Below are 72089 nucleotides of genomic sequence, written 5' to 3' on the forward strand. Positions count from 1 at the left end.
GTTCCCCACACCGGTAAAAAATATTTGGTTCAAACCATGGTAGAAACCATTAAGAACACTTTAAAATCCATTTGCACGTAACCAAGCTATCGGAACTGAATTTCTCTAACTCGACCAAGCCATGCAGGTCACCAAAACCAAGTATATTGCCATGAAAACATCTGTAAAGTCTCACCACATCATAATTACCCCCCATAAATACCACAACCGAAACACCCACTCTGAAAAAAATACCTTATGTGAATTTAAAATTATTCTTTTTGCCTTTCTTATACTGGAATGTAGAATCCATAGTCATACAGAATTACCGCAAGTCCCGACACCCTCCAATGTAACTAACTGATTCTAGCGGTATACAAATCCGAAAAATTCTCAATTGCTTACATATAAATCTTTAACTCTTTAGAACCTTCTTGAGAGTCATCAACTCTGCCCAAATCTAAATTGCTCCGCCCAAACGGCCAAAAGATACGTACCCCATTTGCACAACAACACTCAAAGAAGTAACCCTGCTTTAATACCACCAATCAAATTCATACTTTGTGCGCACTACATCCTTCATAAATACCAACTCAACTCAATCCATGATTTCCATATATCCATGAAGTGTAACATAACCCGTATCCAGAAATTCCTTTACTTGAGTCATCCTCGATCTCAGTCTTTGCAAGTCATAACCGATTAACACATAAACCTCAAACCAAAACCAGTACAACACATAACCACACAATCAAATCGGTGATAGTAGACACTCCCACTTGGCTCAAAGCCATAGAACAAAATATTCCATTACTCACAATACCCATACTCTATTACTGTCATAATTTCGCAGTCAGTTCAACGAAAATTCTTCTCAAGATCATGCAACGCAACCCGTATATTACCTCAATTCATCTGCTAAGCTTGCCTTCATTCTCGTGATGGTCAGGTGGACTTCCTTGACCATTTCAAATACAAATCTCAACACATAGAACCTGCTGGTAGAAAAGAAATTATCCACATAACATTGTAAGGATCACACATCCGTAAATTACCCCGCAGGTGATAACCCGCATGCTTAGCCTCAAACTGGCATCTATCCACACCTTTCCGCAGCCACAATTAAACAACATGAAAGATCCTTCAATACTTTTATACTCAAGACTATACGTCAAATCAAGACAGAAATCAAGCATCCAATAGTCATTTTCATATCCCAAACAAACTCTTCCCGTCACATTCAAACCATCTGAATACATCCCGCAGTGACATCATACTCATCATATGGTCACCTAACCACTTATCGAGCCAAAATTCCACTAGTAGAGACACTACCGGACTTATAAGTCCAAATCACATGCTCACACAACCGAAATCCCGGTGCTCAAGCTACAAACAAAACCCGACCTCAAGTCCTCTAGACTGGCCCATCATCAGCACATAGAAATCTCATATCTCACACCTCATCCATAGAATCACAAGCCATCAATGTACATCTGATACCGAGCACTCACATGCGCATACGAATGCGTGGAAGGAATTCAAAGAGTTATGTTTCAAGCTGAATCAATTCCGCACGATAAGGAAAGAAAGATGGGAAGTTATCCTAAATGCCCTATAGCCTCTCAAATATAAGTATGGATGTCGTCATACCGATCCGCAAGACTCTACTAGACACTTGCTCATGACTTATAAAACCTATGAACCTAGAGCTCTGATACCAACTTGTCACGACCCAAAATCCAGCTAGCCATGATGGCACCTAACCTCACCCGCTAGGTAAGCCAAATAAAAATAACCCGATTCAATTAATAGTTAACTAACTCCAATACACTCTCCAAGGACTGGTAGTACAAATCATGAGCTTCTAAGATTCATAATTTACAAAGCTGATGAGAAATAAAATACATCATCTGTTTGAAAATACATGAACAGATTTTTAAATCTAAAGCTACCAAGATCAAGAGGCAGCTATGACCGGAATGCAGGTACATCTCCAATGCCAGCTCCCGCCATACACAGCAACATCAGCATCATAAATCTGCACGCAGGGTGCAGAAGTGTAGTATGAGTTCAACCGACCCCATGTACTCAATAAGTAACAAACCTAACCTTAGGTTGAAAGTAGTGATAAGCTGGGACAAGGGTTAGAGTCCAACTCCATTAACTAATAACATGTCATAACAATACAATTTAAAGTAGCACAAGTAATAACTCAATAATAAAATGCTCACCTCGTATAAAATTCCGGAAAAATAAACATTTTCTTATCAATATAACAGTAAAACTCAAATCCTTTGCCGAAAGTCACCGAAAATATGAGTAAGCCTGAAACCTGTGATTTTTCTCAAAAACTTTACCGACAGATAAGAAATCTCATTATCATATGGCATGAGAAAAATACTTCTCTATGCTTACATATCAAGTATGCATGTTTAATGCAATGCAACACAATGATGAACTCATGTACTCACACTCCTAGAGTACTCAATCTTGCAGTACTGTATATAGCCAATTCAGCCTAGGGAAGATCCATCCCAAATATATATACATAATAACTGATATTCAGTCACTCAGTACTGTACAGGGTCAATCCAGCCCAGGAAACTCCATCCCAAATATAAATAAATAAAGCAACTCCATAACGAGGGAACTCTATCCCAAATGTAAATACATAAGGCAACTCAATACCCAGGGAACTCCATCCCAAATATAAATAAATAAGGCAACTCCTTGCCTAGGGAACTCCATCCCAAATATAAATAAATAAGGCAACTCTATGCCTAGGGAACTTCATCCCAGAAGTGAATATATATGGCAACTCTATGCCTAGGGAACTACATCCCAAATATAATATCTACTGCGATCACTGTGGGGGTGCAGACTTCGGAGGGGCTTCTTCAGTCCAAGCGCTATAATAAGCCAGGTCCAGGCATAAATAAAATAAAAATATATTGCGGCGTGCATCCCGATCCCATAATGTCCTAACAATCAGACCCTCGGCCTCACTCAGTCATCAATCTCTCCAGTCTCTCGGGTTCATAATATCATGAAACTAGCCAAAAATGATGACATGATGTATCAATAAATAACAACAAAGACTAAGATATGATATGCAATGAATGAATATGACTGAGTATGAAATTACAGTTTAAACATATAATTTGACACTAGGAATGACCTCAGTGGGTCCCAATAATACCAGCATTTGCCTAAGCAAGATTTCTAAAATGTGTCACAACTCAGTTTCTCTAACACATGAAAAATACATGGAAAAATACAAGTTAATTAACTATACCGCTCTACGGAATTGACTGAGTCTCAATTTCTACGGTGCACGCCCACACGCCCGTCACCTAGAATATGCGTCACCTCCCAAACAATTTACATAACACGTATAATTAGGGTTCATATCCTCAAATCCAAGTTTAGAAGAGTTACTTACCTCGAACAAGCCGAATCCAATGCCGAGTAAGATAAACAATACTCAAGAAATTCTATTCCGCGCTTATCAACCTCCAAACACCTTCCTATCTTCTTAATTTAATCCAAACGATCTGTATCTATTCAAACAACGTGCAAATTAATCACAATGTACTCCAATGCTTACAATTAAACAATTTTAAAAAAATTCTAACTCCGCTTGAAAAGTCAACAATGGGGCCCACATTTCAGAACCCGACAAAACTCATAAAATCCGATAACTTATTTAATTACGAGTCCATCCATACTAATTTTATTCAAATCCGACTCTGAATCAGTGTTCAAAGCTCGAAAATTCATTTTATGGAACTGTAGAAAATTCCCCTGATTTCTCTTGAAAGATCAATAATCTAACGCCGAAAACGAAGATTAATTCATGAAATATAATCACAAGGGAGTCAAAAACACTTACCCCAAGTTGTGTGGTGAAATTCGCCTCTGAAAATCGCCCAAACCGAGCTCCCCAACTCTAGTTTTGTCAAAAATGGCGAAACCGAGCTACCCTGGGCGGTGCTGACGAGATGTGTTTTCTATTTCGCCCGAGTCAAGGTTATTTAAGTAACCACAATTTTCAAACAAGATTTATTCAAGAATTTTCCCGAGGTACCAAACCTAAAAATCACGAATCACGCACTGATTCAAGCCTAAGAAACTTATAAACTTCCGAATTCCAAATACTACATTCCATGCCGAAACCTAACCAATCAAGTCCGATTGACCTTAATTTTGCACACAATTCATAAATGACATAACAGACCTATAAAAATTTTCAGAACTGGATTCCGATCCCAATATCAATAAAGTTAATTCCTAGTCAAACTTCCAAACCTTCCATTTCCAGCTTTCGCCATTTCAAGCCAAAATCAACTACGGACTTTCAAATAAATATCCGGACACACTCCTAATTCCAAATTCACCATATGAAGCTATTAGAACTATCAAAACTTCATTCCGGAGTTGTTTACACAAAGGTTAAATTCCGGTCACCCCTTTTCATTTAAGCTTCCAACATGAAATTTATTCTTTCGAACTACTCTCGAAACACCTGAAATATCAAAACCGACAATTCACACACGTCATAATACATCATATGAAGCTATTCAAGACTTCAAATAGTTGAAAGGAGCGTAAATGTTCAAAACGACAAGTCGGGTCATTACACAGAGGCAGGGGAAGCTAGCCTTCGCGAAAGCACAGGTTATCTCCCGAACGCGAAGGCCTTCTGGCCGCTAATGCTTCGCATCGCTTCAGGTGCTTCGCGAACACAAAGAAAACCTAATGGCCAGTGTTATAAACTTTCAAAAATTGGGGTTTTCCTCATTTCTCACCATTTTTAAGTTTGAGCTCGGCCTAGAGGCGATTTTGAAGAGATTTTTCATCCCAACTTCATAGGTTAATAGATTTTAACTTCTTTTCTTACATTTCCACACCCACTGATTTTTAACCTTTAATCTATACTTTTTCATGGTAGAAATTGGATTTAGGTAGAAATTGGAGAATTTGAGAAATTGAGATTTAGACTTCAAATTGAGGTCGTTTCAAACTAATCACATAACCGGGCTCGGGGGTGAATGGGTAATTAGATTTTGGTCTGAATTTGGAGGTTTAACCAAGCGGGACCGGGGCTAACTTTTGTTGACTTTTTCCAAAATAATTAAATATTAAATCTTTTTCACTCGTGGGTAGTTTTTAAATCCTATTTTTAATTATTTGAACTATATTTGGTTAGATATGATTGGATTGGAGGTTAATTCTAGGGGAAAAGTTGTGTTTGAGCATTGATTTGTTGCTTAGTGAGGTGCGTGTCGTGGTTAACTTTGACTTGAGGGATTAAGACTTTTTGGTCTATTTGATACGTGTTTTATATGTGGGGATAACATATATGTGAGGTGACGAGTATCTATGTATTGTGAATTGGTTAAGCATGCAGGTGGAAATTATTTCTTTGTATTACATTGTTTTGTTGATTATGTTTTCCATGCTTAGGTTAGACTATTACTTCTTTTAATTATTTGTTTCATATTTATTGTTTATTTCAAAGATGTTGGATATTTTAAAAGTTGAGTTTGATATCGTGGCACTATAATTCAAGTGAAATTATTTCCCGCCTTATTTTTATTATTCAGATTTGTATTGTTGCTTAGTGAGGAAGAGATAAAAGCACGAAGGGTGTTCTCGTGCCTTATTTGCATTCATTATCATATATTGAGAGATGTTGAAAGTAAAAGAACGAAGGGTGATGCCGTGCCATTACATTTATGATATTACATGGTAAGGACGAGAGCAAAATCACAAAAGGGAGTTGACGTTCCATCTTCATTTTATTGTCTTGTTTGATATCCAATTTTGGTGATTTAATTGGTTATATTGATGTTTATTTCGGAAGATGTTATTTTGTGCTTGCAGGTTTTATGATATCTCCCCTTTCGCATATCCCCTCCCAGTTAATATTTTATTGTTCTACTTGTTATTTTGCTGCTTTATATATATTTGTACAGGTTTTTTACATAGGTGTCTCGTCATAGTCTCGTCACTACCTTATCAAGGTTAGGCTCGACACTTACAGAGTATATTGGATCGGTTGTACTCACACTACCCTTCTGCACTTCATGTGCAGATACCTGTATCGGTCCTAGCGATGCTTAGTGGTGCGTCTGCTCGGATCACATTGCTTCATAGACTCGAGGTAGATGTGCTGGCATTCGCAGACCTTGTAGTCCCCTTCAATTTCCTATCTTACTTTTTATCTCATTCGAACAACTGTATTTGTTTCAAACTATACTTGTAGACTTCTAGTTGCTCATGTACTTATGACACCAGACTTCTGGGATTGAGTTAGACCGCGTTATGTTATGGGTTTATTTCATGTATTTTATCTTTAATCTTCGTTAATAATTGTATTATTCTATTGTGAACTGTTTAATTATTAAATTATTTAACTAATATTGGCTTGCCTAGCAAGTGGATGTTAGAAACCATCACGACCCCGAGGTTGGGATTCCGGGTCATGACAACTCCCAAATCTTTTATATGAAATTCACTTTGCAGCCGACTTTTCAAATTGTGAATTTCTGTCAGCAATGAACATGTCATCAACATATAACAATAAGTACACAAATGAACCATCATTTAACTTTTGTAATTAAACACAAATATTATGCATGCTCCTCGAATAATCATGACCCTACATAAAGCAATCAAACCTCTTCTACCATTATCTTGGAGAATGCTTAATCTGTACAAGTATTTCTTTAACGAGAAAACATGATTTTTTCCCTTCAATTTTAAATTCTTCGGCTTGATGCATGCATATTTGTTCCTTAAGTTCGTTGTATAAGAAAGATGTCTTTTTATCAAGTTGTTTTAATTTCAAATCAAGCAAGGCAACTAAGGCAAGCAATATACAAATAGAGCTATGTTCAACAACATGTGAGAAAATATTATTAAAGTTAACTCTTTGTACCTGATTATAGCTCTTTGTAACTAATCGTGCCTTATTCCTTCCATTTTCAACCTCTGGAATGCCATTATTTTTTTTGAAGACCCATTTGCATCCAGCAATTCTCTTTCCTGATGGCGGCTTCACAAGAGACCAAGTACCATTCTTCTGGAGAGACTCAATTTTTTCATTCTTTGCAATCATCCACTTGGCTAAATAAGCACCAAAAACTGAATATCATTTTATGTGCAACTGAAAAAGCAAATACAACATAATCTCCAAATCTTGATGGTTGCTTTCTTTCTCTTCTTGGTCTATGTTTCGCTATTGAATACTCCTCGTCTTCTGGTTTGACATCAGGAGTTTTCACTTCAGGAATTTCAGCTCCTGGTTCAAATTTTAGGAGTTTCAATTTAGTTTTGCTCCAAAGTTGATAAGCTTGGCTCAGAAGGAATTCCAATCTCAGCATCCACATGCTCTTACTTTTATCGGTACTACAAGAACTAAAAGACTCTTATCTGGAATATAATATAGAGAATTCATCAAAGCTTATATCTCTACTAATTATAATTTTTGGTATTATGGGATCAAAACACCATCGTATGTATCCTTTCACCAAGATGCATACCCAATGAAAATGTATTTTTTTAGTCCTTAGCTCAAATGTTTCATCATTTACATGCATGTATGCAGGGTAACCAAATATCTTTAAATCAAAATAATTAGCAGGAGTACCTAACCAGATTTTCTCTGGAGTCTTAAAATTCAAAGGTGCAGAAGGAGCACGGTTGACAATATAATAAGCTATACAAATAGCCTCTACCAAAAGGCGTTTGTCAATCCAACATTTAAAATCATGCAACGAGCTCTTTCTAAAGAGTTCTGTTCATCTTTTCTGCTACACCATTTTGCTGAGGGAGCATCCTCATAGTACGGTGTCAATAATGCCTTCATTCTTTTAAAATTCGTTGAATCATCACTAAAAAATTTCAAGCCATTGTCTGTTCTAAACCGCTTAACCTGTTTTTCTGTTTGCTTCTTAATTAAAACTTTGCAGTGTTTGAAAGTTAAGAAAAAACCACTTTTATTTTTCAGGAAATAAACCCAATTTTTTCTTGAATAACCATCAATGAAAGTTAACATATACCTAGAACCATCTTTGACAGGGTACGATAAGGACCCCAAAGATCTGAATGAATGTAATTTAAAGTACCTTTTGTTGTATGAATTGCTGGAGACTTGAAGATGACTCTTTTCTACTTTTCGAACACACAATGTTCGTAGAACTCCATATTCTCAGTACTTTCTCCGCTCTTTTGCTAAGTATAGAAATACCCTTTTCACTCATATTCCCCAATCGTATATGCCATAATTTGGTGATGTCAAAATCATACTTATCTGATGTTGAAACAGCACCAGCACCTATAGCAGTGGATCCCAATAAAGTATACAATGTACTAGATCTACATACTTTTATGATCACGAGAGTACCTTGAGAAACTTTCAGAACTCTACCTTCACCTGTGTATTTGCATCCAAGAGATTCTAGAGTGCTCAAAGAGATGGGATTTTTCTTCTAGTAAGAAACATATCTAACATTGGTGAGAGTTGTGACCATACCATCATGCAATCTGATTCGGACTATACCTTTACCAATAACGTTGCATGCATCATTGTTGCTCATCAAGATAACTCCACTTTTAACAGATTCATATGTGATAAATAAATTCCTATTGAGACACATATGATAAGAACAAATCGAATCCAAAATTTGATCATTGTTAGATTTGAAACTATTTTTAGTTGCTAAAAATGTAGTTCCTTCAGTCTCATTAGTAGCTACACTTACTTCGGGTGTCAGCATTTTTGTGTTCATTTTTCTTCTTTGTGTGTTTATCTTTATTTTTCAACTTAAAGCATTCATAAATAATATGGTCTTTCTTATGACTATACTTACACATGACTTTTCTGTATCTAGACTTTGACCTTGATTTAGATTTCTCACTACTTGAATCTTTCATATTGGATCTACCGCTTACAACCAAGTCTTCCCCCTTGGTTCCCACTAGATTCTCAAGTAATTTCTTAATATATCTGTTCTTTTAAGTTTAAGATAAAATTGATATATTTATAAGATATATTATCCTTTTCATAAAGTATAGTATCTCTTATATGCTTAAAGGAATGTGGTAGGAAAATAAGCAATAACACGACTTTATCCTCATTTCAACATATATGTTACTCAAATACTTAAGAATAGAACCAAATGTGTCAAGATGTGAGAGTGTAGAATTACCTTCAGACATACGAAAAGTGTATTTTTGCTTCAAGTAAAATCTATTTTCTACTGTCCTTTTTGGATACATAGTTTTAAAAATTTTCCACATGTCTTTGGTTGTAGTTTCTGCATAAACTTCATGTAAAACCTCATTTGAGAGATTTAAGATAATACCAGATTTTGTTTTTTGTCTATGACGATAAACTTCTCGTTCATTATTTTATCCGACTTTTTCTCCTTTTCTTGTAGTGCCAAATCTAGGACATGCCTAAATATAAATAAGACGTCAATTCCATACACATACAATATATTACGGACCCCTCCTTAACCTTATACGGGCACTCATGGCAACTACTTACGAATACCGAACACTTGATACTTGCGTTCAATTTGAAATCATCGCTTCGAAAGCGAAAAGACAAAAACCTAGGCTACATGCGGCTAAGTATGACTAAAGCACTGAAGCGGAAAATTCATTGTGAAAGTACTAGTAAACTTAGATAAAATGCATCTAAGTATGAAACATACAAGTCAAGAGCAAGTTCAGGTTCAAAGTCAAACACAAAACTTACACTAGAAAAATTAAAATGATGGAATGAAACCATTCTGTTAAACGACATGAAGGCCCAAGGTAAATATATAAAGTTCTAATAAATATGGAACAACAGATCAATAGGGTCATCCGATCCTGAAGACGCAGAACCGGGTTAGAAGCAAGGATCTGTGAGGTTGATATGGAACAACAAAAATATGGGTGACAGGGGGGGAGGGGTCATTGAAGTAGGGCGCATCGATATGTCTTCTTCTGCATTACCCTAGTTCATATTTTCAAGGAGGTCGTCATCCTCTCTAGAATTGTCTTGTACTCCTTTGGCATATGGGATCCCCAAGAGCAATCGGGCTTCCCTCACTACTTATACGTCATTATTTATCAGCTCTGCAAGTTTCAGGCTCCTGGCATGTACCTCATGAAAAGTGTTTGACTAGGTTTCTATAACTACCTAATTTTGATCTATCTTCTTCTATTCCCGGAATTCTTCGATTGGTCATGTCCTTCTATAAATGGATAATATTGGCTCTGTTGCCTCGAGCAACTCTTCTAAATTCCTAAGGTCAGCCTTTAAATCTTTTATCTTGTCCTACAACACAACACTATCGGCAAGCACCTGGGAGTGGTCCTTCACTAAACGAATTTAATTTTCTTCCTTCTTTACCACTAAGGCTTTGAGATCCTGGATTTCTCTGGTCACCTTAGATAGTGTAAGGCCCCGTAACATTTTACCTAAAACCCGGGGATTCATGGTCCCAAGGTAGATGTATGTGTTGAATAGCGCGTTGGGGAGTTGAAAAAAATATTTTGGCAGAGTAGGGCAGTTCTGCTATCGATTCTGCGATCGCAGAACTGATCTGTGGACCGTAGATCCACCGTAGAGTCAAGCAGAGAACAGGGCAAATTTGGGATGATATTTTGCAGTCAATTATGCGGCCGCATAATTGTTTCACAAACCGCACATTCATTGCAGAAGACAACATGATAAACTTCGGAAGGAGGTTCTGCGATCCATTATGTGACCGCAGAACTGGTTTGCGGACCATACACCTGCCGCAGACCCACCCCAAACAACCCAGTTTTGGGACCCTATTCTGTGGTCCCCTTTGCGGGCCGCATACCTGCTTTGTTGTCCGGTCTGCGACCACAGATCTGGCTTCGTTGAGTTTAAGTTTGGAAAATTTCACCCGATCCCATTTTTATAAAAACAACTTGGGGTCTATTTTGGCTGGTCCTAACTGGTATTTTTGAGAGAAGAAAGCGGTCTAGAATGAGGAGGGGATCCCTAAGCTAAGTATTTACCAATCTTGGCTCAAGTCTTGAAGAAATCACAAGAAAGAGTCACAAGATCTTCATCCTAGAGGTATGATTCTACACCCTAACCCTCAATTTCGAGATTTAACTAAAAATAGGTAATAAGGCAAGCAAATTCTTGGGTATGAGAGTGTATCCATGCATACATGTACAATCATGAGTATGGGAAGGTAGTTGAGCCCAAATGGGTAAACCTTGGGTTGTGGGGTGAGGGAAATCCACCATAGGAGAAGCTAGAAAACATAATACCCACCTAGTATTTGATAAAATGCTCAAATAAGCTGGAACTATGAACTCCTTCCTAATTTTTGTTCAATTTTGCTATATTTCTAAATGGATCGAAGTGGCTAAGATTTTTGGAATATTGTAGTAATTTAAGGAAGCTCAAGGCGAGGTATGTTGGCTAAACTTCTCTCTTAGAATTGAATATGTCACGCCCCGAACTTGGCGAGCGCGACCGGCACTCAACCGAGATAACTTGGCCGAGCAAGCCTACTAGATGCCTTCTACCCAAACTCACCCATGAATAACGAGAAAATATATTTTCATTAATTAGACATTAAGGAGAACATGTACATAACACCAATCCATTACTATTAGCTACTTCATTTATAAGTCCCCAAACTATTACATTACACATCCATAGTTTAGAAGTGGAACATGTGATACAATTACAACATCATTAGTTTGACCTTCCCAATATTAACGTACAACCCACACTATGTCTACGGAGCCTGTAACGGGTACAAAAGAGTACTAGTATAGTGCCGGAAACAAGGCCCCGACTATACCTCAAAATACAATACATGAGAAACAAAAGGTACATGACCCCGATATGAAGTGGGGCTCACTAAGTTAACTGAGAGGATGATGTACTGTTGTCACTGATCGATGTCGCCTGCTATGGAACCACCTGCATCCATTAAAAGATGCAGCGCCCCGGCAAATGGGACGTGAGTACATGTAGAATAGTACTCGTATGTAAGGCAGACAAAACAGCATATGCAAATATAGTAACTCAAATAAAAGGCAAATAAAGTACATCAAGAAACTACGAAATATCCCATAGAATCAAATTTCAAGTCTTATTATACTTGCATCATTCTAAAATTCTTTTAGGATCAACTGAGCCATATGAACTATGCGTGAAATATATAATATAATAAAATTGAAACAACCTATAAAAACAAGGCCAATGAAAGTGACACCTATTGTCTGCATTAATAATGCGTCTCACTAGACCGTCCATATCCCTCTCTTATTTTATGCCTATACATTTCATAGACCGTCCTTAGTGTTCACATATCATATTATACACCTATGCATCTCATAGACCATCCATAGTGTTTATTCATACCGTACACCTATACATTTCATACAAAATACACCTATGCATTTCATATACCATCCATAGGATTCCATATACAATATACCTATGCGTTTCATAGACCGTCCATAGGATTTCATACACAATGCACCTATGCATTTCATAGACCGTCCATAGGATTCAATACACAATACACCTATGCATTTCGTAGACCGTCCATAGGATTCCATACACAATATACCTATGTGTTTCATAGACCGTCCATAGGATTCCATACACAATATACCTATATGTTTCATAGACCATCCATAGGATTCATAACACATCATTATGCACATAACCATATATAAACTCAAGTGACATGACTAATGCTACTTTTAAGGTCGTAAGTTCCCGGATCATTGGAACAATTCATTTTCATGCTCATCATGGAGACATAGCTTATTTCATTAACACATGCATGGCAAATCACTAAGTAGATTTCAATGGTACCTCGACCCACTTTCTTTTCTTATGGTTCGTCATCATTTAGTAAAGTGCGTCTCTTTTCCTCCTCATTATATACCTCCTTGTCATCTTAAGGTCACTAGCTAAGTTCATGATTCTCAGTGACTTAACATCAAAGTCATTTACATTCATTATTTCAGAAGCATACAACTATAGTTGAAACAATTGGAACATAAAATATCTCATGATTCTCATTTTGGCAAATGGCCATAGTTCATGTGCACACTATCACTTAATTGTACTAGTCATGGGTGATCATAGGACATTAATGACATTATTATATAAAGGAGTCAAAACTCATCTCATAATGTTCACACATTCTTTTATTTCATTAGCACTATTGGCCACAAATGTAATTCTCATTCTGGGCACTATTGGCCACAAATGTAATTCTCATTCTTGGCATGATGGACACATTTCTACATCTCACACTCTCTCCTTTCACTTTCAAACATCATCATGGATCATCAACCGCAAAGCATTTTTATTCAAGACTTTATGTCCACATGTGAGCAAATATGAATGTTAAGCACATTGAGATTTCTTACACAATATGGCATAATAGCTTTCATTTGAGCCACGACTTGAAGTTATAACAATTAGATATGCAACCCATGCTTCGAGCACATTTTCAAATAACACATAACATAATAGGAACATTTGGAATACATATTGAGTATATATCTTTTGGACACAAGGCTTATTTGGAATAATCAATTTATAATGAGCATCACGGGACTTTACGAGGCCATTGTGGGGTTCAATTCTAAAAGAAAAGTTTAGCCAACATACCTTGCTTTGAGCTTTATTAAATTACTACAATATTCCAGAAATCTCAGCAACTTCAATCTATTTAGAAACATAACAAAATTGAACCATAATTAGAAAGAAGTTCACGGTCCAGCTCATTTGAGCATTTTATCAAACACTATGTGTACAAATTAGTTACAAGATCCTGCTACAAGATTTCCTTCACCCCACAACCAACTCAACGCCAAGAGTTCACCTATACTAGTTCAATGATCTTTCCACAACCCATGATAGTACATGCATATATAAATAACACTCCCACACCCAAGATTCATACTTTCCATTAATCATCTTCCACCCAAATTTGAAATTTAAAACTAGGGTATGGAACCTTACCTCTTAGATGAAGATCTTGTGATTGGCTTCCTTGATTCTTGAAGATTGGTGCAAGATTGGATGATTAGAAAGTTAGGTTTCCTCCTTCTCTTTCTAAAATGCTCTTACCTCTCTCTAAAATCATCAGATGGTCGCCCCAAAATAAGGTCGGGGTTATAAAATAGGGAAAATGGACTCTCCGATCTCAAATCTATGGTCGCAGAATGCACCGCAGATCACGTATATAGTCCGCAAACTGGACCGCAAAATTGTCCTCCAAATCTGGGCTAGACTGGATAGGTTCGTGGCTCATATGCGGTCCACATACCACTTATGCGGCCGCAGAGTGGACCGCAGAATCACTCTAAAAAATTCTTCATGCCAAGTATGCGATGGATGTGTAGACCGCGAAATAACTATGCGATTGCATAATGGACTGCAGAACATCCTTCAAAATTCAATAAGTTCTCTGCTCAATTTTGCGATAATTATGCGGCCCGCGAAATGGTTTTGCGATCGCGAAACTGACCGCAGAATCGCCTTCTTCAGCCAAATATTTCCATCAACGCCTCAGTGCATTCTTGTTTGAGGATTTTCTACAATCCTCAAACACCTAAGCCTACCTCGGCGCCACAAAACCTTAAATTCCTTGCAAAAGTTTATGGGGCCTTAAGAATCCCATGAGGTTCTTATAAGTCCCGAGTTGTTCATTTTAAATTGACTATTCCAAATAACCGTGGTGTTGAAAGATGTATCTATGAATATGTTAAAAATGTGTTCCAGATATTTTTATCATATTATGTTATTCTTCGGGAGCGTGTTCAAAGTATGAGTATGTATTAAAATGTTGTGACTTCAAGTCAAGATCAAAACAAAGTTATTATGCCAAATTGTGTAAGAAATCCCTATGTGCCTAAGACTCTTATTTGCTAACATGCGTATTTAAAGTCTTAATTTGAAAAGCCTTGATGTTGATGACCCGTGATGATATTTGAAAGTGAAAGAAGGGAGTATGAAATATGAAGTGCGGCCAACGTGCCAAGAATGATATTGCGTTATGGCCAATGGTGCCAATGAAATGAATGATATTTAAAATAATATGAAATGAGTGGTAAATCCTTTTAATAATAAATGCTTTGGGAGTATCGTTTAGCCGTCGAAGAAGGGTAGGCCAAAAAAATCTAACCCCGAAACTACACGTGCCGGTGTAGGAGTGATTGAGAGGTAAATTCCCGTGTTAATGTAATGAAGTTGTTTTCCCTTATATGGGATGAGATTGATGTGTTGAGATATTTTCCCTTATATGGTATGAGATTATTGCTAGCGAGATGTGATGTGATGTCGACCCACACAACATTGAGGTGAGACGGCTTAGCCGATCGGGCTGAGATCGGACGCCATGCCGCGCACATGGTGGTATTGTGAGTGGATGTCTCGATGTGAGACGGCTTAGCCGATTGGGCTGAGATCGGACTCCGTACTAAAAAATACGATGGTGTATCGGTTCTAAAGATCTCCCAACTTAAAAAGATTGAAACTTACTTGAAATTTACTTTTCCCCTAATTCGACACCTTAAAACTGTTTGAGTCTCTAAATGATTTCATGTTTCCTTCTCCGTTTACTATTATTCGTTCTATTTAGAGGGTGTTTAGCTTTACATACTACCATTGTTTTATATGTACTAACGTCCATTTTGCTGGGGGCACTGCATCTTTAATGGGTACAGGTGGTTCCATAGCAGATGGTGTTGATCAGTGATAGTAGCACACCCTCTCCTCAGCTGACTTGGTGAGTTCCACCTCATTTTGAGGTCCTGTATCTCTTGTCCTTTGTACCTAGCATTTTGAAGTATAGCCGAGGCTTTGTTGCCAGCACTGTCTTAGCAGTCTCTTATTTCTGTTAGAGGTTCCGTAGACGTTGTGTGGGTTGTATCTTATTTTGAGAAAGTTAAACTAAATTTGTTGTAATTATATCACATGTTCCACTTCAACCACGAATGTATAGTGTACTGTTTGGAGACTTGTTAATGGCGTAACTAATGGAAATGAACTGGTATTATTCACATGACCTCTTACTGTCTAATTAATAAAATGTATCTTCTCTTTATTCATGGGAGAATTGGGTAGGTGGTATTGTACAGGCTTGTTCGACCGAGGTATTTCGGTTGAGCGCCGGTCTCGCTCCCCAAGGTCGTGGCATGAGAGACAGTTCCATGGAGAAGGATGGCTCCCAGTCTTCCAGCTCTTTCTGCTCTTTCTGCAACTGCTCTGAACTCTTAGCATTGGCATCTTCCCTTTGCACTAAGGCCTCCTTCTCAACCTTAAATCCTTCAAGATCGGACTTCAACTTTTGATTTGCCTCGGTAAGCTCCATAACCTTAGCCATCTACCCCTGCACCCTTTTAAGTCCATCCATGGAGATCAACTTGCCCTACAAAATGAAATATATGAGTGACTAAAATAGTAGTCCCCAGGATAGCAAAATAGTTTAATGCAAACAAATTATCTTATCTTGAGAGCTAACAAAATAATATGTGAAATCAACCCCTCTGTTGAGTGCCTCCTAAGTTGGACACTTTCCACGGGATTGATCAACTCATGTAGATAAATGCCAGCATGGCTTGGAGCCTTGAAAATATTAATATTGCCAGGAACGAAGATCATAATTGTGCAATTACCGACGTTAGTTGAGAGACTGGCTTGCAACACCTGCTCCTGATCTCTGTTGGCATCCCTAAACTCTAGACGACATCATTCCCGATAAATAACCATAGGTGCTTCATGCAAACCTTTAACTTTCCCGGGTTGCTCCCCCTCTTGCTAATGTCATTATTTATCTTCTTAAAAAGAACCAACAAGAGGTTGTCTCACCGATTGTTGGCTCCCCCCTTCCGGGACGACACTAGACATATCAAAATTTTATTTCTTCCTAGTAAGTAAATCCAAAAAGTGCCTATTAAGCCCCTCCAAGATCAGAAAACAAGGGCTAAACTTAAAGTCAGGATTGAGATTGCTACTTCTTCCCAGTCGAACCTCCAAAGATGTGAAAAACTGAGTTGTATAGTTCCATAATAGTGTTGTAACCAATTCAAATTGATAAAACAAGATGCTACCATAATTATTGGCCTTCCACTCTCTTTCAGTAGAAATGGCCTTCCAAGATCTTGAAGCTTTGGTGGAGACACTTAAGATCTTGCCGACCCATCCCTACATAGTGTTAAAAGTCACTATGGTGATTGCAGATTAGATGAATCATGAGGTAAGCATAGTAAACAACCATCCCCGATCATAATCATCATTGGTGTTGGAGATGATGGCCCACTTGCCTCGTGGATTCATTGTGAACATGCCGCCCCAAAAAAGCTTGGGAGATTAGAGATGCAGAAAATGCCAAAAAGTAAAGTTCTCATCGGTCGAGGAAGGAAGACTAGAGGAAGCCTGTAATGAGTCTCCATACTTGAGGCCCCACTTGATCCAAGCAAATATTATATCTTCTACACATCTCCTCGGAGAATTCATTAATTGAAAGCCCAAACCTAATGGTGGAGGAATATTTGTACACAAATAAAAAATAATCGCCATGGTTGATAATTCAGCTGCCCTATCGGACACAATGAACCTGTACATTTTCATCCCATCCACACTCCACCCGAACGGAAGGAAGGTGGTCCAACTGTATTAAAGAAGTGTATTCATCCACCAGGGCATTTCTGTCACTGAGATGCTTCGCGATCTTGCCTTGAGATCAGTCAGTTGAGAGGTTCAACTCCTTGGGAATAATGTCGCACACGGTTTTCTCTAGACTAGGATCACAGTCAGTGCTATTGATCCCAAAGGAAGATTTGTGGGTGATGGTTTTTTCCTTTCTCACCAACCCCATCATATCTACTTCCTCACCTCTTCGGTAGGAGCCATCAGAAACCATCTCTCGGTAGTGTCAAATCTTGTGATGGCGGAGTATTAACTAAGTTGAAGGTCATGACCCTGAGATTGCATAAACAATATGCATACATGAAGACAAAACTAAAGAAAATTTAGAAATTATAGACTGAAAAGGCAAGAACTTAAGAAAAGTTTCACGAAACAACAATAAAATCTCTAACAGAAAAATGAATAGGGAAAAGAAGAAGAATGGGTGAAGGGAGTTGGTATTTTCAAGCGCAGGGTAATTATTGCCTTGTTAATGAATAATGACATCATCAATAACCTGATCTTGTCACATGTACCAGTTGTAAAGTTGAAGGGACATCCGCTTTATCAGATGACGGTTATGTTTTATTTCCCACATAAATTTTTTTATTTTCCAGTCAGCTCAAGAGAACTGCCCGAAAAGTGAGGGAGCTATCTGTATTGGTAATTAATATACCGGCATGAAGACTCTTTTATCGGAAACGTGGCAAGTACTGAAGAAACTCATCATAGTCAACTCCTAGTTAGCCGGTTCTAGCTTGTTCAAAGACCGAAGAAATCTTAACAATTCCTAGAACTTGGTCACGGGTCTACTTTGGTTATATCGGATAGCAATGTTCCGAAATGATCCATCTAGAAGTTTCACGATACCCAGACAATCGACATCCCATCACCGTTAAACTCTAAAATGTCTGGGATTCTATCTTATCACGTCCAACAACGACGATTTAATTTCCGCAACATGCGGGAGAGGTGCTTAGAGTTAGTTAAGGCTAGATTGTCTTATAAATATCTACCTCTCCTATCATTGTAATACACACTCTTATAAAATAACTTTAAAAAAATTATTTTTCATCTAATACTTATTACTAATGTTCATCAACTATCAATTATCCCGGATCGATCAACAAGAATTACTCTCTTCTATCTTTTTATTATTTTTGTTTAATTATTTGCTTTGTCACTATTATTTCGTAACGTCCATTATTTTATATTGTCTAATGGTCAACTACATTTGATTTAGTGAGATTGCTTATGGCCTAAATTTTATAAATTTAATTGCTTGACTTAATAATCAAACTTTAGATTAAACAAATAACCGCTCATTAATACAGATCATTTGGAACCAAATTGTGTGCAATGAGATATAAATTTTGGAAAGAGATCTAAAATGTTAGAACTGTAGGCACTAAAGATGGACTATTTCTTTCAAAATTTAACTTCTACATATTGATGGTAAAAACTTTATACCTTTAGGGATCGTTTGGTTACCGGGATAAGAATACTAATCTCGGGATAAAATTTATGATTGTATTTATCCCATATTTAGTTATGAGTATTAGTTAATATAAGTATAAATTTTATACCAAATCATGGTATTAATTATCTCATATAGAAGGTGAGATAGTTAATCACATGGGATATCTCAGCCTATAGTATATCTTCGTCTATCACGTAATGCATATAATTAAGTTAAATCATTTTCGGAAAAGACGACACCTTTAAAATCAAGAACCTTTAATTATATTTGTGCCTAATCTCCATGGAATGATTATATCCAAGCTATAATGTTCATCTAGCCATTCCCATCATTCTTCTAATGAGTTTTCAACATTTCACCGCTACTTGACCCCTGTAAACTGTAATGAACCACATATGGTAAAATCGTTACTCTGAACAGGAAGATCAAAGAGAATTAAAATATCGTCAATTTGGTACCTGATTGAAGACTCCTTACCTTTCCTTAGTTGTTATGATATGCCTTCAACGATTGGGCTTGAATCAAGTTTAGAGTATTCGGTACTAAAGTCAGGATCATAATCCTTGCTCATTAATATTATCTTAATACTTACTGTGAAACAGAGTTATAAATATTCTATTTAGAATGATTAATTAGTTAACTAATGACGGTAGATAAGTAGTCAGCATACTATTATCAATTTGCTTACATTGTCCTTATATGAACAGGTAGAGTGGAGTAATTAATGCGTGACGTTTCGCATTCGAGGACGGTCAACCGGTGGCTAACAAGTGTTCGAAGTCAGAGCGATGTGATCGATGGGACATTTCACTGACCCGTCGACTCAGTTATAGCATACGGAAGAAGGAACCGGGGTCAACTGGTCGCTTCCCGTCGCTATGATAAATCTGCTCTCCGAAAAGCGAGGGCACTATCTGTATACGGGTAAATTCGGGGGCAAAGTTTTCTCCGATTTTCCAATAAGAGAACGAGAGGGAAGCGCGGTTCGATGCAACTACAAGCAAGGCAGAAGGATCCCTCGTATCGAAACTCAGAAGGAGTGAACGATGTATCTAGGATCGGGCATGGCAAAATAACGAACCATGACCAAGTAAAATTTTGAGACCCACGGGAAAAGGAGGAACGATTGGTCGTGATAAGTGGGGAGCCATAATATTCGCCTTCAATCGGATATTACGGTGCAGATCCCGTCTGATATCAATTGCGGATTGACATTTACCGGAAAAAGAAGATTTTTACCTTATTTAAACTTTTATTAGGACTAAAATTCTCCTACTATATAAATGGGAGAATTTTTTTATTTTAAATACATTATTGACACGCATATCAAAGGAATAAAATTTTATTTTTGTCTTCTAGCTATTATTCAAAGTGTTCTTCGGTTATTCTCTTCTTTGATTGTAAACGAGCTCATATCGAGGACTCGATCGAGGCCGATTTTCAGTGTTCAACTTAAGGTCAGACATGATTGTTATATTGTGATTGGTTTGACCGTTCATTCTCTCTTTAATTTACTTATTTGTTATTCTTAGATCATTCGTATTGAATTAAATCACGTATCTTTTAAATCACATACAAATTTAATTGTTACTCATTTTGAAGGGGTAAATAAAAAGAATCCAATTCAGAAGTTAGATAAGCTTGGCTTCCTGACTTGGTCACGTGAAGATCGTATGTACGTAACATATTTTTGGATGATACTTAATGTAAACTATGACGTGACGATCTATAGGACATCCATTTGTATCATAAATTCTCTTTTCCATTTTGGGTACTTATCTTGCCAAAAGTTCTCGTCACCCTGCATGCATATCTACGTGCTGCTAGAAGTTCCACGCCTAATATTATTAAAAATCAAAGCAAGCGCCCAAAATAAATTTATGAACTTGTCTTCTAGTAAAGCTTTATTAAAGACACATTATTTCAGAGAGATACACTCAGGAACTGAGTATACTATCAACTGCTTCAAAGAAAACCAGCAAATTAAATAATAAGTGAATATGGGTTCCCTTATGGCAGGTTGGGCCTGTAATATTCCTGACCCCAAAGTTTGTAAGTTGCTGCATATCTTCTACTGACCTTATAGTTTTCTGAGTTTTAGTTGCGAAATAATTCTTTTTTACTTTGCAGTGAAATATAAGAGAAACACGTCATTAACAAAGGAAGAAATAAATGCCTATTGGAGATCCCAAAAAAAGAAAGAAGAAGAGCATCCCAGAGATAGTTCTATGCTATCCCCTCGCAGCCCAAATCAGGTAATAGTATTTTTACTCTTCTAATGTCGAAAGGATGGTGTGGTATTAATTAATTTCTAGTGGCTTAGACGTTGGTTGTTTTGGGACAGGCTAATAGTACCTTTGAAGAGACTGCTAAAAAGGAGTACGAAACGTCAAACTCCGGGGAGATTTTGGGTATCAACAGTGATACAAATTGGGAGAAACTAATCGAGAAACACGGCTGGTATGTACGCATATTTGATATTTGATCTATAACTTTGAAAATGTGGTGGATGAGTTTATGAGAGCAACTAAAGTCAATAGTGTATACATTTAGGGGCAAAAAATATTTAATTTAACAAGTGCTCTCTCAAACTAAGCGAGATAATCTCTTTTCACTAGGCCAACCGATCAATCTACAGTTCTTTTAATTATTATTCCTACTGAATATTACTTGTATAAATGCACTTCATATCACCCAGAATTCTCTCCAAGAAATATGTAGTCATATATGCCCCCTCGCAACAATAGTACAAAAGTATCTTTTATCCATTGATGGTGTAAGAAGTATTTGGGAAATTATGTCTCCTAATTAAATTATTAAACTTATATACACTAACAGTAAAAAAACCTTTTTGCACTATCATAATTTAATTACATTGCATTGTAGCATGTTAGTTACTTTAATGTTGGACCTGATTAGTTGTAATATTGGGCTATGGCTGTAGGTGGGTAATTAGCAGTTTGGCACATTTGAATGAAACGCCAGTGCTAGCACCAGAAGAGGCTACCTACAAGCGTGCGTCACGGTTCAATGCAGCCCCCAATATGATTGCACCAAACACCAAACAAGCCCAAACAGGATAATCAACTCTTGATGACTCATGTTTCTGAAATCAAGCTAGTTAAATTTTGATATAGAGTTTGGATGAACAAGCATATGTACATCTAAGGTGTTGTTGAGCTTGTAAATGTAATGTGTTTAGGTGTTGTTTATGCACGCTTGTAAATTTAAGGTGTAATGGTTTTTTTAGGTTTTGTTGAGCTTGTAAATTTAAGTTGTTTCTGAGCTGCAGTGTCAACATTCAATAATGTTTAGACGTAATTGCATAACCACCATCTGTACGAATCACTTTCCTTACCCCGCCTCTATTCTTCTCAAGCAACCCCTAAATTTAGGTAGCTTTTTTTTTTTTTGGTTCTTGCTGTCTGTCAAGTATACCAAACTAGCAACTTCTTCATATATGATTAGCCACCCATTGGTTTTCTTTCGTGGAGAACCAAGGTTAACTCTGTTGCATGCCCTGAATCCAGAAAGAAGGGACCATAATGAAAGGAATTTGTGCTTGACTTCATTTTATTTGCTGGTCATGCTAATGCTTATCTCATCTTAATTTCTAGGCGCCATCTCATTGTACTTCGTTGGAGCCCTATCCAGCTTTAGGTTTATTATGAATTGAACACATTATTCATACCTTCCATACTAAACAGTTTTTGATTGAAAGTATGCTTCATTCGGAAAATGTAGACTTTTATGCACTTGACGAGCGCAAACACAACACAAAAATGTTCGCTAGTCAAAGATGGTATAGTTATGATTATCGTCTCTATGGGGATTGAATTTAAATAATGCTCAAGTAATTTCTAGCTTAACGCTATTCAGGATGATTAATACGTTTGTTGGAATGATTAATAACTAAAATTAACTATGAGACTAAAACAATTAACAATTGATCACTGGAAGACAAGAGTTGAGCAACACTGAAATATCAATGGGAGATATAAGAGTCGTGACAGGATAGGTACAAGATAGCTATTTGGAATCCAACTCTAGTTCAATTCACTCTAATGTTCTAAGGATTCTCACGAATTCACTTGATGATTAGTTCAAACGTGTAGTGAGACTCCTCTCTCGATTAAATCATAAATCTACGAGGTGAACTAATATAAGTACTGTGAAAATATGCAAGCATGCGCTTATGAATTAGTCTTCAGGAAAATGTCTCTCAAATATTCTCCTAACATTATTTAATCAACAATTCAACAAGGTCTTTCGATTATTTAAGAGAATCACTGAATTAAAACAAATAAAATAATGCAACATAATCACCATAATATTCCTTTTTCGATTAAATAAATTGGTGAATAAAGCTGCAAATAATTCAACGCTCCATAAACAAATTCAAGCAAAGAAATAGAATTAAAATTCACAAATAGCAATCAAAACACCATATCCGTCAAACCCTAAGTCATCACAAATATAATGAAAGAGTAAAAAAAACATGAATTCAATCCAAACTCGGGTGTTGAGTTGAGGAAAGAATGATGAATCCTAGTGCTTTGAGTCTCCAATGCTCTTCCAATCTTCTGTAGGTTGAAAAGTCCCTAAAAATCGCTTTTTGATGTATTTATACCATGTAGGAACGGGCCCGGTCGAAACTACCTTTTCCAAACAGGAGTGGGACAATTGGATCGCAAAAATACACTGGCGCGACGCGCCATGCGCCGCCCCATGAGCAACATCAGTGAGGATTTTCAGAGAGTTGATTTTTTTCACTCACCAGAAATGTTGCACTATCGCCCCGCGCCTCGCAGCGTGGCAGTGCATTTTTCTTAGAGTAATTTATTTTCCTCACTTGTTGACATCTATACTTGGTCCTCGACCCCCGAATATGATCCCGACTTAATTTCTTGAGCTTTTACTCAGACTTCAAAGCTCAAACTTGTTCAAATTAGCTCCAAATTATCTTAATAGCTCGGAATCATTTTTTGCAAGGTATAAAACACGTAATAAGCGCAAATCACCATTAATTAAACTCAACCACAAGTAAAATACAGTGATTAGAGTGCAAACTATGACTAAAATATGGATTTCTCGCCTACCATCAACATCCCACACTTAAACCATTGCTCGTCCTCGAGTAATCAAACTGAACTTCACATAGAGATGACCTTCTCATCAGACAACATCCCTAACACATCATGCCCAGAATATTTAAAGCAGACTAAGTACCCTATCATAACACACTAGCCTCAAGACTTGACTCAAAAACACCACGTATTTTCCCAAAACTTGCTCACTTACTCTAACACAGAGGCCAAAGACATTACCTTTCCTTTGCAAATCATGTTCCCTCACACCAAAGATAGAGAGTAGTTTCACACAAAATAAAATTCAAGAACAAATAGGAACTCAAGACACAATGAATTCACTCATCTTAGAATCAAAATTCATGTGCCACAGAATACGCACCATATGCTTGCCCGTAGTGTAATACTCTACTAATTGCGCTCATTCAGTCAAAGATCAAATAAGACTTTATTTTGGTTGTAATGTAGGTTGTGGGACGGGTAGGATACTATTGGATATGGTGACTACACCTCCCTAAGCACTTTAATACATATACATTAACAATTTAAACCAGACACTTGTATTTAACCAAACCCTAACCTTCACACATAATAGCATCAAGCTCTCAATATCTTTGAGCACAACCAAGATGAGAACTACAACTAGGAAGGAATCAATTTTCTTTTCTTTTCTATGTTCTGATTTTTTTTTCAAGCAAACTAACTTGTTTTTTTTCCTTTCAATTCCCTACAAGTGTCTCTCACAATGTTTTCAAACAATGAACTTTCCTCTTTTTTCAATAGTTTCACTCAAAAATACGACCATACCTCAACTTAGCTTTTACAAGCTCATAACAATTTCAAGTGCTCGAGAGAGTTAAAAGGTTCAAACATATAGTCAATTCAAAGAAAGGGGTCAGGCTTGTAGTGTGGTTTCCAAATAAATAGGATTACATACTCAAAGGGGTTAACTACGATACATATTAATTAGGTGGGTAAAAGCATATATCTGGCTCAACAAAGAAACGCCTCTATCACTTCCTAGATTGAACAAGACGACTATTTTTCTTTGCAAACACACATGATAAGTTCTAGACATCAACTGACATGCATAGAATATCAACAAACCTTATTCACACTATGGCACATAACTCACTTAGGATCGGATCTATCCCGACTCTCTAGTCAAAGCAGTTAAGCAACGTCAAAATAGGCACTTATACATGAGTCAAGAACTGAGCTTAGACGTAACAACTGAGCCATTCACTACTCTCAAGGCAAAAAAAGGTCGAGAAAATTCATCTCCATTTCATACCATAGCACAAGAATTCAAATTTCCTAACAAAAGAAAAACTAACTACACTCGGTTCAAGTAAAACCCTTGGAAAAGAATCGCTACATAAAGAAAAACCGGGGGGGGGGGGGGAATTGTTACACTACCTAAGAAAAAACAAAATATTTTTTTTCTTCGACTTTGATCCCTCAAGAAGACAATTGTGGAATCCATCGTCGGGAAAAGTCAATTTTTTCTAACCAAAACAAAGAAAGCAAACACACATGTACATATTTACATCCCCACCCCCCCCCACACACACACACTTTAAATTGTGTCATGTCCCCATTACATACAAATAAAAAGCAAAAGGTAAAGTAAACTACCCTGATTCATCTAGTCAAGATCTGAATCAAAATCGGGATCTCCTTTGCACGCTCGACCCAGTGCACACATCCATGGTGAGAGCTCTTTTTCTTCCTTCTTTGAGTACACCCCACACTTATCATGCTTACTCTATCCAACTAGCTCCTTTAGGGCCCCTATTGCTCCTTCCATCTTGAAGACCACCCTTTCTTACCCCACTCTGAGCATGAGCTGCCTTTCTTGAATGTCCAAAATCGCTCTACCAGTAGCCAAGAAGGGTCTCCCTAAAATCATAGGTATCTCCCTATTCTCTTCCATATTCACCACGATGAAGTCCACGGGGAACACAAATTTATCTACCCAAACTAGCATATTTTCCACTATATTTTCCTGTATGATTGTGGTCTGATCCGCCAGATACAAGGACACATGTATAGATCTTATTTCTCCAATCTCTCCCTCCAATTTCCTGAAAATAGACAAAGGCATAAGATTAATAGAAGCACCTGAATCACACTAAGATTTTTCAACTTAGTGCCTCCAATGTATGGGACTGAGTGTTGGCCAGTCAAGCTCGCGCTTCTCCAGAAGATGAAGGTAGCAGAGATGAGGATGTTGAGATGGATGTGCGGGCACACCAGGTTATATAGGATCAGAAATAAGGTTATTCACGACAAGGTGGGTGTGGCCCAGAAAGATACAGAAACGGTGTTTGAAGCATGGGAAAGATTTAAGGATATTGGGAGAAGATGACAACTTCATGGAGTTGACTTGCGGATGCAACTCCAAGATTTCTGGGATGGTCTGACACCCTCTAGTAGGAGGACGCTAAACAATGCAGTTGGAGGTCCTCTTATGAAGAAAACTCTGGAGGAGATTGTTGCAATTCTAAATGAATTATCTGAAGATGAAAATCAATAGCCTGCAAATGATAATAAGAGAAGTAAAAAGGTTGGGGTACATCAAGTGGATTCTAAGACATCAGTGCAAGCCCAGCTAGACACCATGGCCAGAGAGATAAGAAAGTTAACCTTAGCCAAGGTCCAGAGCCAGCCATCTTTAGTCTGTGATTTCTGTGGAATGGGTCATCCAACACATGAGTGTCAGGCCTCGACTACAGATGAAATGGTAAATGTTGTGGGGAGCTTTGACAGAGGCAACTACCAAAGTGGCAATAATTTTAACTCCATGGGGCAGAGGCACCCAGGTTTTTCTTGGAGTTCACCAGGTGGTAATGCGAATGCATGGAAACAGAATAACTCCAGACCCCAGGGACAGGGAGCTCCAAGTTTTCAAAATCACCAGAGGTAGAAATATCAGCCCCCACGGTCTAGTCATTCTAGCACGGAAGATTTGATGAAGGCCTTTATTATTAGGACAGATGAAAGTCTTGAAACCCATGGAACAACTATCCGAGAATAGGGCACAACTATTAGAGAACAGGGCACGGCCATTCGAAACTTGGAAAGACAGGTGGGGCAACTAGCTAATCTATTATCTGAGAGGGTTCTAGGAACTCTCCCTGCTGATAGTGAGAGAAATCCAAAAGAGACAATAAATGCAGTGTCTTTGAGGAGTGGGCACGTATTGGAGGATCCCATAGCAAAACAAAAGAATGAGTTGATTGAAAGACAGGTAGAGATTGTGGAGGAGCAGAAAGATAGCACATTCAAGAAGGTGAAGTGATGGTAGATGGTGGTCTGAAGAAGAAGGGGAAGACTAGAGCTTAGAATAAGAAGAAAGATGGGAATTCAATGAATGAGGAGACTGAGGAAAGCAAATACATGCATGATCTACCTTTCCCTCAGAAGCAGAGAAGAGATAAGCTGGACAAATAATTTGGGCGTTTCCTATATGTGCTCAAGCAGGTGCTTGTTAATCTGACATTCACAGAGGTGCTCTCTCAGATGCCAGCTTATGCTAAATTCTTGAAGGAGATATTGTCCAATAAGCAAAAAGTGAAAGAGACACCGGTTGTCAATCTCACAGAGCACTGTAATGCCATTCTTCAAAATACGCTCCCTCAAAAGTGTGAAGATCTAGGGAGTTTTACTATACCTTGCTCTTTAGGATGTACTACAACAACAACAATAACAACATACCCAGTATTATCCTACACCGTGGGATCTAGGGAGGGTAGTGTGTACGCAGACCTTACCCCTACCTTGTGAGGATAGAAAGGTTATTTCCAATAGACCCTCGACTTAGGAAAGCATAAGCACCACATTAATGAAAATATAGACAAGAAGGAACAGTAACAAAAAGGCATATAAAAGCAGAATAAAAACAACAAGATAGTAGGTTAATCAACAATGAAAAAAATAACGGTTAGTCATAAAAACCTACCACCAACAGAAAGCGAGGATGCATGCCAATACTACTGTTATGAACACTCTAGACTACATACTCTACTAACCTAATCCTCGACCTCCATACCTTCCTATCAAGGGTCATGTTCTCAGTCAGCTGAAGTTGCGCCATGTCTTGCCTAATCACCTCTCCCCACCTTTTCTTTGTCCTACCTCTACCTCTCAATAGGCCCTCCAATGTCAACCTCTCACACCTACTCACTGGGGCATATGTACTCCTCCTCCTCACATGACCAAATCACCTAAGTCGTGCTTCCCGCATCTTGTCCTCTGAGTTGTGGATCTCTCTTCGAATTTTCCCTATTTTTGCAGCTAAAAAATTTTTTCAAGGAACTTCTTTGTCATGTCTTCCCAAGTTTGAATTTCCCATTCGGCAAACTCCACAACCAGTGCTTGGCATCTTCCCTCAGTGAAAAAGGAAATGGAAGTAGATATCATCTTTCGATACTCCGTTGTGCTGGAAGGTATTCATAATCTCATCAAAATCCATCAAATGAGTATTTGGATCCTCATTAGGTTTGCCTCAGAAGACATAATTATTCTGAATGGTCTGAAGTAGCCCTTGCTTGATCTCAAATTTATTGGTTGCGATCTGAGGGGGTCGTACATTATATACTCCTTGGTTGTAGACTGGCCTTGTGTAGTCTCCCAGTAATCGTCCAGGCTTGGGCATAATGTTTTTAAATTCTTCTTCAACTAGAGGTCGGTTCATGTTGAATCTTCGTCCTCCATTCCCGTCAACCATTTCATCAACTCTGAGAGCTGCTTCAGCAACTGCCCATGCGGCTGTTTCCTGTTGGGACGCTTCCCATGCAGCAAATTCAACTATCTCCTCACCGTTCTTAGCCATGTTCTCTTGGGTTAAAGATTGCCCCAAGAATTTTCCGGTGAGTTCTTTCTCTTTTCTCAGTTGTCGTACGTGTTTTTTCAATTCTGGTTTATAGGGTATTACTTATTATGGAGAAGATCGAGTCATACACTAACGACCTTAACATGTTTCCTGCACATGGAAGAGAAAAACTGTGAAGAATAAAATAAAATTGATTTCTGAAGTAGCACCAAAAACTATTTTGAACAGTATTGATTGCCAATCCCTGGCATCAACACCAAAATTTGACGCGCACAAACACAACACGTAATTTAATGCTCTCTAGTCAAAGATAGTATAGTTATAATTATTGTCTCCATCATTTTATTATTTTATATTATTTTTTAATATATCTATTAGAGGTGTACATAAGCTAGGTTGGTTCGGATTTTGTCAAAACAAAACCAAACCAGCTATATCGGTTTGAATTGGTTCAGTTTTATTGGATTTTTCGTATTTTTTGGATTATTTTTTTTACATAAATATTATTTCAATATTAGTTTGTTAAAGTTATAGATAAAGTTTTGATAAGTGAATATATATTTAGTAAATGTTTAAAAAGTTGACAAACATATTATATATTAAAATATTCTTACTGGAGAATTTGTTTAGTAACACACGATAGTTATTTTTTTGGTTGTCTAACAATAATTTTTTGTTGATATATGATTTCAAGGTTAACCGAACTTAGTAACTAAACACAAAAAATAATATGGAACTTATATAATGATATGTTGTGTTTAATTTAAAATTACCGATAACATACCATTTCAAATTCGAAAAGAAATAAGAGTTTGATGTAAAAATTATATGGGGAGCCTATTTGATCACCCCTATTTAACTTGTACCCACTTTTTAACTCTTTTTAACCTGTACTCACTATTTAAACAACTTCACACCTCCTCCTCCTCTTCCTCCTCCTCCTCCTCCTCCTCCTCCTCCTTCTCATCCTTCTTCTTCTCCTTCTCCTTTTCCTCCTCCTCCTCCTTCTCCTCCTCCTTCTGCTTCTTCTACTTCTTCTCCTCCTTCTTCTTCTCCTCCTCCTCCTTCTTCTTCTTCTTCTTCTTCTTCAGGTAACAGTGATTTTATATGGTGTTTGTGAACATATTTTAAGATAGTTTATGATGTTTTACAGTAGTGGGTTATTGTGGCGCTTTATTTTTTATTATTGCTTAGGGTTTTTTCTTTTTCTTTTTCTTAATTGCAAAATGGGTTCATTAGATTTATTATTCTTTTGACAAATTGATGATTGAGGTTTTTCTTGATGATATTTGGAGGTTATGTTTAAAATTTGAGCTCATTTGGAGTAGATTTAAGTATTAAATCGTATATTGGATTATTAAAATTCGAAAAATATATTTTTGTTTCTGGGCAATTTGCACTTCAGGCCTATTTGGCCTTAAGTGCATGAAAATATTGGTTGCACTTCAGACCTTTTGGCCTTAAGTGCAATTGAAGTGCAATTTTTCACTCCAGAATTATTGGCCTTAAATAGTAGGAAAACGTTTGACCTTTTGTTCTTAAATGCATCTGAAGTATAATTTTTCACTTCAGACTTATTGGCCTTAAGTGCATGAAACAATTGGTTGCACTTCATACCTATTTGACTTAGTGCATGTGAAGTACAATTTTTTCACTTCAGACTAATTTTTTTTAACTTCAGACCCGATAAGTCTGAAGTTGATCGTAAAGTGGGTAGGCTAACATTTTTTTTTTTGCAAAGTGAGTATATGTTCAATTGTGACCCCAAAATCGGGTATAGATGCAAATGCCCCGAGTTTAATAGATCTTGACATATGATATGGAAGAATAAAGAGATTGACGTATTTCAAAACTGTTGATAAGAAAGTGATGATACAAATCATTATTTAAAATAAATAGAAATGGATGCACATGCACTTCATAGTTCTATTAGATACTATATTCCGTGAGAGAATCACAAATATTTTTAGATACTTTATATATATATATATATATATATATATATATATATATATATATATATATATATATATATATATATATATATATATATAAAATCTTAAAAGTATATATAAAAATTATATATTTATATGTCAGTTTAGTTCGATTATTTTTACTCAATACCAAATCAAATCAAACTAAACCTAATTAGATTTTTTAATCTGGTTATTGTCCGAAGTTTACTTTCGAATTTCAGTATAATATGAAGTATTTAATTTGGAATGAATCATATCTATATTTGAAAATTGTTACCGCTTAAGAATAAATGAGATTTATATTTAGCTATCATTTTGGTTAAAGTTGATAAACTTTACATTCTTATGAGAAATATAATATTTTAATATTATGTGCATTATTTTTGGCGAAGTATGATTTTGAATTTTTCATGTGTATCATAGAACAGATATTATTCGCAATATGAGTTACCCTACTTACGATGATGTGTATTACGGTGAAAATTGATTCATTCTTCTAGAGTGGTACCGTAGCAATGGCTAAATTAATACTATGCTGATATGTGAAAAGAAGTTTCAAAGTATATACAAAATAAGTGTATACGGTCAAAACCGATTCTCAGTCATAAAGGCCGGTCGAGACAATGACGTTTCAATCGAAGGGTATCCGCATGGCGAGCTCGGACGAATTTCGAAGTAGAGACGTCGAGTTTCGAGCTATAAGACCAATTAACCACAAAACTCGATATCATTATCGAGTTTGCGTTCGAATCGAACTACGGGTTAACGATGACCGATACAGGCCCCGAATATCGATGCTCCAAGGCAGAACCGAGCTCGAACTAAGACTGGGGATTCAATCTAGCACCAAGCTCGAGTCAGTGCCAAGCTCGCAGACAAGAGCCGTTACAACCGCACCAAGGGAGAGAATCTCGGCGAGAATCAAGGGAGAGACAAACCATCATGGGTTCTCCACTATATGTATTATTTTATATTATTACAAATAAAGTAATGATCCTCTATTATAAAAGGGGAGATAGACTGCAATAGGGAGGGACACAATCAGGATTTCATTGAGCTGGTTCTTCTAATATTTTTCAGTCTTCCCTTCTATCATTTTTCCATTTTCATAGTAAAAATACATGTATCGTCATTTTGTATCAAAGAAATTTGCATACCCTTAGAACCATATCTAAATTTAACGTTATCCGATTTTTTCGGGTAAACAATAAGCTAAATTAGATGAGAAAAAGAATTAAGCTAAAATTAATTGGGGAGGTACACTTCCTCAGCTGTACTTCCTCGTAATTGTTCTTAATTATTTAACTAATGAACTGATGAAACGTGACGAAAATATTGCAGCCACTCATTTGCACTTTGGATCACTATGGTTTACAACTTACTCCAAATTTTCTTTTGGTGTGAGACAGCTTTTCTTTAAAAATAGTTGGAGATCACTCGTGCTTGGTAAACAAGATTGATGCTTCAACATAAATATTATGAAGATGGGTTTCTCTATAAATAAATAAAAAAATAAAAAAAATTCAAAGTTATGAACGGATCATTTACATAAATTTGTACTTTCAAACAAATTACCATAAGACTTTTCACATTGATCATTCACATAAATTTATATTTTACTCTTTGTTATATAATTATTGACTCAAAGTTTATGTAATACTATTGATATCATTTTGCAAAGTTACTCCGCCAGCATTATACACGTAAAGGCACGTAATTATCTTAAATATCCCCGTCCATTCCGGGCCACCTTCCCTTTGGTATAAGAACATACTAAAAAGAAGAAGAATTAACCTAAATAGTCATTTACCCAACCACTTAAACTAAAAATAATCGGTGAAAATATAATATATGTATAATTTATGTATTATATATGTATAATTGTATATAATTAATGTATAATTTATGTATATGAATAAAAAAAAGTAAACAATGAATATGACCGGCTATTTGCGTAAAAATCCCTAAAAAGAATGTAAGACCCGTTTGGCCATAAATTTTGTCAAAATAAACTTGGATTTTATTTTGGCAAACACATATTTGGTCATAGATTTTGCCTACATTTTAGTCAAATCCCAAATACCAAATCCCAAAGCCAGCTCAATAGCTGGGTTTGGGCTAAAATATCATTATTATATTTTTAAAAAATTGTCCTAAATTTTTGTATTTTATAAAAGAGCTCACTATTTATTATTTTGTAATGATGTTGTTTCGTCTTCCTAGTCATCTGATAGTGTATCGTGTAATTTATTATAAAAATGATAATTTTGTATCAAATTTATTTATGTCGAGGACTATGGTTTGCGATAATATAATGAATGTTATTGATAATGGTACTGTTGGATATTTGTGATAGTTTTCAAAATTTGTGAGTATAAGTCATATTTCATATTTTTTTAAATCAAACTTCACCCAAAATAAATATCTAAATACATTTTAATCTTCAATCCAAACTTCAAACAAATTAAATTTTTTAGAATAAATTTGAGAATCTATGCACATACGGTGACTTATTATGTTGTGTGAGTTGAGTAAATACTAACAGGTGTCATGAACTCGCACGCACCTCTACTTTGTCTGCTTGGGGGAGCGTATCTTGTGATAATTGATCCCACCACCACAGACAGCAACAATAAGCACTCACATTTTTCCAATACAAATAGACAGAGGCCGCGTTCATCTCTCCATTATTCCACCATCAGCAATCATGCCTCTTTCGCCTGCTACCACTGCCACCTGCTTTACTACTTTTTCTTCTACTAAAACCCATCGCCTTCTTCCCTCCTCCGCCTCCGCCTCTTCTTATCTCTCAGGTTTGCTCTCTTCTACTCCACTCAAGCACTCTCGCTTCTCTTTTCCTTTTCACTTTTAATCAAAGTTCAAGCCTACTTTATTTTGGGTTTATAGTTCTTAAACCTCGGAAGTTTCATTCCCTTAACGGAGCTGGAACAAATACTTTCACAAACAAATTCAACACTGCTAGTCGCTTGGGTGTCACCCAACCTTCCCATTCCTCTGGTAAGTAGTACTCCTACTACCTACACCTACTGCAATTTCCTTTACGCCTGCTTTGTCCTAGCTAGGCATCCATAGCACATAAATAAATAAATTTTAAAAGAAAGATGCCAGCAGCGGTCCTTTAGATGAATAAGTAAAGTGAAGATATTACAAAATTTGAAAATTACAGCACGTTATAGTCTTCCTTGTATTAAAATGTTAGTCAAAATTCACTTTCTTTGAAATATAATGAGGAAAAGTGACAGGTTTAAAAGTTGCATTGGGAGTGATTATGTATCACGCTTTACTCATTGTCTTCTTTAACGTTCATTTCTTTGTTTTAGCAGCTTGTCTGATTGATGCCACCCAAACAGCACCATCAACTGATTTTTCTCTTCAAGTATGATTTCCACTAATCAACACCCCTACCCAACAAACACACACTCTCTCTCTCGTTTGAGATGATTAATCTTGTAAAACTGAACGCAGAGCAATGAGGCGACCAAAGAAAGAATCAGGGAACTGTTCCACAAAGTTGAAATTTCTGTTTCGTCATACGACACGGCGTGGGTGGCAATGGTCCCTTCTCCACATTCAGCTGAAGTCCCATGTTTCCCTGAGTGCCTTGACTGGGTGTTGCAGAATCAACTGGAAGATGGATCATGGGCGCTTCCGCATCACCGACCCTCGTTACTTAAAGATGTTCTTTCGTCTACTTTGGCATGTGTCCTTGCACTCCAAAAATGGGGCGTAGGTGAAGAATTAATCAGCAGGGGTATGGATTTGATTGTTCTTTACCTGAAATTTTCTTTATGTTCATCGGACTGAAGCAATGCATGTTGCAGGGTTACTTTTTATCGAGTTAAATTTTGCTTCTGCAATTGACGAGGACCAATATTCTCCAATTGGATTTGGTGTCATATTCACTGGCATGCTTGAATATGCTAAAGAGTTATCTCTGAAGCTTCATTTAGAATCAAGCGTGTTTAATGAGCTGCTTCATAGAAGGGATATCGAGCTCCAAAGGTAGATTTTAGTCATTAAGATGTTGTAACATTATATCTACTTTTCTAAATGAACTTAAAAGTGGGTTCTAGTTGTATAATTTTGATTTAGCTTTTCTCTGATTGGGGCTAGCTAAGTGTTTTAAAATATACAGTGCATCTTGAGAGGATAATTGACCTGTTCAAATCTTGCAAAAAAGATGGGCATCGTGTAGATCCTCCCACCTAACTTACTATGCTTCAATGAGAAAATCAAAGTTCATCAAGAAAGAAAAGCAATTTTTGGAGATAACATTATAGCATTCTGATTTCATATTCACCTCAGCTTATCTGTATTTTCATTGAAGATTCCTTCTTCATGTTAGATTGTACAACAGCAGCTCATTGGAGCTTAATCCTTACCTCGCTTATGTGTCAGAGGGAATGGGAGAACTTCAAGACTGGAAGATGGTTATGAAATATCAAAGTAAGAATGGGTCATTGTTCAATTCACCATCTACTACAGCTGCTTCTCTTGTTCACCGTTATGATTCTTGTTGCCTCGATTACCTTCGCCATGCATTGGAAAAGTTTGGGAATGCCGGTAAATTTCTGCACATTTATTTATATCGTGAAAGTTTTTATGGCATCTTGAAGCAACTTGTCTAATGCCTATCGACCTTTCAGTTCCAGCTATCTGTCCAATAGATATACACGGACGCCTTTGTATGGTCGATAATCTCAATAAATTGGGAATTTGTCGACATTTTGCTGAGGAAATTCAGAGTGTACTGGATGAAACTTACCGGTAACCTTCAAAATCACAGATACTCTTGTGCTTGTACAACAATATTAGTTCTGTTAGATTGACTCTCTCCAAGCCTACGCATTTGTAAGTTTTTACTTCTACAAGTCATGACATTAGCCAACCAAAAAAAAAAAAAAAAAAGATGCTGGCTGCAGGGGGAGGAAGAAATCTTCACAAATGCTTCCACTTGTGCCATGTCATTCAGGATATTGCGCGAATATGGATACAATGTCTCCTCTGGTACCTCAATGACTTGTAATCGTATCAGCTTGTTTTCTTAGAATACTTTTTGTTGTTCAAGTAGTTTTGACGAGTTAGGCGTACATTACAGATCCTGTAGCTCAGTTTCTGGAGCAGGAGCACTGTGGTGGACATTTGAAGGACATATATACTATGTTGGATTTGTATCAAGCGTTAGAAATGATTATTGCTACTGATCAACCTGTTTCTGAGAAATTGAACTCATCCTTACATTTTCTTAGACAGCGACTGGCAAGTGAGGTTTATCCTCCAAGCAGACGTATGAGACAGATCCATGAACAGGTATTTTCCATAAGTTGTGTTATGGTCAGCTCAGATTTCATTGTTATTGTCTCTTTGAGCTAGCTACTGCTACTTATTTTAGGTGGATGATGTTCTTAAGTTCCCTTCTCATGCGAAGTTAGAACGGATAGCCAACAGGAGAAATATAGAGCACTATGAAGTAGATAATACAAGAGTCCTAAAAACTTCATATTGGTAACTTCTGTCTATTTTCTCAAGGACTGATCTTGTGCTTGTTTTGGTTATATGTGCTCCCTTTTGTCAATTACTCAATTCTTCCCTTTTTTGGGACAGTTCGTCAAATTTTGGCAACAAAGATCTCTTAACCTTGGCGGTAGAAGACTTCAACTTTTGCCAATCTATTCACCGCAAAGAATTAAAACAACTTGAGAGGTTCGTATCTTTTTGAACCTTGATCATCGTTCTGGAAGCAGTTGTCACTAGTTGTTTTACAATAGTCAGATCAGAGATGGTATATTTATTAAATCAAACTGGAAAAGCTTAAACCACATATTACTTCTCCCAGATATTTTTTCTTTTCCTTATTTAACTTCTTCGCTTTCGACAACTTCTGAAATTGACAAAAAGATAGTTGATTTTAACTTATATGCAACCTTTTGGCTCATAGGTTTCCTGGTTCTGTTTTCCTTATTACTTGCCAGCGAGTTGGTCTCTACCTTGTTGAGGAAGATATGATATCAAATAGTGAAGAGCTCTCTTTGTGCTATACTTTTCCTGATGTGCAGACTTAAGTGTTTGTGGTAACAGGTGGTTAATACGAAACAGATTGGACAAATTGAAGTTTGCCAGAGAGAAGTCTGCATACTGCTACTTTTCTGCTGCAGCCACAATTTTTCATCCTGAACTATCTGATGCCCGCATGTCATGGGCCAAGAATGGTGTACTTACTACTGTGGTTGATGACTTCTTTGATGTCGGAGGTTCTATGGAAGAATTGAATAACCTAATTCAGTTGTTTAAGAAGTACATGTCTCCTGTCATATTTTCATTGTTATAAATGTTCCTTGGTGATTTCAGCAGTGTCGTCTTATTCAAACCCCTTGGTCTTTTTGGCAGGTGGGATGTAGATGTTAGCACTGACTGCTGTTCGGAGAAAGTGGGCATCATATTTTCAGCGCTTCACAGCACTATTTGTGAGATTGGAGATGAAGCATTTAAGTGGCAAGCACATAATGCGACAAGACACATAACTGATATTGTAAGACTCTTTACCTTTTTTTATAACTAATAGAGATATTGCACTCTATGATATTCATATTGTTTAATTCTCCCACTTATTTTAAATTGTTTGCAGCATGGCATGCCAATCAAGGTTTTTGTTTTTCTGGCATAAGGCATGTCATGCCAAATTTAAGTGTAAAACACAAAAAAGAAAATGTCGATTACACTGTCATTTATCTTGGTTAAGATTTGGTCTGGCGTCGGACATTGGTTTGTTTATCTTTTGAAAACAGAAATTATATATTTAGAAACTACGGAAAAAACTATACCAACGACATATTTCTTAACTTAAAAATGATCAAAGGATTATTAAAATCACTAAAGTCAAGGAAGAATATTGTTGACCCTATGATAGTTACTGGGTCAAGTGTTATGATATAGATACAGTCATCTTTAGAAGAGTGTAAATATTGAGATAAAGATTCTTTAGCACTACATGTTTCATAAAGTAAACCATTAATGTTCATATATTTTCACAATGCTTATTATTAAAATAAGTACTCTATTTTCTCAGGTGTATCTTTTAATATTGGAAGTTCTTTATGTTTCTATTCTGTCGTGACTCATGAATCAATTGCATCTGACATGATGAATTTATCCCAATGAGGAAACTAATTTTCAACATAAATGACAGAGTTAATCAGATGAGGTGTATAGATTAAGATTAGGTTAGTTGATATGGTTATTCGAATCCAATAGTCAGACGAACTCTTTACTAACAGAGGAGGAGTTTTGCAATGAAAATTGCACTAGGAGGGAGATTATTGCATTTTATAGACTTAGGAGGGAGATTTCCTAAACTATGTAAATATAGAAGGGAGGTTAATATGGTTAACCCAAGAAAAAAAACTGATAGATGAAGCAGCATCAAAGTTTAAAACTATGGAACTCAATGTAGTATTTTATCTTTCTTCAGTAAACTCTCGCTTCCCTTACCGTTTACAACTATACCTGGTTGAGTTTCAACTTGTAAAACTTGGTCTCAGACTCATGAATGCAACAACTTTTGTGGTCAAGGATAACAGCTGTAGACTTTTATGACTTTCCAAGATTAATGTCCACCTATTACATTTATAAAATGATGACGTCAACCCCTTCCTCTCAGCAGTGAGCTCTAACAAGTGGACCTTCTTCAATCTGTTAGTTATGCTTTGTCTATATATCAACTCATGCCCTACCCGTGCTAAGAAGAGAAATTTTTTATGGCACATTTATTAGGGATCCAAGCTTCCCATTTTATCCAGTTTGCTGATCCTGTGCGACAACTCTCTTCGTCTTGATACTTGGTTACTGTACCTTTGGCATAACTGCCTTGCTGTTGGGCACATATTTACATTCAACCATGTTTCATCCAGGTTTCTTTGACAGATGTTCTAGTGTCACCATACTTTACCATATAGGTCGAACTCAAGATGCTCTTTCTGTCACATAAACAGTATCCCTCAGCAATTGAGCAGTTGGTTCCTTTCAGTATTACAAGATTCGCCAATATCCTTTGTTTACAAGTGTTTTTATCTAATTTCAAATTGTGTTTGGAAAATCAAGTAGAAAATTCTTGCAGTTATATCTTTTGATTATTTTTTGAGTAAGCTAAAATTATGTTTGCAGTGGTCGAATCTACTGAATGCTATGTTACGAGAAGCTGAATGGGCTAGAGATATGTCTGTGCCAACGATGGATGAATATATCGCCAATGGTTACGTATCATTTGCCTTAGGACCAATTGTCCTCCCAGCACTTTATTTTGTTGGGCCCAAGCTCCCAAATGATGTTGTGCAACACCCCGAATACCAGAGTCTATTCAAGTTAATGAGCACTTGCGGTCGTCTTCTTAATGACATCAGGAGTTTTGAGGTATATATATGCTTCATTATTCTGCATCAGACATTCCCTTTGCTGCTTCATCATTTTCTAAGTTATTTGATCTCTTAAAATATTTTTGCAGAGAGAGTCTAAGGATGGAAAACTAAATGCTGTAGCCTTGAGCGTCATTCATGGGAATGGCAGCGTAAGTGAGGAAGCAGCCATTGGAGATTTGAGCCGTACAATTGAAATCCAAAGGGGAGAACTCCTGAACATGGTTTTGCAAGGAGAGGGCAGCGTAGTTCCACGTGCTTGCAAGGATTTATTTTGGAAAATGAGCAAAGTGCTGCATCACTTTTACATCAAGGACGATGGTTTCAGTTCAATGGCGATGACCGATACTGTGAAGGCAATTATTCATGAACCTATAAATCTTGAGTAAGGTGGACTGGGTATTTACTGATCAACTAAGTGGATAAAATGGGCAAAATAGTCTTTAAAGTTTAAGGGTTGGATTACCTTAGTCCCCAAATGATCCTTAGCACCATCCTTTTCGATAGGGACTGAGTTCAGTTCCAGTTGTAGCAGCTAAAGCTGTCAGCAAAGTAGTCTGCAGTTAGGGTTAGCAGAAACATTGACTAAATTCTGTTACGCTAACAATATATGTTTGGTGGACTAAGTTACAAACTTGGAGGACATTTTATGTTCTATGTAATATTTGAGGGACACAGTTAATTCAATTCCTAAATTAAGGGATTATCTTGCCCATTTGCCTTTATTTCTGGTTCCAGACATTTACTGCTTTAATTCTTTGCCTTCTTTCCTCGCCCTTTGGGGTGGCTTGTGGTGCCAGCCACTAATTCTCTGATCTTTAAATTCTTGTCAGTGCTGGAACTGCTGATTGGAGTGGTGAATATTGGATAATTTACTAGTCCGGAGCACGATACTGCTGAAGTTCACTGCTCACTGGTGTAACTTTTAGGTATTAGTCTTACTAGCAGCTTGCTATACTTTATTAGTGCCTCTCCTGGTTGTATCATAAGCAACTAATCAGAATTTCCTGGTACTCTATATTCATGAAAGCTGTTTATTGAAGAAGCTATATTAATTTAATGAAACTAATACAACTGAGTTCCTAGCCGACCAGCTTTCAGATTGTAAACAATTCATTGCTTCAACTCAATTACTCAAAGACCAAACCCATAAGCATTTTGTTGAAATATTATTCAAGCCCATTTAGCCATCACAGACATGCACCCAGCTCCAAGAAGAAGTGAAATGTGTGCCCCGCATAGAAGTCTGACATTGTTCTGCATCCTTGGATTCATAAAATCTGATGCTAGTATATCAACGAGGGCCATGTAGATTAAAATCCCTGAAGAAGCAGAATTCAGAATCCCTTCGACTATTAGAGAAATAGAGCTATGGGCATTATACACCCTCGATATTCCGATCCCAATCCCAATTCCTGCTGGCGTTGTGAGAGAAAAAAGAACTGACATGATTGCTGTTGATGTAGACTTGAATTTTGCCTGGAAAATTCAACCAAGAGAGAGTATTAGGTGTCGTCAACAATTAGAAACCTTTCGAGTCACTTACCTAATTAACTCTTTGTCAGCATTATGTTATTAGAATATTCTTTGATTATGTCAAAAACTCATGTCATGCTTGTTAGAGAATAAGGATGCTACCTGTGAAATGCAGCCTCCAAGTCCCATACCCTCAAAGAATTGGTGGAATGACAGAGCAACCAATAGAGGCTTTATCATTTCGGTATTTTGTGAGGCACCTAAGGAAACTCCAATTATTATGGAGTGGACCAGAATTCCTAGCTCCAACACCTGATTAAGCCGCAGTAATCACATTAGTATTAATGCTTTTTTGGTCTTAATGCTTGTTCTTATAAGTTTAACCTCTTTTGTGGCAGTAAATATCTAATGGAGCTTACCTGTGATATGATGCGATTTCGTATATTTTCAGACAGAATCAATTCTTGATCAGATCCGATAGAATGAGTCGCCCCATGTGCAACATGGCTGGCATGACTATGACTGTGTTGTATGTCATCCCTGGCTGCTTCTTCGTCTACAATATTGACCTGCTTGGCTATGTGAAAGTGCCTGTTTTGGTAAAAACTCGTTGCAAATGTATCAATCATCAAACATCCAATAGAGGCGATCATGGCAAAGAAACCTGTGAAAGGGAATTTACCCCAAGGGTCCATGCCTTGCAGGCAAGGTGATGTTAGTGTCTGAAATGCATCAGGCAATATGTGGATGAAGCCAGTGGCTAGAATGACACCAGCAGCAAAGGCCTTGATCATGAAGAAAATATCATTTTCGGGCCTCAGAGCTTCAATTTTCCTTGCCAAAAGTGGGAGACTGACCCCAATTGCACCAGCAATCAGTATTGAAACTATTGATATGAGTCTGTATCTAAGGGAATCACTACTGTTTTTGGTGTTTCGCGGTTGATCAACCTTGATGTTGCAAGTGCATTCACCTGAGATTCCAGGGGCGAAGACTAGAATGACAAGGCATGTTAATACTACAGCTTTATAGCAGTAAGAACAAACTTGGACATTGTGGTTATTCATGGTGAGATAAGCTAAATAGAGGAGAAACAGGAGTTAAACAAAAGAAAATCTAGTCTAGTAAAAGGAGACTGGCATTGAGAGACCAGGAAGAAAGTGTTCATTTATATTTATAGAAGAACGTCCTTAGGTGTAATTGAATCGATGATGTGGCCATCGAGTTGGAGTGGGAAGGTTCAATTTGAGTGCCAACGACTTAACTACATGACATCAACTTTTCTGGTAAAACTGCTATTGGATCCCACAGCTTTTTGAGTAGTAACTTAAGATTAGTGAGAAGGACTTTAGTAGTTGGTGGTGACAAAGTGTTGTCATGCAAAAATGCAATTGCCTTTGAAGAAAGGCTTCACAGTTTCTCAACTTTGCATTTAGCACACACTGCTCTGTTGATTTTGTCATATTTGACCTCAGGATGTCGTTATTATGTCGGACTATATATACTATTAATCTTAAACTACCACTATTACTCTTAAAGCAAAAAGGCTTTCTCCTTTCTTCAGCTTTTCGATTATAAAGTAGCCTATTGAGGATATGCTTTCGTGTCCCAACTCCACACAATTTTTTTAAGATAATAATGCGAGTGCTGCTGCAAAAGTTATACAACTTTTTTTTAGCATCTTTGTTTTAGTTTTTAGTCACCAGCCTTCATGCCTAATGATGATTTCGACCTTTAAATTACCGTTGAACTTATTTGTATAATAATCTATATCGATACTATATTAAAAGTACGAAGACCTTTAGCGAAATGTCGTTCGATTGTTTTGTTTTACCCTTTTAAAATACAGTTCAAATAGTCATTCAATTAATATCAAATATTTAGGAGTTTGAGATTAATTAAAATTATGGTTAATAAATCTTTTTTATTTGATTTATGTAGGAAATCTTAATATTTAGGACTTTAAAGTCCATTACAATTTTACCTTATATAAATTATTTTCTTATTAGAACTATGTTCCTATTAGTTTTGTCTAATATTTATATTACCTTAGTTGTTCTAACAAAGAAATGGCCATAACAAATAATCATTAACCTTTTGCTTGACTAACCCAAATTTATATTAAATTAAAATACAGAAAAATTCAGTTTTAAGATTCTTTTTCATTCATAGTCAAATTATGTGAATTTTGGGTTTGAACAAATCCTACGTGGTGTAGGGAATTGTCATTCAATACTTTTCAAATCTGTAAGATTTTGAAATAAATTAAAATTTTAACTGTTATTTACATTATATGAGAACTCTTCTACTAATGTAAAATTGAGTAAGATGTCTAATATCTACTAATGTAAATCACTATCAATATGTCTAATGTTTAGGAATACCGTTTCTTTTTCTTTCCTACGTAGAATGAACTCTTCCAACCATCACAAATTGTAACATGGTGTTGATAAATCAAAGTCTCCAAAATACTATCTTTCACAATACTTTTACTTTTTATTTCTTTTTTAAACAAATTAATTTTTAACCACTTTCTTTTATTCTTATTTTATTTCACAAATTAATGTCGACAAATTTGATGTAATTTCATAATGGTCGTGTTGATTAGAAGATGACAATAATAACTAAATTTTAGCAAGAATGTTGCAACTTAATAAAATCTCTATTTTACTTTATATTTAGTAAATGATTCGAAGGGGGAGTAATATATAAGACCTTGAAATCAAAAAAATATATATACGTAAATTTTAGATAGGCTAATATTTAAAATCTTAAAGTTTACTGTGATTTTCTTTTTGAGTTTCTAAAAAGTTTTGACCTTAGACAATCGAACTTTTATTTTATTCTAGAAATAAATTAATTGAAATTAATTCACCAGGTTAAGAATCAGTAAAAGAAGAACATATTATTAAAAAAATATTATATTAGAATATATTTTTTCCTAGGCAATACCTAAATTACTGTAATGCATAATCCCGTTAACTAGATGGAAATAGACTTTTGTTTTTTGATAAAAAGTAAACTAATATTATTACTAAAAAAATTATTACATATTTTGACATAAGAAATTAAAATTAGCTAGGAAATGGTCTCATATCTAATAGAATTTTTTTATAATTTGTCGCTAATCCACTGCTAAATAAGATTAGTGACGAATTTTATTGTTTAGCTACATATTTTTGTCTGTCGCTAATTTGTTTTGTGCCTGTAGTTGACATGTCTAGAATATGTAGTATATAGATAATCATTTTCAAACAAAAGTAAAACAAAAGAACGAGCATGATAGGTCACAAAGCATTCAAAAAATTTAGTTTTCATGCTTAGCTAGGTCGGCTACTTTATTGATTAAATATGTTTTTTTTTCCTTAAGCAAATATACTACTAGGTCATTATCCTAGTAGCTATTATATATAATAAATTTCAAACCGGGTAAAATTACAGAATGTTTAAATATCCTACAAACAAACAATGTAGGAGTAGCGTAGTGAAAGATGAAAAATATAAGGTTAGTAATTTGCAGCATCCAAATGTTGCCGACGATTGTGAATGTACACACCAGTTGCCAATAATTTGTTGTAGCACCTACAAATCTCTCACCATACGCCATTTGTTGCAATCCAAGGATTAGGTATATTTAAATCCAGTAGTTGTATAGCAAAGCATTTTGGACGTTGTGATCTTGAGGCTAAAAATTTCAGCATCATTGTTGATACATTGAACATGACTTTGGGATGAAAGCATAATAGCAACAGAGATGCCTGCTTGATACATGAAGACAATATAGTGTCTTCTCATCTCCAGATTGAGCATGCATGCACACTAATACCACTGGATAATGAAATGACACTATACTGTCAATACCAAAATCAGATGTGTGCAGCCGTTTTCCCTCTATTTTATGTGAGTAGATATCCTCAGTTTGATATACCATTACCAACAAATCATGAACCAAGAGGTTGTTCATATGTGCAACCATGTACTGTGTATAAATGCAATCACATTTAGTATAAGCCGTATCTATGAGATGGCTGCTTGACTCCATGGTTCTGTATGGTGTTAAACCACCCACAGAATGAGCATGATAATATGCTAATACCACTGAGAAATAGTCTAACACCACACAAGCATTACACTGCAGTCAAGATCAGGCCATGTGATAACTGTCTGTGTGGGTACATCTGATCGATGTCCAAGCCAAGCTGCTTGTGATGTATAGCATGATAGCTTCCATTTTTCTGATCCTGATGTGTACTGATATCTGTGTTGTTTCTGAGTATGTACAGCAAATTGCTGACCCCTTCAAGATGATTGAAATTGATCTGTATAGCATGATTGTGTTGTCATCTATGTTGCTGATATTTGGTTATTGTAATGTGCTGAGAATCTTCCATAATGATCATTGCAATATGCTAATACCTCTGGGAGTTGATACTAGCACAAATAGGCAGTAAGACTCTTCAGAGTAGCAGCAAACATATATTGTGTAGAACCAGTATTCTACTGATTATTTGTAATGTCTACACCCCTCTGTATACTTGCCAAAGTAATCTTATCATGTCTATGAAACCTGTAAAATAAAGTAATCAAGTTAGGATGTAGTGTTGTGCTCCCAGGTTTCTGTGTGTATTGAGAACTTTGAAGATGACTAAGTGGTGAGCGGTGAGGAAAGGTTGTTGTTGGTGCTGGCTTGTGATTCTCTTGTTGGTTATCTTCAAGTCATTCCCACATAGCAAGAAACAGTGGCAACTCCAACTGGCAGTTAATGATAGACCATACATTGAACAACAGTAATGGTTCTGCTGAACACCAAGCATTTTTTTGATTGTCTTTTGTGCAAAAGCAGTGCAGGTTGAGAATATACTGTAAACCCAGTAGAGGTTGAACATCCTCTGGCATCTGTATGGAACTAGTCTTTGCCTCAGTTTTCTAATCCTGTTATTGATCCCTGCAAAATGAAGCAACCAAGTTAAGATGCAATGTTGTGCTCCCAGGTTCTGTGTGTGCTGGGAACTTTGATGTTGACTGGGTGATGAATGATGAGGGATGTTGTTGGTGCTAGATTGTGATTCCCTTGTTGGTTATCTTCAAGTCATTCCCACATAGCCCTATGTAGTGGCAACTCCAATTGGTAGTTAATAATGAAGTACTGGTTCTGCTGAAGCTTAATCATTTCTTGATTGTCTTCTGTGCAGAAGCAGTGCTGGTTGTATATTATAGCCTCAGTTTTCTAAGCCTTTTATAATTGTTGAGAGCATAACTGGTGATTCATCCAGGCATATTATAGTCACCACTACTCAGGCATCTACACCCTTCAAGCCTGGTGTATGTAAGCCCAGTAGAGTGAAAGAGAGAGAGCATTTATAACCAAGCAAATATGGCATCCTTTGGTATCTGTATGAGACTAGTCTTTGCCTAAGTTTTCTGATCTTGCTATCCTGCAAAATGTAGCAAACAGGGTTATGAAATGTGTCTGTGCTCCCAGATTGTGGCATCTACACCCTTCAATTGGCATATATTTGACCTGCAGATTCAACAATTGTTATACACCTTGTCAAATGATATGCCAACATATTGTTGAGAGCAGTATTGGCATTTACAAGTGGTCACAACAAAAGTGTAGAACCCTTGAGATGTGCAGAAATAATTTGAACATATTGTTGCCTCAATTTTTTGAGGATATTGATTATAACCTACAGTTAACACTACTCAAGCAAAGCCAGTAGAGTGAGAGATATAACAACTATAACCAAACATTTGCAGAGGCAGCGTAGGTCTTTGGTATCTGCAGCCAAGCATTTACAAGTGGTGTGTCAATCCCTGGAGATGGAGTGTCTAAGCCCAGTAGAGTGAGGGGGGGCAACAGGTCCCCTATAGTCTGGTGTTGTGCAATGTTAGCTATAATTATAACCAAACAAGTATGTACGCCATACAAATGAGAACAACTGCATGTTTAGGAAGGCTAGTTGGTGGAGTTTTACTAGCCTACTTTTCTTTAAATTCTTGCATGTACTGTTGAAAATAATGCAAGGTTTTATATGTTGAGCTCATTAATCAGGTTCTCTTCTCTTCACAACCCTAATTCGAAGGTTAGAAATTTATGATTTGTCCACGTTGATTAGTTTTTTTCCTGCACTTGGAAATTCATTAAATGACTGAAATGTGTGTGTACCTACAAAATTGAAAGCTAGATTAGCAAAAAAATCAGCAACACTGTTTCCTTCCCTTAGTACATGCTGAAAGACAACATTGTAGTTGTTCTTTATATGCTTGATCTTCCTTACTTCAGCACATATACACCAAGGAGTTTCCTATTCGCCATCAATTATCTTCCTCATTACTAAGGAATCAGTCTCCATAATCAGTGGATGTAGCTGCCTTTCCACACAGTATGTCAGCCCCTCCACAATTGCCTTTGCCTCCGCCACTATGTTAGTTGTCTCTCATATCTCTTGTGCTTTCGCAAACACCAAATCTCTAGCATGATCTCGAACACAAAACCCATATGAGCTTGGTCCAGGATTGCCCCTTGATGCACCATCAGTATTGCATTTGAACCACTCTTCATAAGGAAGCTGCCATGTAACTGTCTTAGTCCCCACATATGGCTTGTAACCTTTAAAGAAGCTGATCATATCTGACCATAGAGGAGGAATTCTGGACAGGCATGGGTACCTCATCCTTGCTAGGTAATGTAAAGTCTTATTCACTTCATGAATCACCCTATTGTAGGAAATTGCACCACCATACTTCATTGTATTTCTCCTCTTTCAAAGTTCCCATATGATTACAGCTGGAGCTGCCTGAAATAATGGCATTAGTATAGGAAAACACTTTGCATTCCACCATGTTCTTATTACTTGATGTACCTGTACTATATTGACCACCAAACCTGCTGCTTGAAGGAAGTTTCTCCATACTCTGGTTGCAGTTTCACTAGTTAAGAACAAGTGTTGAAAAAACTCTTCTTGCGGTTGTGAACAACACCAATACTTAGACACTACCAAATACCCATTTCTTCTCCACAAATCGTCAGTAGGAATCTTCCCCTTCCACAATCTTCATAAGAAGAATGAGATTTTAAAAGGTAGACCTTTAGTCTATATCTTACTGTAGTCAGGATTTGCATGAGCTCTATGCCTCAAAATATTCCAAGCACTACTAACAGAAAAATTTCCTGAAGGTGTAGGCATCCATCTAGGAACATCCCAGGAATCTTCAGTAGTGCCAGATATGACTTCTTGCCTGATATGTTGAGCAATGTCCGCGGGGAAAGATTGTGCTAGTAGGTGTTCATCCCAGGTATCATCCACTCTCAATTCAGCTACTTCCTGTATATCTTCATTGATTGTATAGTCATTTGGAACAATATAGTACAGGGCTCCCAGACCAGTCCAATTCTCATGCCAAACATTAGTAGAACCCATATTTATTTCCCATAGTATTTCTTGCTCCACCTCTTCCCTAGCCTCTAACATTTTCCTCCATACATGAGATCCTTGTCTAAATTGGACAGTTGTCGGGGGTTCCTTTTTACAGTACTTGTTCCACATAAAGTTAGACCATAAGGACTTGGATGTCCTAAACTTCCACCACAATTTGGCAAATAAAGCTTTTGATACATCATGCAGTGATCTAAAACCTAAATCCCCTTCTTCCTTTGGAAGGCATAGATTTTGCCATTTTTTCCAATGTCTACTTCTACCTTCTTCCTTGTTACTCCAGAAGAATCTCGCAAAGGTTTTATGAAGGTGTTCAAGTACATTTTTAGGTGGATCAATGACAGAAAGGATGTGCGTTGGCATGCTTTATAGGACACTAGAGATTAATGTAACTTTTCCCCCATAGGATAGTAGCTTCCCTTTCCAAGAGTGCAATTTTGCCTTTATATTTTTTATTAGGTCATTGTAATAATCCTTCCTTCTTCTTGTGTAGAATATTGGACAACCAAGATAAGTAAATGAAAATTCACCCCTTGAAAATCCAGTGTTAATACCTATAGAGCTAGACACTAATGGGGACACATTAGAGTGTATATAAAAAGAACTCTTTTTCTTATTGATCATTTGGCCTGATGTGTGCTCATACTTGGACAATACTTCTACAATTTTCCTTAAAGAGTATGGATCAGCTGAAGAAAATATTATAGTGTCGTCTACGTAGACCAAATGATTCAATGGATCCGTCCATTTAGGCATCCCAAAGCCCTTGAACCTCGTGTCTTCAAATAGTTTATTTAACGACCTAGACAGTACTTATGAAGAGAGTATGAACAGGGATGGAGAGAGAAGTTCCCCTTGCTTGACCCCTCTTGTTGAGTGAAAGAATCCTGAGGCTTGACCATTAATCATAAAAGAATACTAGTTGTTGGAAATTAAATTCCATATCATGTTGATGAAGCATTCTGCAAATCCCATTTTCCTCAAAACATGCATTAAATACTTCCATGAGACCCCATCATATGCCTTTGCCATGTCAAGTTTGATAACTACATTGGCAGGTTTTCCCCTTAATATTATGTCAGTAACAATCTCTTGTGTTAACAGAATGTTTTCAAATATACTTCTCCCCTTGACAAATCCTGACTGATTGGAAGAGATCAGAGAAGGCAATATTTTTTCCAACCTATCATGAACAACTCTAGAGATAACTTTATTTACAAAATTGCTTAAGATAATAGTTCTTAGGTCATTAAATGTTTGAACCTGTTATTTTTTTGGTAGCAAGACAAGGTTTGTGTGAGTTATAGACTTAGGTAAGGAACTTCCTCCATAAAATAGTTTCAGCATCTCATGTATGTCTTCCCCTATTATATCCCAGCGTTCTTGAAAGAAAATACCTGTGAAACCATCTAGCCCACTTGCACTTTCACCACTCAGTGAAAAAACCGCTGCCTTTACCTCCTCTATTGTAGGAATTCTACAAAGTTCTATGTTTTGATCACAAGACACCATTGAGGGCACATTGTTGAGGAGCTCAGAACTTGTATGATCAGCTTCATGTGTGAACTGTTTGTGGAAAAATTCAACTGCTGCATCAACCATCCGTTCTTGCGACTCAATCCAATTACCATCATGGTTCTGGATCCTCTTCAGTTGGATTTTCTTCCTTTTACCATTCGCATGGTTATGAAAGAAACTAGTGTTTCTGTCTCCTTCTGCAAACCAGGACATACCTGCTTTTTGTTTCCAATATTGTTCCTCTATGCTCAGATATCTCTTTAATTCAGACTGTGCCTTCTAAAGTACAATTCTATTCTCAATTGTAGGTTCTTCTTCAAAAAGCATTTCCTTTATTCTGACCACATCTTCCCTTAAAGATAGTCGCTTGAAGATGTCCCCTTAAGTGAGCCTACTCCATTTTGAAAGAGCAATTTTAACTGTTTTTAATTTCTGTTTGAACATCCAGAAGGGGTCACCTGTAAAGTCAGCTTGCCAATTTTGTCGAACCACCTCCCTAAAAGTGGCATGTTTTGTCCAGAAATTCAGAAACTTGAATGGTTTAGTAAATGTGATTATCGTGTCACCACAAGTCATAAACAGTGGTGCATGATCCGAGCCTGTTCTAATAAGATGTTCGACCTCTGTAGTTGGGAATAAAGATTGGAATGGGGAATTGAAAAAGATTCTGTCCAGTCTTTTAAATATGCATTCTGCATTTGGCCTCCCATTCCACCATGTGAAGGGACTTTCTTTGTAACCAGTGTCAAAGAGTTCACATGAGTTTACACAGAAGGCGAAGTCTTCATATTCTGGAGGATAGACTGGAAGCCCTCCAATTTTCTCTTCTTCATTCAAAAGCACATTAAAATTCCCTCCAACTAGCCATGGTAGTTCCATGTCACTTGCAAGGTAGTATAAACTGTCCCATAATTCTAATCTGTCCAGTGATGAGCACTTAGCGTATACGAAAGTCATCATGATATATTTACCAATATTTTGATGATAGACTCTGATAGTAAGTTGTTGTTCCATGTCAATTAATAAGTCCCACTGTATGACTGAATCCAGAAATATCCATACCTTGCCATTGACATTTGAAATCGCAGCATATATGCCTAGTCTCCTCCTTTAGTTTTGAATAAATCTTTGATTTTTAAAAGGTTCCATAAGTGCTATAAAAAAAAACCATGTTCCTTTTGCATGTTGATAACTCTCTGAAAGGCCTGTTGTGTCTTAACAGACCTAATATTCCATATGAGTATTTTAATCATCATCTAGTCGTGGAGGCTGCCCTTTTGGGCAATATTCTTGTGGGTGGTAGTTGTTCCTTTAATTGGTTTTGCTTCTTTCCTTTCTTTCCCTATTTAGTAGACAACCTAGGTGACAAATCTCTTTCTCTTGCAACAGCCTTGAAGTTCCCAGCAATAGATTCATTGTCACCTTCATCTTCTAGTTGCTCTTTATTGACCAAGGGAATATGAAGTTCCATTGGCTGTTGGTTGTGTGTAATAATGTCATGCATTACATGATTTGGAGATTTCAATGGTTCAATTACTTGGATCTGTATTGGAGATCATGTATCTGTTGTACAAGCCATAGCCAATGTATTAATTGCAGTTGGCTCCTTTGGTACAGTAGTTGTACCATTCTGTTCATATACAACGATATCATCCTTCCCAACCACATCTTGGGGTTCTGGAGCATCATCACTGACTTTGTCATTTGGTATGGTTGCCATTATTGGTCTTTGAATAGTGGCTAGAAGTTTTCCAGTTGCGTTGCTACTCAAAGCATTGTTGGGTAACGCATTGTGAAGCTGTTATGGAATTGGCTTTTCCTTATGATCATCAACTCTTGGTATTGTTTGTTTCCCTGTTCCATAACTTTTTAGTTCGGTCCCTAGTTGTACAGATCCTGTTGTATTGCCATTAGGCATAGGAGATTCCATACATGTCTATAAGGGAATATCCTGACATGAGTGGTTGAGTGTAACATTAAGGACTTCCTTGTTCATTCCAAAACTCCTTTGAACCCATTCAATAGTATTTTCCTTTGTCACAGCTGGTGATACCCCAACAATTATAGCAGTATTGTTTGTACCAATTCCTGGATCTTTTGGATTGCCACTAGATTTGTCAGCAGTCCTGATATGTTGGTTCTCTTGAGTTATGTTTGTTTCCACTGTTTCATGCTTGTGCTGTTTGTCGTTTATCTGGTCCCTGCCATTGTTATCTCCATCAGTTGCAGCATCAATACCAGTAGTCCTGGCACTTGATTCTGCCATATTCTCCAGAGCACTTGTCGTGTCAGTTTGTGGATTGGTCTGTGAACCATGGTTCTGAGTTTTTGTGGTTATATATTTTGCATTCATTTGTTCATAAGGCTGTTTGTGTTTCTTTTGCTTGTTTTTTTGGTTGATACCCTTGAAGTTCTTCTTCTTTTGAGATTGCCATTGATCCTTGGAGTGGTTTGCATTTATTATTTATTATGTTGTAGGTTTGATTTTTTCGCTGTTGTTCTTCATTTTGGTCTTGTACCACTACTTTTTGGTTGTAGTTTTGTTCTTTGTGCTGCCCTGGTATGATGTGCTCCTTTTGATGTTGTATTCTATTTGCTCTTTCAGTATTGTTTGATATATGTTTGGTTTGAGTTTGTGGGGTTTCAACAGCTGCTTTTTTCTTGTCTTCTTCTTCTTTTTCTCGAATAGGGCATGAGTAGTCTTCATGTCCTAAGTGCTTGCAATGTGAGCAATATGTTGGTAGATCCTCATATATCACTTCTAGCTACTGTCCATCCCCGTTAACATCCTGATCTTCATCAAAGCCTAGCCAAACATGATGAGGCCTGAATTGAGTCAAGCCAACCTGCATTTTGACTTTAGCTACACTTCCTCTTGTTTTCTGCATAGAGGCTAGGTCGAGATGCAATACCTTACCAATAGGAGACAACAATACAGATAGGACCTCTATGTAGTAGAAATTCCATGGTAGTTCAGGAATGACTATCCAAACAGGAACTATTGGGTTATCCCCATTCGGGTTGAAGTTAGGTGTCCAAGCTTGTAATTCCATTCTTTGACTTTGTATGTACATGAAGGTTTTTGTCCAGACAGTTGTGTAATCGTATTCATTGTCTAGATCAATGTAGACTGTGCAAGCATTGAAATGGGCTATTTTAACTCCTCTTAGTTCGGTTTGTGATATGAAGCTTCTCCTGATCACCTCCATTCGAGGCATTGTGTTAAGAAATTTCCCTACAATTGTATATTGGCATCTGGATGCAAGGGTGATCATGTAGTCCTTCTTAGTAAATGTGACAGTCGGTTGGCCCTGTTTGGTAGTTATTTTGGGGTGTGTGAACTCTATTGGGGCTATTTTTGCTGCCTGCCTTGCTCTTAATTTTGTATCAAGTGAATGAGTTATGATAGGAGGTGATAGGGCATGAAAGTTAGTTAGTTTAGGTGGCTGGGCAGTAACTTCTGTTTGGTTTAGTTTGGTTGCTGATTTTGTTGAGTAAAATTAGGTAATTTGGTGGACATTTGCATATGGTTGTACGAAGTGTGTGTGCTTTGGTATATAAAAACTGGTTAAGATGCTTTGATGTGTGTTTGCATCAGATGTACTGATTGTTTGACTATGGTATTTGGTATGTTGTGTATTTTCTTTTGGTGTTAACATCTGAGCGTTAGTGTGATGATGCTTAGTCTTAGTATTATTTTTTTTCTGGAAAGCATGTGCTTTGTCAAAGTTGGTGGAGATCTTAGGAAAATTTACTGGCATTGATATTTGATTGAGTTGGGGATTAGTTTGAGCATTGACATTCCTAGGTAAATCAGTATTTGCTGCATTAGACACATATGTTGCAGAAATATTACCTGACGATGCCAAATTTGTTATTGTAGTGATTGGCTGCACTTGAGTAGTAGGAGTGGTTGCGATTTCCTTTTCCTTATCAATAAATATTATCTCGACAGGTGAAACACAGGAATTCCATGGGCAGTCAGTGAGACACTCAAGTTTTTTGCCAGTGGTCGAGTATCAATGATATCAACTGGAGTTTGAGATTGGACTTGCGGGTGACCTTCAGCAACATGTGAATAATGTTTTCTTTCCAGTTGAGTTTCAACTGGGTTTAGGCCAGTTGAAAAACCAGGAACTCCATGGGCGTCATTTGGCGCTGTAGGTGACTTCCTTTTATCACCCTCATTTTTTGTGTTTTCTTGCAACTTCTCAGGACGACTAATCTCAACATGACTTTGTGAAGCAAAATCATTCATATATTCATCAACATTAACATTAAAACTGACCCTGGCATTTCGTTGAACAGATGGTATGTGTGATTCTGTATGTACTGTATTCTGCCATGTTGGATCAAGTTGTTCATCATGGTTGTTGTTTGAAGAGTGTGATGACCCAAAAGGTCATCTTATGTTTTAGAACTTGAATCTGCACTCTTAAGCCTTAAAAATGTTATTTTTACCCTCCTCGATTTGCATGCGCAATTCGATTTGGTAAATGAATATATTGTGAGAGCGGGTTGCACGCTACAACAGAATTAATTATAATGAATATATTGGAGGATCGGGTTGCACGCCGCAACAGACTTATTAAAAGCCCATATTGGAGGATCGGGTTGCATGCTGTAACAGACTTATTAAAAGTTCATATTGAAGGACCGGGTTGCACGCCGCAACAGACTTATTAAAAGTCCATATTGAAGGATCGGGTTGCACGCCGAAACAGACTTATTAAAAGTCCATATTGGAGGATCGGGTTGCACGCCGCAACAGACTTATTTAAAAGTTGATATACATATATATATTGGGGGATCGGGTTGCACGCTGCAACAGACTTGATTAAAATGAATATATTGTGAGAGCGGGTTGCACGCTGCAACAGAATTGAATGTGAATATATTGTGAGAGCGGGTTGCACGCTGTAACAGAATTTAATGTGAATATATTGTGAGAGCGGGTTGCACGCTGCAACAGAATTGATGGAAATGTTAATTGGTTATGATTGTTGAGTTGGCTTCAATTATTATAAACGAGTTACCTTATTTATTTATATTATTGTTGTTGTTACTAATATTGCTTACAGGTAATGTAAGTGACCCGTCTTAACCTCGTTACTGCTTCGTCGAGGTTAGGCTCAGCACTTACCGGTACATGGGGTCGGTTGTACTGATACTACACTCTGCACTTCTTGTGCAGATTTCATAGTTGGTCCCAGTGGCGTGCCATAGACTTGCTCGGATCTCAGCTACTCGGAGGATACTTGAGGTATATTTGCATGGAGTCCACAGTTCTGAAGTCCCCGTCTATTTTACTTTATCTGTGTATTTATTTCAAGACAACTTTATTTTATTCGGACCTTTATTTGTATTATTCTAGAAGCTCGTGCATTTGTGACACCAATTCTGGGATAGTATTTAGACATCGTTGTTTTTATGGATTATTCACTATATTTCAACCTTTGCTTCCTCATTTGTTTCTTTGATTATTAATAATTTAAAAATTATTTAAAAATTGGTTAATATTATTCTAACGTTGGCTTGCCTAGCAAGTGAAATGTTAGGCGCCATCACGGTCCGAAGGTGGGAATTTCGGGTCGTGACAGTTGGTATCAGAGGCCTAGGTTACATAGGTCTCACGAGTCACGGGCAAGCTTAGTAGAGTCTGAAGGATCGGTACGGAGATGTTTGTACTTATCTCTCAGAGACTATGAAGTTTAGGAACAATATCACTTCTTTCTTATTCTGTCGTGCAATTTTATTCTATCATCGATGATTGAACCATTCTACTCTTATTCTCTCGCAGATGGTGAGAACACGTAATACCTCTACCAATGGACAGGGACCAGAACCCTCGGTGGCAACTATGGCCAGGGGTAGAGGTCGAGGTCGTGTTAGAGGCCGAGGTAGAGCTCAGTCTAGAGCTCGAGTAGCTGCAGCTGTTGTAAAACCTCAGGTGGACCTTCAGGAGGAGGTTCCGGATCAGAATGTACCAGTTGGACCAGTTCAGGTCCCGGAAGGATTCATAGCCACTCCAGTACTTCAGGATGCTCTTGTCCGTTTGGTAAGTCTTATGGAGGGCGTGGCCCAGAATGGCACATTTCCAGTGGCACCAGCCATCTCACAGGCTGGGGGAGGAGAAAAAACTCCCATTACTCCTGCTCCAGAGCAGATGGCTCCCTAGAATCAGGCTCCTGCAGCCCCGCCAGGTGGGGTAGTTCAGCCAGTTATTGCGGCACAGATCGGTGGTAGGCCCGCTATGTCTTTTGAGGCCTTATTGAGACTGGATAAGTTTACCAAGCTCTTTCCAGTTCACTTCAGTGGTACACCTTCTGAGGACCCACAGGATTATCTTGAACGCTGCCATAAGGTGTTGCGGAACATGGGTATAGTTGAGACCAATGGGGTTGATTTTGCTGTATTTCAGATGACGGGTTCCGCCAAGAGGTGGTGGAGAGATTATACATTAACCCGACTAGTCGGATCGCATGCACTTACATGGGAGCAGTTCTCTCAGCTATTTCTGGAAAAGTTCCTCCCTATCACACTGAGAGAGGAATTTCGCAAGCAATTTGAGCGTCTACTGCAAGGCAGTATGACTGTTACTTAGTATGAGTCCTATTTTGTGGAATTGGCCCGTCATGCTCTCCTTTTACTACCTACGGAGGGAGAGAGAGTGAGGATGTTTATTGAGGGACTCACTCACCCTATAAGACTTCAGATGGCCAAGGAGACCGGAAGTGAGATTTCTTTTCAGGCAGCTGCTAATGTCGCAAGGAGGATCAAGATGGTTCTTGCACAGGAGAGAGGGCAGAGGTCTGATAAGAGGCCTCGTCAGTTCGGTGGTTTCAGTGGTGCCTCATCTGGAGGCAGAGGTAAGTTTGGTAGGGGTCATCCTCCCAGACCGTTTCATTCAGCACTTCATGTATCTCCCGGTGCTTTAAGGAGTCACGGTCCTATTATGCCTTACTCTGGGCAGCCAGTATTCAGTGCACATTCAGCTCCTATCAGTGCATCACCACTCCAGAGTTACTACAGCGGTTATCCGGCCCATTTGGGTTAGTTTCATCTTCAGCAACCACGACATCAGGATGGGTGTCATGAGTGTGAAAACATTGGACACATCAGGAGGTATTGCCCTATATTGGCAAGTAACAGATCTCGGCAAGATTCTCATGCCATCATACCGGCACCGGTTGCTTCACCGCCTGCTCAGCCAGCTAGAGGTAGGGGTCAAGCAGCTACAGGGGGAGGTTAGGCCATTAGAGGTGGAGGTTAGGCCATTAGAGGTGGAGGTCAGACCGTTAGAGGTGGGGGCCAGCCAGTTAGAGGCTGTCCCAGAGACGCAGTTCAGAGTGGTGGGGACCAACCCTGATTTTATGCTTTTCCAGCTAGGCCTGAGGCTGAGTCATCTGATACTGTGATCACAGGTATTATTCCAGTTTGCCATAGAGATGCTTCAATTCTATTTGATCCAGGATCTACTTATTCCTATGTGTCCTCCTATTTTGCTTCATATTTGGTTGTGCCTTGTGATTCTTTGAGTGCTTATGTATATGTATCTACACCGGTGGGAGACTCTGTGATAGTAGATCATGTCTATCGTTCGTGTATGGTTACTATTGGTAATCTTAAGACTAGTGTGGATCTTCTACTTCTTGATATGGTAGATTTTGATGTCATCTTGGGTATGGATTGGTTGTCCCCTTATCATGTTATATTGGATTGTCATGCCAAGACAGTGACCCCTAGCTATGCCGGGGTTACCTCGGTTAGAGTGTAAAGGAACTCCTGGCCATTCTGTCAGCAGGGTTATTTCTTATATGAAAGCTCGGTGTATGGTAGAGAAAGGGTGTCTAGCCTATTTTGCTTATATTCGCGATCCCAGTGCGGATGCTCCTTCTATGGACTCAGTACCAGTTGTTCGTGAATTTCCAGAAGTATTTCCTGCAGATTTGTCGGGGATGCCACCCGACAGAGATATTGACTTCTGTATTGATTTGGCTCCGGGCACTCAGCCCATTTCTATTTCACCATACCATATGGCCCCGCCAGAGTTGAAAGAATTGAAAGAGCAGTTACAAGATTTGCTTGATCAGGGATTCATTAGACCCAGTGTCTTAACCTAGGGTGCACCAGTAGTATTTGTAAAGAAGAAAGATTGTTCTATGCGAATGTGTATAGATTATCGGCAGTTGAACAAAACCACTATGAAAAACAAATATCTACTGCCAAGAATTGATGACTTATTTGATCAGCTTCAGGGTGCCAAGGTATTTTCGAAGATCTATTTGGGGTCTAGTTACCATCAGTTGAAGATTAGGGCATCTGATGTCCCTAAAACAGCTTTTCGAACTCGGTATGGGCATTACGAATTCCTAGTGATGTCATTTGGGTTGACAAATGGCCCAGCAGCATTTATGGATTTGATGAATCGGGTGTTCAAGCCTTTTTTGGACTCTTTTGTGGTTGTACATTGATGATATCTTAATTTACTCCAGCAGTCGACAGGAGCATGAGCAACATCTTTGAAGTGTGCTTCACACATTGAAGAATAATCAGTTATATGCAAAGTTTTTAAAATGTGAGTTTTGGTTAGACTCAGTTGCCTTTTGGGGGCATGTGGTATCGGCAGAAGGCATAAAGATGGATCCTAAAAATATTGAGGTTGTTCAGAATTGGCCTAGACCTACTTCAGTTACAGAGATCCGGAGTTTCTTGGGTTTAGCAGGTTATTATCGTCGGTTCGTGGAAGGGTTTTCATCTATAGCAAGCACACTGACCAGACTAACCCAGAAGGGTGTTCCATTCATATGGTCAGACGAGTGTGAGTTGAGCTTTCAGAAGCTCAAGACCGCTTTGACTACGACGCCAATGTTGGTATTACCCACAGGTTTGGGATTGTATACGGTATATGTGACGCATCTCACATTGGGCTTGGTACAGTATTAATGCAAGATGGCATGGTAATTGCATATGCGTCGTGGCAGTTGAAAGTTCACGAGAAGAATTATCATGTTCATGACTTAGAATTGGCAACCATTGTTCATGCGCTGAAGATTTGGAGGCATTACCTCTACGGTGTCTCGTGTGAGGTATTTACTGATCATCGCAGCCTTCAGTATCTGTTCAAACAAAAAGATCTTAATTTGAGGCAGAGAAGATGGTTGGAGTTGTTAAAAGACTATGATATCACCATTTTGTATCACCCCGGAAAGGCTAATGTGGTGGTCGATGCTTTGAGTAGAAAGGCTGTGAGTATGGGCAGTCTTGCATATATTCTGGTTGGTGAGAGGCCATTAGCTGCAGATGTTCAGACTTTGGCTAATCAGTTCGTGAGGTTAGATATTTCAGAACCCAGTCGGGTTCTAGCTTGCACAGTCACTCGGTCTTCTTTATATGAGCGCATTAGAGAGAGGCAGTATAATGATCCTCACTTACTTGTCCTTAAGTACACGGTGCGGCACGGTGATGCCAAACAGGTTGTTGTGGGGGAAGATGGGGTTCTGCGAATGCAGGGTCGTATTTGTGTGCCTAATATGGATGGGCTTCGTGAATTAATTCTTGAAGAAGCACACAGTTCTAGGTATTCTATTCATCCAGGTACCGCCAAAATGTATCAAGATTTGCGGCAACATTATTGGTGGAGGAGAATGAAAAAGGATGTAGTTGTATATGTAGCTCGGTATCTGAATTGTCAGCAAGTTAAGTACGAGCATCAGAGACCTGGTGGTTTGTTTCAAAAGTTAGAAATTCCTGAGTGGAAGTGGGAGCGTATCACTATGGATTTTGTTGTTGGGCTCGCACGGACTCAGAGAAAGTTTGACGCAGTTTGGGTCATTATGGACAGGTTGACCAAGTCAGCGCATTTCATTCCAGTGGCAGTTACATATTCTTCAGAGAGGTTAGCTAAAATTTATATTCGTGAGATTGTCCGCCTTTACGGTGTGCCTGTGTCTATTATTTCATATCGAGGTACACAGTTTACCTCACATTTCTAGAGGGCTGTACAGCGTGAGTTAGGCACGCGGGTGGAGTTGAGTACAATATTTCATCCACAGACAGACGGACAGTCAGAGCGCACTATTCAAATACTGGAAAATATGTTCCGCGCTTGTGTTATAGACTTTGGAGGTTCTTGGGATCATTTCTTGCCACTTGCGGAGTTTGCTTATAATAATAGCTACCAGTCGAGCATTCAGATGGCTCCATATGAGTCATTATATGGAAGGTTGGTTTGAACCGGGAGAGGCTCGGTTGTTGGGTACTAATTTGGTACAGGATGCCTTGGATAAGGTCAAGATTATTCAGGATCGACTTCGCACAACTCAGTCTAGGCAAAAGAGTTATGTCGACCGTAAAGTTCGTGATATTGCATTCATGGTTGGAGAAAGAATATTGCTCCGGGTTTCACCTATGAAAGGTGTAATGAGGTTCGGAAAGAAGGGCAAGTTGAGCCCTAGGTATATCAGACCCTTTGAAATTCTTGAAAGGATGGGTGAAGTAGCCTACAGGCTTGCATTACCACCTAGTTTATCAGCGGTTCATCCGGTGTTCCATGTGTCTATGCTCCGAAAATATCATGGTGATCCATCCCATGTGTTAGATTTCAGCTCAGTCCAATTGGACAAAGATTTGACTTACGAGGAGGAGCCGGTGGCTATTCTAGCCCGGCAGGTCCGACAGTTGAGGTCTAAGAGTTATCCTTTAGTTCGGGTGCAATGGAGAGATCAGCCGGTAGAGGCATCTACCTGGGAGTCCGTGTCGGACATGCCGAGTAAATATCCACACCTTTTCTCCAGCTCAGGTACTTTTTCTAACTCCGTTCGAGGACGAACGTTTGTTTTAGAAGTGGAGGATGTGATGACCCAAATTGTCATCTTTAAATTTAATAAGTAATTCTGTATTCTAAGACCTCAAAAAGCACCATGTATCATTCTTCAACTTGTGTGCGCAGTCCGTAAAATTTTTCGAAAAGTTTTCATGTGAAAAACGGATTAAAATGGGAAATAGAGCTTTAAAACTTAACTAAGTTGACTTTGGTTAACATTTTAAGCAAACAGACCCGGATCAGTGTTTTGACAATTCCTGTAGGTTCGTATCGTGATTTGGGACCTGGACGTATGCCCAGAATTGAATTTCGAGGTCCCTAGCCCGAGATATGGAATTTTGATGAAAAATTAAAAGCTTGAAAGCGTAATGATTGCTAAGAAATTACTGATGTTGGATTTATTGACCTCGGGTCCGTATTTTAGTTTTGGAGCCTGGTATAGGTCCACCATAATATTTATGACTTGTCTGCCAAATTTGGTGAGATACAAAGTTTATTTGACGTGATTCGGACGTCCGGTTGTAAAAATATAAGATTTAAAGTTTTCTTGAAAATCTCCTTTGAATTGGTGTCCGATTCGTAGTTCTAGGTGTTATTTTGGCGATTTGATCGCGCGAGCAAATTTGTATGATATTTTAAGACTTGTGTGCATGTTTGGTTTGGAGCCCCGAGGGCTCGGGTGAGTTTCGGATAGGATACGGGATGATTTTGAACTTAGAAAATCTGGTTTTTCTGCAACTTCAGGCTTCTGGTATTTCCTTTATCGCGTTCGCGAATGTACTCTGCGAACGCGAAGAGCAAAATGGGCTGGCTGAATTTTCCTTCTTCGCGAACGCAAAGATTGGGTCGTGAATACGAAGCTATGGGGACTTTACCCTTCGCGAACGCGACCAGCTCAACGCGAACGCGAAGCTTTAAAGGCCTGGGGGAGGGGTCAGTTGTCCTTCTACGCGAACGCGAGCACTGGCACGCGAACGCGGAGTCCAGGGGAAAAAAGCCTTGGCAAACATAAAGGAGGACTCATGAACGCGAAAGTCACGGGCTGCTATTCATCGCGAACGTGACAGGCCCTTCGCGAACGCGACGAAGGCCTGACGCCTGTGACTTAAAACAGAACCAAAACGGGATTTTTTTTTCCCATTTTTCACAAACCCTCAATTATAACTCGGCTTAGGGGCGATTTCTAAGGATTTTTTCACGATTTCGAACTAAGTAAGTGTTCTTTATCCTATAGTAATTGTATTTCATAAATCTAAGTCTATATTCATCATTTATTTCGGATTTAGACAGAAGAAATTGGAATTTTTGTAAAACTTTCCAAAAACGAAAAAAATTTAGATTTGAAGGTCCATTTGACATTGGAATTGGATAATTTTTATATGGTTGGACTCTTCTCGGAATGGGTGTTTGGATTTCGTAAGTTTTTCCTAGATTTGAGACGTGGGTCCTACTATCAAATATTTAAATGAATTTCAGATTTTTATCCGGAAAATTTGTAAATTCATATGCAATTAATTCCTATGATTCGTATTGAGTATATCGAATTGTTTGTGAATAGATTTGAAGCTTTTGGAGATAAATTTAAAAGGAAAAGTTGTGGTCGAGTAATTGATTGGAATTTTCAAAGCAAGGTAAGTGTCGTGGTTAACCTTGACTTGAGGGAATAGAACCCTTAAATTATTTGTTATGTGAAAAGCATGTGAACGATGTATAGGCGAGGTGACGAGTGTCTATACATCGTGAAATTAATTGTTTGCCTGCTTACTTGAAAAATTATAAATTATTTTAATCAAAAATTAATTATTATAATAATTATTTCTCTCCTATTTCTTGTCAAATATAAATTCTTGAATTCCTGCATTAATTATTACATGCTATTTGAATTATGTGTTTTAATTGTTATTTGACATTTAGCATATTAAATATTAAACTGCACATTTTCTCTCTGATTTCTATAATAATTTGCTATTAGCCTTTGTTTGTTTCGTAATTAAATCAAAATTATTGTATGCTTGTTGTCTTATAATTTTATATTAATTGTTGTATTTATTGGGAAAATTCTTCTATAAGAATTGGTAAATGAATATATTGTGAGAGCAGGTTGCACGCTGCAACAGAATTAATTATAATGAATATATTGGAGGATCGGGTTGCACGCCGCAACAGACTTATTAAAAGTTCATATTGGAGGATCGGGCTGCACGCCGCAACAGACTTATTAAAAGTCCATATTGGAGGATCGGGTTGCACGCCGCTACAGACTTATTAAAAGTCCATATTGGAGGATCGGGTTGCACGCCGCAACGGACTTATTTAAAACTCGACATACATATATATATTGGGGGATCGGGTTGCACGCCGCAACAGACTTGATTAAAATGAATATATTGTGCGAGCGGGTTGCACGCTGCAACAGAATTGAATGTGAATATATTGTGAGAGCGGGTTGCACGCTGCAACAGAATTAAATATGAATATATTGTGAGAGCGGGTTGCATGCTGCAACAGAATTGATGGAAATATTAATTGGTTATGACTGCTGAGTTGGCTTCCATTATTAGAAACGAGTTACCTGATTTATTTCTATTATTGTTGTTGTTACTAATATTGCGTACAGGTAATGTAAGTGACTCGCCTTAGCCTCGTCACTACTTCGTCGAGGTTAGGCTCAGCACTTACCAGTACATGGGGTCGGTTGTACTGATACTACACCCTGCACTTCTTGTGCAGATTTTAGAGTTGGTCCCAGCGGCGTGCCATAGACTCGCTCGGATCTCAGCTACTCGGAGGAGACTTAAGGTATAACTGCATGGCGCCCGCAGTTCTGAAGTCCCCGTCTATTTTACTTTAGCTGTGTGTTTATTTCCAGACAACTTCATTTTATTCGGACCTTTATTTGTATTATTCTACAAGCTCGTGCACTTGTGACACCAATTCTGGGATGGTATTTAGACACCGTTGTTTTTATGGATTATTCACTATATTTCAACCTTTGCTTCCACATTTGTTTCTTTGATTATTAATAATTTAAAAATTGATTAAAAATTGGTTAATATTATTCTAACATTGGCTTGCCTAGCAAGTGAAATGTTAGGCATCATCACGGTCCGAATGTGGAAATTTCGGGTCGTGATAGGTATAGTGATTGTTAGCCATAAATTCTCAATTTAAATACATAACCATTGTAGAGATTGAAAGGTGATTATTTGATGGAATTTTGTTGGTTTAGTGAGAATGGTTGGTCACACACGTGATGTTAGGATTATAAGTTGTTAAAGAATAATGGTGGGATGAATTGTTGGTAAATGATGGTAGTCGAAAATCGGAATAACTAATTCTATGGTTAAGAAATGTATAAATGTATGCCCACTAGATGTTTGGTAAATTGTCTAAATGGCCTAAACTATGGAATTGGTTACTAATGTTGGTCCCATTGGATGTTGATATTGTAGATTGAAGTTGCTTAGTGTAGTAAATCGTTGTAGTATCATTAAGGGGTAAATTTCAGTTTCGGATCGTTGGCATTGAATTGAGGATACAAGAAGGCATTCAGAGGTGGATACGCACGGAATGGAATTTCCTGAGTACTGATTAGCTTGCTCGACGTTGGGTTCATCTTGTTGAGGTAAGTAACACTTCTAAACTTGGTTCTGAGGGTATGAATCACTGAATTGGTGTTATATAAATTATCTGTAGGTGACGCACACAATAGTTGACGAGCGTGTGGACGTGCACCATTGAAATTGTGATTTGAATAAATTCTATAAAGTTGTATAAATTAAAGAATCATGTTATTATCTGAACATTTCCCACGTGTTAGAGAAATTGAGATGGGGATCTTATTAAAGATCATGTTTAGGCTACCAGTTCGAGTTTATGCTGGGTCATTTTACTACGGAAGCTATACACCTTGTTAGGTGGTTGGTGAAACAGTACAGAGATAGGAAGAAGGACCTGCACATGGTGTTTATTGACCTAGATAAAGCACATGACAAGGTTCCTAGAGAAGTTCTGTGGAGATACTTGGAGGCAAAAGGTGTGTCGGTTCCTTACATTATGGCGATTACGGACATGTATGATGGGGCTAAGACTCGGGTAAGAACAGAAGGAGGCGACTCTGAGCATTTTCCGGTTGTTATAGGGTTACACCAAGGCTCTGCGCTCAGTCCGTTCTTATTCGCCCTGGTGATGGACGTGTTAACACACCATATTCAAGGGGAGGTGCCATGGTGTATGCTATTTGCCGATGACATAGTTCTGATTGATGAGTCGCGAGCTGATGTTAACGAGAGGCTGGAGGTTTGGAGACAGGCTCTTGAGTCTAAGGGTTTCAAGCTGAGCAGGACGAAGACGGAATACCTAGAGTGTAAGTTCAGCATTGAGCCGGAGGAAGAAGGCGCGGATGTGAGGCTTGACTCACAGGTCATCCCAAGTAGAGGCAACTTCAAGTACCTTGGGTCGGTTATCCAGGGGGGAGGAGAGATCGACGAGGATATCACACACCGTATTGGGGTAAGATGGATGAAGTGGAGATTAGTATCTGGAGTCCTGTATGATAGAAGAGTGCCATTGATACTCAAAGGTAAGTTCTATAAAGCGGTGGTTAGACCGGCCTTGATGTACGGGGCTGAGTGTTGGCCTGTTAAGAACTCACATATCCAGAAGATGAAAGTAGCAAAAATAAGGATGTTGAGGTGGATGTGCGGGCACACTAGGATGGATAAGATTAGGAATGATGATATTCGGGAGAAGGTGCGCGTCGCTCCCATTGATTACAAGATGCGGGAAGCGAGGCTCAAATAGTTCGGACATGTACAGACGAGGATCTCAGATGCCCTGGTAAGGAGGTGTGAGCGGCTGGTTGTGGAGGACACGAGAAGAGGTAAAGGGTGGCCGAAAAAGTATTGGGGAGAGGTGATCAGGCAGGACATGGCGAGGCTTTAGATTTCTGAGGACATGGCACTTGATAGGAAGATGTGGAGATCGAGTATTAGGGTTGTAGGTTAGGAGGTAGTTGAGTCTTGCTGTAATACCCCCGGAATATTTCGAAGATGAACAAGATGTGGCGGGTGCTAATTATATTAATTCGGGTATGAACAAGATTGATAATTTAAATGATATCAATTTATCATGATAATATATGTATGAGGTGCATTAATAATGGTTTATGGTCTAAGAAGAGCCCTAAGGCTAAGTCAAGTTGAAAATTATATGATGGGATAAAGTTTCAAGTGAGTTCGCACAAGACCCACTTCCAATGAATATAACTACCTCCATATAATGATTTAGGTGGTGACCTACCTATCAAATTAAATCCCTTTGAGTATTGTTTAACGCATCAAACCGTTTGTCATATGGATATGTATATAGAAGGCTATGGCCATTTTACTGGACCTGTGTCATATGCGCGCCCAGATGCGCGGCCGCGCATATTTGAGAGTTTCTGCCTCAGGTGCGCGACCGTGCACGTAGAAACCCATTAAATAACCCCAAGGCCGGGTAGAGAGAGGGGTTAAGTCATTTTTGAGGTAAAATCTGATATTTTAGAGAGATGTAAGAGCATTTTAGAGAGAGAAGGAGTAAACCTAACATTCTAATTATCCAATCTTGTACCAATCTTCAAGAATCAAGGAAGCTAATCACAAGATCTTCATCAAAGAGGTAAGGCTCCATACCTTAGTTTTTAATTTTGGGAATTGGATTAAAAGTAGGCCATAAGAAGTATGATTCTTGGGTGTGAGAGTATTATGTGTACATGTATGTATTTATTATGGAAATATGAGTATGAATCAAGTATTGGAACTTATGGTACAGTGATTGGAAGCCATAAATTCTCAATTTAAATACATAATCATTATAGAGATTGAAAAGTGACTATTTGATGGAATTTTGTTAGTTGGGTGAGAATGGTTGGTCACACACGTGATGTTAGGATTATAAGTTGTTAAAGAATGATGGTGGGATGAATTGTTGGTAAATGATGGTAGTTGGAAGAACTAATTCTGTGGTTAAGAAATGTATAAATGTATGCCCAATATGTGTTTGGTAAATTATCTAAATGGCCTAAACTATGGAATTGGTTACTAATGTTGGTCCCATTAGTTGTTAATATTGTAGATTGAAGTTGTTTAGTATAGTAGATCGTTGTAGTATCATTAAGGGGTAAATTTCAGTTTCGGATCGTTGGCATTGAATTGAGGAGACAAGAAGGCATTCAGAGGTAGATACGCACAGAATGGAATTTCCTGAGTACTGCTTAGCTTGCTCGATGTTGGGTTCGTCTTGTTGAGGTAAGTAACACTTCTAAACTTAGTTTTGAGGGTATGAATCCCCAAATTGGTATTATATAAATTGTCTGGAGGTGACGCACACGATAGTTGATGAGCGTGTGGACGTGCACCATTGAAATTATGACTAGAATAAATTCTGTAAAGTTGTATAAATTAAAGAATCATGTTATTATCTGAACATTTCCCACGTGTTAGAGAAATTGAGATGGGACCCATGGGGTCATGTTGCTGTTAAATTAATTATTTTAAAATATACATTTCATACTTAGTCGTGCTCATCCATTGTGAGGATATTTACTATTTGGAACACCCCTGGGCTGGATTGGCCATAAAAAGTACCGAGTGATCGAATAATTTGTGATCAGTATTTACATGAGGTCTTTCTACTGAGACGTCATATACCCCTTATCATGCAGTATTGATCTATTTCACTTGTACTGAGTTTAACTGTTAAACTTGAAAGCATGCCTATATTTTTGTACCATTATTTATACTGGACTATACCTGCGGAGCTCGTCATTGCTTTTAGCCCAGAGGTTAGTCTTATTACTTATTGAGCTAGTTGTACTCATACTACACTCTGCACCTCGTGTGCAGATCCAGGTGCTCCCGGATATGGCAGCTGCTAGATTTCGAAGTTAATTATGTTGGGGACTATCAAGGTAGTTGTGTGACGTCCGCAGACTTGATTCCCTTCCTATTTAATTATTGTACTGTTCTATATTTTCAGATAGTGATTTTATCAGTCAAACTTTGTATTCAATTTAGATGTTCATGTACTTAGTGACACCGGGTTTTGGGAGTGTTATATTTGAAATTGTGAGTTTCTTCCGCTGAATTTAATTATTATGTTTTCAAATTTAAAATATATGGTGGTTTATTGAGATTTTCGGCTTGCCTAGTATTGAGATAGGCGTCATCACGACAGGTTAGAATTTTGGGTCGTGACACTTGCCTTACTTCGTACAGTTGTGAGACTAATCCGGTAGAGTTTTTGTCTAAGCTAGATAGTGGCAATGTCGTGTCTTACTATTTCGTTTTTCAGTGCCGAACCTATTTACTAGCTATCACTTTTGCTTTGCATCTTTCTTTTGGATTTCATGTTGTTCCTATTTTTCCTATGATTTCTGCGGTGATACTGATATTTTCTCCTTTTGTCTTTTTGTCTTTTTGTCCTCTTAAGTCGAGGGTCTTTCGAAAATAGCCTCTCTACCTCTAGGGTAGGGGTAAGGTCTGCGTACACACTACCCTCCCCAGACCCCACTAGTGGAATTTCATTGGGTTATTGTTGTTGTTGTTGTTGACATAGGGTACACGCGCATCACGTGTATCCTAATACTAGTATATTAAAAACATGAAGCTCTTAAGTTAAAAGTTAAATTACGAAATTACCCTTATCATATTATATTTTTTTTACTAAGAAATACTAGTCTATATTATTACAAAAGTGGGAAGCTCAAAAGTTAAAAGTTAAATTACCAAATTGTCCTTCTAAATAACCTAAATATTCTACCTATTTCATAATAATATTTAAATTTGGTTTGTCCTTCTCGAAAGGCTGTGCCCCTCTAATTTTGTAACACACCTTTTCAACTCTAGAATTGATCGTTGGTGGCTTCTAATGAAAAGCGACATTCTTGTATAGAAGTTCTTGTCTACGGCAGCCAATGGGTTGTGAAAAGCCATTCTAATACTAGTACTAGTCTATATCTATATTATTATAAAAGTACGAATAATTTATACTAAATGTTGAACGATTAAAATATTCTTAAAATATTGATCGACTTTTATACCCTTAAATATTTGTATAGTTTAAGGATCTAATTGTAATTAAATTACTCAATGATGGAGTTCTTTTTCGATTTAAACTACACATACATCGACCATATAAAATTGATCCTACTTGAATTAGAAAAGCACATTTTTTAAAATTAAAGTGTCTTACGTAATTTACTACAACATATGTTGTAGATTGAATTTTAACTTATGATCAAATTTTAAATGATTTACCGATTTATAAAGCTTAAAAGAAAAACTATAACACTTATTAATGGTACTTATTTTTTTCCTATATCTTCCCCAATTGAGAACGTATATATTTATATCTACAACTATCTATTTCTATTTATATATAACATTTAGCATAAATTATTCGTACTTTTATAATAATATAGATTATTATACATCTATCTATCTATATCTATATCTATCTATATATATATATATATATATATATATATATATATATATATATATATATATATATATATTATTATAAAAGTACGAATATTTCACACTAAATGTTGAACGACAAAAATATTTTCAAAATATTGATCGGCTATTATGCCCTTACAAGACTAAATTCATTCGAAGAAATAATCCATATTGGATAGAATTGTAACTTTAACTTCCCCAAATATTTCGACCTCTGTATTCAACTAAACTTCTGCCTACTTGAATTTTGGTCAATCCACCATGAATTTGAAATCGTTCCCAAATCAAGTTGGCAACTGTTTCCAACTCTAATTTCTCTGCTTCTCCTTTTTTTTTAATTAATGTTTATACAAGCTATTAACTTTTATTTTATTTAATATAATATCAAGACACACGACTTTCTTTTCATTTGTTTTGAATTAATGGTAGGTAATAGTGTAAATATTCTGTGGTCATCCATTATTTGATTCGTATAAAAAAAAATCTCTTCCTATTTATTTATATATGTATAGTAATTGTGTGGTAACATTTTGTATACTTTATTCTGTTCTACATAATTGGGTTAAAATTGTAGCATTTTAATGTATTTACTTATCTATATTATTATAAAAGTACGGAGAAAAAATGATTGATCGTTATCCTTAAAATTTTATTGACTTTTATATATTCAAAAGATAAATTATCTCTTCACAAAATAATTTCATGTTGGATAAAATTATAATAGTTAAAATTTTACCTAACACGAATTTAATTACAAGGACTTCTAATCTTAGTAGAATTCCAAGAATTTAGCTATTTGGGATATCATATCCTACCTATAATTTCCAATTCAAAAATCATACCAACTCTACAAAGACGAAAGCAGATTTAACAGCTCTTACCTCTATTCGTATGAGTAGAAGTCTTATTTAGTGTCATAGTTAAAAGAAAATCAAAGTACTCCTATTATTTTATGGGGCTAGCATGGAAAAGGTTGGCGGTTGCATGATTCATAGGTCTAGACGAGCAGAATGATAAACAAAAAATCACGTTTCTTGATAAATTACAGTGCTCGAGTCTTTTCAAGCAAGAGAATCTAAGCTAGACATAGACATCGACAATGAATACAAACGAATTTGTTGGTACTTAAAAGCAAAGAAGAATTTCAGAAAAATAAAAAAATAAATAAAAGAGGACCTGGATTTGAGGAAGAAACCAAAATAGGAGACATGCCAAGGACAAGGAGTTATTTAAATAAATACCTTTGATAATATTTTTACTTTCAAGTACTTCTTTCTCTGTTGGATGAATGTTGGGTTGGTTTTTTTTAATCAAATTACTCATTTTATTTTTTCGATTGCCTGTTTGTAATTTCAAACTTACATAACTATTTAACTATATATTGGCAATATTATATATATATATATATATATATATATATATATATACAGACATAAACATGTCTGGCTACAGATTATATGTTGCTTTGTGTAAGTTTTACGTGCAGAGTTCTAAAAGAGATAATTATTTGTCAAAATATAACATATAGACATATTAACATGACAAAAGTAATGCTTTTTAATTTGTCTATGAAGTGTAAATTCTGTGTTTAATTTTTTTTTCTTTTGAATCAATGAAAAAATATTTTATACATGGAGTATTGTATATTTTTTCCTTTTTGCTGCTGATGTCTTTGAGTTTTGTTGATAATGTGATGTTATTTATTACGATTGAGTTTATCTTAATTTTATTGTATTTAAATTGAGAAAACTCTAGAGGTTATAATACGTATATGTAATAACCCAATTTTTATTGTAAAAATTGAGGTGGATTGTTTAAATGAATTGATACCATATCTTCAAAAGTTGCTTCTTTTGGTTCAAAAGAATTGTTTAAAATTGAAAAAAATAGATAGAAAATAATTTTTTTAAAAAAATAAATAATGGACTGAAGATTCTTCAAACTTATTAAAATAGATCTTATCTTCAAACAAACTTATTTCTTGTATATATTTTTCCTTAAGTTTTTTTTTTTTTTTTGCTCCTCTATGTAAATAGTTGACTAAAATTTTAGGTGTGAAGCACGTACATAGTGTGATGATCCAAAAGGTCATCTTATGTTTTAGAACTTGAATCTGCACTCTTACGCCTTAAAAATCTTATTTTTATCCTCTTTGATTTACGTGCACAGTCCGGGCATATTTTCGGAAAATTTTTATGTTGAAAACTCATAAAAATAAGAATTTAAGCATTAAAAGTTAATTTTAATTGATTTCGGTAAAGAGTTTTGGTAAATGGGCCTGTATCCATATTTTGACGGTTTTGATGGGTCCGTATCAAATTATGGGACCTGGCCGTATACCCGAAATCGAATTCGGAGGTCCCTAACTCGAGTTATGAATTTTTGAGGAAAATTAAAAGTCTAAAAATTAATTATTTCTAAGAATTGATTGATGTTTGGCATTGTGAGTACCGGGTCCGTATTTTAGTTTTGGAGCCCGGTACCGATTCATTATGATATTTAAGACTTTTCTGTAAAATTTTGTGAGAAACGGAGTTGATTTGACATAATTCGGACGTCCAGTTGTGAATATATGAATTTTAAAGTGTTCTTGAGAATTTTATTTGATTTGGTGCTAAATTCGTAGTTCTAGATATTATTTTGGCGATTTGATCATGCGAGCAAGTTCGTATGATATTTTTAGACTGGTGTGCATGTTTGGTTTGGAGCCCTGAGGGCTCGGTGAGTTTCGGATAGGCTACGGGATGTTTTGGACTTAGAAAATCTGGTATTTTGCTGCAGCAGGTATTCTGGCATGTCCTTCTTCGTGTTCACGAAGGTACTCTC

The 72089-nt window shown here is 37.3% G+C and overlaps 5 protein-coding genes and 1 long non-coding RNA gene across 7 annotated transcripts; 2 read left to right on the forward strand and 4 right to left on the reverse strand.

Annotated features, from left to right (window-relative positions):
* Positions 1-16030: 16030 nt before the first annotated feature.
* On the reverse strand, positions 16031-18555 carry LOC104102228 (uncharacterized). Its single transcript, XR_687629.3, has 2 exons — positions 16681-18555; positions 16031-16433 (listed from the first exon to the last, which is right to left on the reverse strand). It is a non-coding gene; the product is annotated as an uncharacterized lncRNA (long non-coding RNA).
* Positions 18556-21066: 2511 nt separating this feature from the next.
* LOC104102229 (uncharacterized) lies at positions 21067-22427 on the forward strand. Its single transcript, XM_009609884.2, has 4 exons — positions 21067-21224; positions 21303-21427; positions 21517-21632; positions 22117-22427. The coding sequence occupies exons 1-4, from the start codon at positions 21173-21175 to the stop codon at positions 22253-22255; spliced, it is 432 nt and encodes a 143-aa protein (XP_009608179.1). The 5' UTR covers positions 21067-21172; the 3' UTR covers positions 22256-22427.
* An 11290-nt stretch (positions 22428-33717) lies between these two features.
* Positions 33718-42498, forward strand: LOC104102231 (ent-kaurene synthase TSP4, chloroplastic). 2 transcript variants are annotated; one of them, XR_011411790.1, is made up of 17 exons: positions 33718-33885; positions 33980-34090; positions 34414-34469; positions 34559-34844; positions 34915-35095; positions 35439-35656; positions 35740-35860; positions 36003-36100; positions 36192-36403; positions 36486-36598; positions 36698-36796; positions 37172-37387; positions 37481-37622; positions 39254-39499; positions 39591-39886; positions 40335-40430; positions 41376-42498. XR_011411790.1 is itself a non-coding variant. In XM_070187862.1 (16 exons), exons 1-16 carry the CDS (start codon positions 33780-33782, stop codon positions 40378-40380), a joined length of 2544 nt encoding a protein of 847 aa, XP_070043963.1. In that variant the 5' UTR covers positions 33719-33779; the 3' UTR covers positions 40381-40430. The 2 variants fall into 2 exon arrangements, 1 of the variants encoding a protein (XP_070043963.1); XM_070187862.1 differs by lacking the exon at positions 41376-42498 and having other exon boundaries at positions 33719-33885; positions 34417-34469.
* On the reverse strand, positions 40522-42044 carry LOC104102230 (zinc transporter 1-like). The gene is made up of 3 exons (XM_009609886.4): positions 41397-42044; positions 41140-41289; positions 40522-40980 (listed from the first exon to the last, which is right to left on the reverse strand). The coding sequence occupies exons 1-3, from the start codon at positions 42042-42044 to the stop codon at positions 40675-40677; spliced, it is 1104 nt and encodes a 367-aa protein (XP_009608181.1). The 3' UTR covers positions 40522-40674.
* Positions 42499-48074: 5576 nt separating the features above from the next.
* LOC108946182 (uncharacterized) lies at positions 48075-48779 on the reverse strand. The gene has a single exon (XM_018772817.1). The coding sequence runs from the start codon at positions 48777-48779 to the stop codon at positions 48075-48077; it is 705 nt and encodes a 234-aa protein (XP_018628333.1).
* Positions 48780-49334: 555 nt separating this feature from the next.
* On the reverse strand, positions 49335-50147 carry LOC138901593 (uncharacterized). Its single transcript, XM_070189367.1, has 2 exons — positions 49814-50147; positions 49335-49624 (listed from the first exon to the last, which is right to left on the reverse strand). The coding sequence occupies exons 1-2, from the start codon at positions 50145-50147 to the stop codon at positions 49335-49337; spliced, it is 624 nt and encodes a 207-aa protein (XP_070045468.1).
* Between the last annotated feature and the right edge of the window lie 21942 nt (positions 50148-72089).

Source organism: Nicotiana tomentosiformis, chromosome 11 (genome assembly GCF_000390325.3).
Source record: "Nicotiana tomentosiformis chromosome 11, ASM39032v3, whole genome shotgun sequence".
NCBI classification, from domain to species: domain Eukaryota; kingdom Viridiplantae; phylum Streptophyta; class Magnoliopsida; order Solanales; family Solanaceae; genus Nicotiana; species Nicotiana tomentosiformis.

Excerpts from the sequence above, each read along its gene's own strand:
- LOC104102229 (XM_009609884.2), top strand. The coding sequence starts at position 21,173 with ATGGGTTCCCTTATGGCAGGTTGGGCCTGTAATATTCCTGACCCCAAA. Across the intron at positions 21,225-21,302 it reads TATTCCTGACCCCAAAGTTT|TGAAATATAAGAGAAACACG; the intron begins GTAAGTTGCTGC and ends TTTACTTTGCAG. Across the intron at positions 21,428-21,516 it reads CCCCTCGCAGCCCAAATCAG|GCTAATAGTACCTTTGAAGA; the intron begins GTAATAGTATTT and ends GTTTTGGGACAG.
- LOC104102231 (XM_070187862.1), top strand. The coding sequence starts at position 33,780 with ATGCCTCTTTCGCCTGCTACCACTGCCACCTGCTTTACTACTTTTTCT. Across the intron at positions 36,797-37,171 it reads GAATTAAAACAACTTGAGAG|GTGGTTAATACGAAACAGAT; the intron begins GTTCGTATCTTT and ends TTGTGGTAACAG. Across the intron at positions 39,500-39,590 it reads ATGACATCAGGAGTTTTGAG|AGAGAGTCTAAGGATGGAAA; the intron begins GTATATATATGC and ends ATATTTTTGCAG.
- LOC104102230 (XM_009609886.4), bottom strand. The coding sequence starts at position 42,044 with ATGAATAACCACAATGTCCAAGTTTGTTCTTACTGCTATAAAGCTGTA. Across the intron at positions 41,290-41,396 it reads GAAATCGCATCATATCACAG|GTGTTGGAGCTAGGAATTCT; the intron begins GTAAGCTCCATT and ends CGGCTTAATCAG. Across the intron at positions 40,981-41,139 it reads TTGGAGGCTGCATTTCACAG|GCAAAATTCAAGTCTACATC; the intron begins GTAGCATCCTTA and ends TGAATTTTCCAG.
- LOC108946182 (XM_018772817.1), bottom strand. The coding sequence starts at position 48,779 with ATGCCAACGCACATCCTTTCTGTCATTGATCCACCTAAAAATGTACTT.
- LOC138901593 (XM_070189367.1), bottom strand. The coding sequence starts at position 50,147 with ATGTCCTGGTTTGCAGAAGGAGACAGAAACACTAGTTTCTTTCATAAC. Across the intron at positions 49,625-49,813 it reads TGGGCTAGATGGTTTCACAG|TTATCTCTAGAGTTGTTCAT; the intron begins GTATTTTCTTTC and ends TTGTAAATAAAG.